Source organism: Diadema antillarum, unplaced genomic scaffold (genome assembly GCF_040938485.1).
Source record: "Diadema antillarum isolate AM-2024a unplaced genomic scaffold, OU_Dant_1.0 seq00001319_RagTag, whole genome shotgun sequence".
Taxonomy (NCBI): domain Eukaryota; kingdom Metazoa; phylum Echinodermata; class Echinoidea; order Diadematoida; family Diadematidae; genus Diadema; species Diadema antillarum.
The window spans coordinates 485569-557657 of record NW_027272091.1 but is presented as its reverse complement, the minus strand read 5'-3'; the positions used below and the strand labels follow the sequence as shown (position 1 = coordinate 557657).

At 37.8% G+C, this 72089-nt stretch overlaps 4 protein-coding genes across 4 annotated transcripts in view; all 4 read right to left on the bottom strand.

Annotated features, from left to right (window-relative positions):
- Positions 1–5313, bottom strand: part of LOC139708213 (ultra-long-chain fatty acid omega-hydroxylase-like) — a 9501-nt gene extending 4188 nt beyond the window's left edge. Inside the window, exons 1-4 of the mRNA XM_071620186.1 lie at positions 4996–5313; positions 3944–4084; positions 1662–1855; positions 474–618 (exon numbers count right to left, since the gene is read on the bottom strand). Of these exons, the coding sequence (XP_071476287.1) occupies positions 474–618; positions 1662–1855; positions 3944–4084; positions 4996–5313 (798 nt within the window). The remainder of the gene's footprint in view (positions 1–473; positions 619–1661; positions 1856–3943; positions 4085–4995) is intronic.
- A 9013-nt stretch (positions 5314–14326) lies between these two features.
- LOC139708212 (ultra-long-chain fatty acid omega-hydroxylase-like) lies at positions 14327–27496 on the bottom strand. Its single transcript, XM_071620185.1, has 7 exons — positions 27179–27496; positions 25729–25869; positions 19215–19408; positions 17793–17937; positions 16396–16488; positions 15522–15673; positions 14327–14765 (listed from the first exon to the last, which is right to left on the bottom strand). The coding sequence occupies exons 1-7, from the start codon at positions 27494–27496 to the stop codon at positions 14327–14329; spliced, it is 1482 nt and encodes a 493-aa protein (XP_071476286.1).
- A 5639-nt stretch (positions 27497–33135) lies between these two features.
- Positions 33136–52629, bottom strand: LOC139708211 (ultra-long-chain fatty acid omega-hydroxylase-like). The gene is made up of 7 exons (XM_071620183.1): positions 52549–52629; positions 43827–44087; positions 36383–36532; positions 35992–36051; positions 34913–35005; positions 34014–34165; positions 33136–33574 (listed from the first exon to the last, which is right to left on the bottom strand). Exons 1-7 carry the CDS (start codon positions 52627–52629, stop codon positions 33136–33138), a joined length of 1236 nt encoding a protein of 411 aa, XP_071476284.1.
- A 3565-nt stretch (positions 52630–56194) lies between these two features.
- LOC139708210 (ultra-long-chain fatty acid omega-hydroxylase-like) lies at positions 56195–71823 on the bottom strand. The gene is made up of 7 exons (XM_071620182.1): positions 71506–71823; positions 69500–69640; positions 59899–60092; positions 59194–59338; positions 58220–58312; positions 57640–57791; positions 56195–56633 (listed from the first exon to the last, which is right to left on the bottom strand). Exons 1-7 carry the CDS (start codon positions 71821–71823, stop codon positions 56195–56197), a joined length of 1482 nt encoding a protein of 493 aa, XP_071476283.1.
- Between the last annotated feature and the right edge of the window lie 266 nt (positions 71824–72089).

Sequence of the window (72089 nt, the reverse complement as noted above, 5' to 3'; positions counted from 1 at the left end):
CGGTGGACAGTATTTGTGGCTCTACAATACATGTATTATCATCATAATAATCTATAAAGCGCAATGAAATTCTTATTAAGATTAAAATGCGCTATGTGAAAGACTAGCTTTTATTATCATCATTGTCGTTATTACTATTATCATCATCATTATCGTTATGATTGTTATTATTATAATCATCGTTATGATTGTTATTATTATAATCATCGTTATTGTTATTATTATTATTATTATTATTATTATTATTATTATTATTATTATTATTATCAGCTCACACCTGCAATGGAAACGGCAAACTGAATGATACATCGTTCACATTTCCGGAGAGTCGTTATATGCGTACTTTTGTGTAAGTTCGCTCGATCAACAACATTTAGTTCATAACGCTTTTGTACCCCTCTATTTCATGATAATTGTTGTCTTCAGAAGGGAAGTTTACCATTAACCGTTGACTTCATCCCTTTTAGGGTTACCTCTTTTTCCGTGGCATATGTTCGTCGCCGCTCTGCGACGATCTTATCGTGTATGCCATGCATGTAAGCACAACCCTCTTTCCAATCTCGGTACTTGGAGGACAGCCGAAAGATACAGTCGTAGAACATCAACGGGTGAAACACTCTGTAGAAGAAAATTCCTTGTGATTAAAAATGGGGTTAACCAATGCATTTTAACCATGCAGGATGATGAATGTGAAATTCCATCCGCATGTTCAATCGCCACGCGATCAAAGGATTCAGTGGTCATAAATGAATAATGGAGGTTCGTTTATTTGTTTGTTGCATTGTGTCGCGAAGTTGTTATCATCATGTTATTTTAAAAAAATATATAATATTTTAATACAGTTGTATAAGGAAGATGTATGAAAATGAAGGAGGAGTTTATGCAGATGAAGATGTTGATATAAGAACATGATATTTTTGAACGTTGACTTTTTGATGATGATATCGTTATGATTATGAAATGTATTCAAATTACCCATTTAAGGTCAGTATTTAACATAGGGAAACAGTGAATGAATGTTTGAATTATCACATTCTTTGATACATATGAATAGTTTAGTTATAACAAAACACCCTACAAAAATAATCAGATATCACAAATTTTCTCAATAAACCGTAACTGTAGACAGTTTATTCTGAGAACGCTTTTTGATAAGCTATTGTGCACATTTTGTATACATATCCAGTTAACATTGATTATACTGATTAACACCTTCATGTTGGTTGATTTGTCGCTAATTCACATTTAAGAACTACTTTAAAGTACTAAATCTGTTTTACAAGTGACGCCTATTATAAATATTATGACGTGTTGTAATGCTGTTATCACTATGTACAGTTTAAAATGTTACAATGTGTAAAGGTAGATGTATATAGAAAAGATATATGAAGATGAAAGGGAGTTTATGCAGAAGATGAAGGAAACGTTGATTAGACAAAGATAGATTTTTAAATATTGATTCTTTGATGAGGAAACTATCATGGAATTACTCAAATTTTCGCTCTTTTTGCTTTCTGGACTGTTATACATTTCACTCAAAGGCGTGTTCAAGCACAATTCTTTTTTTTTTCTTCTTCTTCTTTTTTCTCATCACATGTCAGCATCATCGTACCATAATGCAAACGTCAGCGTGCTGACGACGAGATTAAATGTCGAATCACCTGTATGCGCAGATGGTGGTCAGTTTCTCCAAGACCTCCACTTCACGTGACTCCGTTTCCTGACAATGTGATTGGTGGGAAAATGCGCAGCGGAGTATGACGTCAAGTGAAAGTAGTGACATGGTTTCATGTGTTTTGACCGGTTCCCCTTGGTCCGCAGCCACGTGAAGTTTGTCAATCAGGACATCCAATGCCTAGATTAAAGGAACAATTCAGGCAGAGAGTGTAGTGAATAAGAAGACAAATTTTGGACAAATACCCCTCATTACCAAACAATCTCAGAAATAAACAAATGAATCAACAAAGAAATCAAAAAGAAAATACGTCATAATTATGGTCACGTTTTCAGAATTCTAAAAATACTTCTTTTTTTTTGGTGGGGTGTTTAGGTAAATAGAATGGGACATTGATTAAAGAAGTAAGTGTTTGAATGAGTTAAACACTCATTAATGAGTTCCATGAGAAACCAAATGCAAGCAAGTTTCTCAGTCTTGCTACTATTGACGCTTATGATATTCAGTTACAGTTCATTATTTCAAAGGTTTTGTTATTCAGAAAAAAAAAGCAGGGTCATTGTTGCGAGGGTTAGCGTTCATCTTCTTTTCATTTTCGGATAAACGAACATTTTCCTTTTTGAATTAATGAACCATTTTTCTTATTTTTTTTTTGTTTCACATTATAGCGAGCTTTAGAAATAACGAACCTCGAAATAATGCCACTAACGTGACAAAATATAAAGTTCGGATTAATGAACCCTTTTTCATTTTCGAATTGACGAACACCTAGGTATACGGAATTCGTGTGTCCAGAATAACGAAACTTATTTCATTTTCGGATTAACGAACCTCCGGCGGAAAGAACATCACCACATTATTTTTTTTTTTAAAGGAATCAACAACAAACAAACAGGCAGAAGGTATGAGTAAACACTCGATATTACGAAATTCGACTCAGTCACAAAACATTTCGCACGATGTTTGAACATTAGATTTTCTGCATTCATAAAGTAGAATGTTGTTACCTAGTGTGCTATATTCATGAATTTCTCCAGAAAGCAGTTAATTAGGTGGAGATTACAATAATTTTAAAATGAAATTATTTTATCACTCGGAAACATTCATGGCCTGATGGCACGATGATAAGTTTTCACTGATTTACATAATTCAGTCGCAACCAAAGGGAAAGAATAATCATGTCGTAAAAAAATGAAAATCTTCGGAAATACTGAGTCGGTATACATTCCATATCTTCACCGGTACATTCCTTTTCATGGCCGCCGATTTTTATTTTCTTTTTGAATGTATCAAGGTATAAAGTTTTCCTTTTCTGAATGTAAGAATATTTTTTTACCTTAATCACAGTAGTCAGATTTCTTGGTAGTTACGTTCAGACGGTGATCTTTAACCTCGAGGATAGCTTACCCCAAGGATAAGTTTATGGGTCGCCATGTGTCGCATGATCGATTTTGTCACGAAATCAGTTATTTCGTCGACGGAAATAATGACTGATTTCGTAACGAAATCGACCGTGCGACACTTGGTGCCCCATAAAACTTGTCCTCATGATTAGGATCACCATCTGAATATAACTAATCTCAAATATGTAGAATTATAAGAACATCCATAAATGCATGAATTTAGATGATTAATGCAAATATTATTATAACTCCCAATGCTAACAAAGTCAATGAAAGTTGATATGCCCAGTGAGCATGAAACCAATTATAACATCCTTTAAAATGTTTTGTTGTTTTTATGGAGGTCCAAATATTGTTTTCGAATTCTTTTGACAGGCTAAAAAGGCATTAGCAGTAAAGTGATTATGGCGAAGGTGATCTTAAGAGGCCGCATCATGCCGTACTGACGATATCTTGAGTGGAGAGGTACCTATTGGATTCACACCAAGTGACAGGTGTTCTTAAACATACCAAAAAACAAACAAATGGAATGTTTTGTCGGGACATTTAATTCTGAAATGTAGGCAAAAAGCATTTTTGGAACGATGTTCTTGTTGCATGTCATTATTGCAAGTAATGCTAGATTACAAAACGTAGTCAAATTTAGGGACTTTTTTCACACTCTTCTGGTTTATTTCCTATGATGCACAGGTCATTACAGGCAGGTCGAATTGAATGTGATCTGCACTGGAAATATTTTCAATTATGGCAGATAATAATAGTTATGATAATAAAGATAACAACAATAATAACGATTATAATCTTCTTCAGATTCAAACTTTGCATGAAAAAGAAATAGTTGAATAGCTTGATGGAGACCACCCACCTCATTCATAACCACCAGGTATTGTTTCAAGACCTGAAAGTGAAATGATGGCGTGATGAGAGTGCGATGGCGCTTCCAAATAGCGCCCTCTAAAAGACCCAATCCCTCGGACCAGTCCTTGAAAACCCGATAGTCGTCAGACTTTTTCAGAGAAAGAAAAAGTAGTTTTGATGACAGTAATGTTATCATATAATAACAATAAAAACGATGACAATCATAAATATAGTATCCATATCACTTACAATCATCAGAAAGGTACACTGCATATAAGAGATTATACTCAAGAATGATAAAATGAAACAATGAAATATTAATTTTAAGAAAATAACGAAAAATAATAAAGAAAGACTATACACTATTGCGTAGACAGATCAATCATTAGAACCCTTTGATAAAGCCCTCTTAATAAAGAGAGCCCCTTGTAGCAATCTTTGACCAGATACTGCATTCGTTACCCCGATGCAGAGAAAAAGTGAATAGACCAATGCTAACAGTACAATGATAATTACATAATAAAAATGTTAACGATAATGATAAGAATAACGCTCATGATGATGATAATAATTGAACAAAATATTTAGTGTATATAACCTCAGACATCATGGACCTGATTATTTTTCATGCGTTGCTGTATTTTCCTTTACCGGATTTTTATAACGACTCTCACTCCATTATGACTGTGTGATCCATGACTAATTCCATCAAACAGATTTTTTTCTTAATCTGACTTCTTTGAAAATAAGTTTAAAAGACATGTTATTAAGTCAATATTTAGTGAACTTAATATATAAAGATACATCTAATTTGTGTGTGTGTGTGTGTGTGTGTGTGATTATTATACTTTCAGTATTTATTCCACACCTTGACCTAATATAACGATTTACAAACACAATTTAGGACCCAGCTCATCCTTTTTCCTTTTTTCGTTTTTGCAGGTAGCCACTAATTGTATTCTCTGTGAGATTCTTTCGAATAATGCTATCAAAATCTCGTTCTTGTGGTTAATTTGTACAAATGTTAGATCTATAGTCGCGCGTATCGGTGGGACATACCTTTATTCCAATGTTTGTAGCCAGTAGAGGTTTAATGCTGTCGGGGTGGTTGAGCATTACCACTGGTTTCCATCCCATCCAGAACACCAGAAGTCTCCGGTACTTGCTTGCTGCTTTTTGCTCCCACTCAAATCCAGGCTCGTTGAACCCCGGGTCGCGGAGGTTGCCATAGAGCCAGTGCGGCTTGGGCCCAGGAAGATGTCGTCGGATGTACGCTAGACGGCGAAGAGTAGCGACCAGTGTCAGCAGAAACTGGACAATCTTGAAGCCAAAGAAGGATAAAGCAACAGTTCCCAAAATGGTCGTAATGAGTGACATTATGGCGTCCACAGCCTTTACAAACACGTACCTTGAGCAACAGAATAGACGAGCACTTGTTTCTCTTTGCGTTCTATGCGTGTGTACACCGGTATGTGTAATTCTACTCTATACGCTCTATTTGTGTGTGCGTGTGTGCGTGTTTGTGTGTTTTCCCTCTTTAGCCCGCACCCTCTGACAAAGTTAGTCTGTATGACAAGACCCTGTTCAAGTTCAAAGTGCCTCAAGTTCAAAGTGCCTTTTCTAGGCTGTGTAAACAGGAGCAAGCAGGAACTATCCATGCTGCGGCCTGGTTATCTAAAATTTGGAAGAAAAAAAAAATCACCCGTCAACTATACATAGTACAACCACATAATTGTATTCTTTGTGCATCTTTTTCTTCTGACAAGATTGGACGTCATTTGAATGTTTAAATTCTATTTAACATGGCCAAATAGCAAACATATTCAGGTAACCAACCAAACAAAAAACAAAAAACAAAAACAAACATTGTTATGCTCATTTATGCACAAAATTATGAAAGCACATTTATATCAAGTACAGTCCAAATACAGACGTCTTGAGAATGTAAAACAGCATTGGAGACAGACATTTCAAAACTCTTCTTGCAGAACTATTAGGCCTAATTGGGATGTTATTTTATTCATTAGCTTTAACAGTGCACACACACACATATATACATACACACAAACACACATACGAATCAGTTCTTACTTGGTACAAATCTTATTTCCCTCAAGTAATGTGAAAAATTCCGTCACTAACTCAGCGAATTACCACAACTGATTGGATTTGATGTCTGCCATGTTACCATAAATTTCCCCCAGGCCACTTTTAAAGTGGAAAAAGTTGTACAACATGGGTCTTCTGGATGCTTGACATCAACAGTATGTCCATGCAATAAGAAAGTTGGCAGAATTCCGTACAAGGTTCAAAGGTTACAAAAAATATATTATGCATGTACAATGGTATAAAAGAGGAAAATTGAAGACACACAAAAGTGTCTCTATACTTTGTACGCAGAGCATATCCCTACAATGTGTTACACCAAAGACATGACATCGGATGTCCCCTACAGGAATTTCTTTCAATTTGCAGACGTGGGGGGGGGGGGGGATATCTGGAGGCCCTGAGATTGAAGAGAAGGGGGGATATCTGGTAGTCTTTTAACTCCAGTCTTTTTTATAATGAAGGTTACAGTTCTAAACGCCCTGCCAGCTGATGAGACAATTCGTCCTTGATGAGATGATTGGAATTTGCAAGGTCAAAGTTCAGGTTGAGGGTTCAACACAACTCAGAACTTTTTTTCTTTTTTTTTGCGTGTGGGTCTGTGTCTGTGTGTGTGTGTGTGTGAGTCTCTCTCTCTCTCTCTCTCTCTCTCTCTCTCTCTCTCTCTCTCTGTTGTGCATGCGTTATTAAGGAATGAAAATCTGATGCAATCTTCTCTGACAGATACAAACGGATGCGTGTGTTTTTAAGTTTTTTCTTTCATCCATTGCTTGGGGTCACACGATTATAACCTTCCTATTCCATTAAAAGGAAAGAAAAAAAACCAAACGTTATTATTGAGCAAAACAAAATGGATGCATAATTAAACAGTATATAAGTTCTGGACTGACAACAACATAATTGGACAAAGTGACGACAGAATGACTTGCTAGTCTTGCTTACTTGACACTGCCAGTGCTTCATATATATATATATATATATATATATATATATATATATATATAACTGACACAGTATATATGTATATATATATTGGTCAAATTTGACTTGATTTCATTCTTTAGTTTGAAAAAGTGTGAACTAATCAGGAATTCCTATTCATGTGAGTCAACCTCATTGCCCTCCAAGTTGCAAAACAAACTAGTGGCAGTACACCGCCAAAAGTATACACATATGACAAGAGGAATAATCAAATGTTGAACATATTTTATTTCACGAGCAATCCTCGATATCCATCACAATCACATACATGGGTACATGAAATAATTTAGTAAAAGGCATAGATTTTTCAATCATTTATCATTACCCGAATTGCTTGAAGCGTGTTTAAAAAATAAAGTTCAAATTCATGTGTTGTTATCTATTAGTTTCAAGCTACAATTGATCCTATGCATGAATAAATGTTTTGATACAACCAAGTGAGTATAAGGCCCATGAAAGAGGGATAACACGAGAGAGAGAGAGAGAGAGAGAGAGAGAGATGATTCGATTGTCTATTCGCTGCACGACATCACTAAACAATTCTTCACATTGAGCAATACCGTCAAACAGTGCAGCACATTCATGTCACTATACACACAGTGGCGTATCTAGGGAAAACGGCGCCCGGGGCAAGCGCGAAAATTGCGCCCCTAATTTCTGAAAGAATGTTCAACCCAAACCCCATCCCGGTAGTGACTTTAAAAAAAGTCTACATGATATGCTTTCCAAGCACAGGTGCATGGTCCCGGTGTTTTAGTCAAATGCGTACGCGGGCGCACGGCGCAAGTTTCCTATAGAGACCTACGCTATCGACTCCTCTCTAGCGCTTACGCTTTGGCCCACGTCTCCGAGTCCGAAGAAGTCCGATTCACTGTAGTCAGTGGTCGGATCACAGTTCGGCTCATGATTCGGGTGAGGGGGAAGACAGCTTTAGCAAAGTTCTTTTGTGATGTCATAATAACAAGCACATACGCACGCACCACGGCATTACTACAGACTGCGCGATGCGCAGAGAAGTCAACGCAGGCAACGTTACTTAGACCAGGCGTCCACTAGGGCGCGGACAAGACGCGGACAAGCTCCGGAATGCAAATTTGGTATTCCGCACTCCTTCGGGAACCTGTCCGCACGTTCCTGAACGTGTCCGCTCACTGTCCTAAACATGTCCGGGCGTTTCCGCACCTTCGGGAGAGAGAAAAATTTCCGCGTCCAAATTTTGATCGAGACTAAAATTTGGACGCGGAAATGAACTTCCTGACACCTTCGGCGACTTGTCCTGACGATGTCCTGAGGATGTCCCGCTTGTCCGGAACCCTTCCGCTCCTTCCGCACACGCTCCGGAAAGAATCCCGCGGTGTGGGGAAGCTTCCCGAATGAAAGCGGAAGACACCAGGAATGTTTTAGGACAGCGCGGAGCCGATGCGGATCTATATATGCAAGTGTCCGGAACCGATGCGGAAATTTTGTGATCAAGACTCGAAAATGTCGACACTTTCCGCGAGCGTCATGCCAATGAAACGTAAAATGAGTAAGAAGGGAGGCGAGGCCCCCATGAAAATATCCCCATCACAGGCACACCTTTCGTCTAGTGATGAAGAACAGTTAAATCTAAGGAATTTCCGGTCCCAGAAGGCAAAGAATAAGGTAGTAGAGACTGTGCCAGAAGCAACCAGAAAGAAGTGAAATCAGCCCCCTAACTTCCTAGTAAGTTTGTTTTGATTTGATCTTTTCAGACATTATTTTTCATCTGGGTGACTTTCCTGGTTCCTGTTACATACTATAGTACATTTTCCTTTATGTTGTTTTCGTATCTTATTTGCAAACAAACTAGGTTGTCCCATGTGACAGCCCAGCTGAAAAATCACAAAAGTAGGTGGAAGTACACTCAGAAAAAAAGCATAGAATTTTTGGCCAAATGTTAATGTATTATATACGTCGATGTAGGGCAATTTGTCAATCAATTGCAATGAAAACATCTCGACGGAAGAAAATCATGAATTTGAATGAACGAGTTGTTATTCATACGTAAATGCTTTCTAATGATACAACATATGAGAACAAAAGACAAATTCATCACACTAAAAAGCATGAATTCAGTTGCAAAGATATACCTGTGGTCTCATTACAATGTAATATCTTTGAAGCCCAAAATAACAATGACAGATAAAGATGATTGAGGAAAATGAAGAATTTTCTGTCACTTCAAAATTCAAGTGAAATGAGAGAAAAAGCAATAAATCATGAACTCGAAAAAGTGTTAAATGTCTGTCTTATTTTTTTTTTTTTGCTGAGTGTATATATTTAAGTACACATTAAGCATCACAAATCATTTCAGAAATATTCTTTACCTGAATGATTTTCGTAGTTGTTATTATCTAATATTTTTTCTTCTCTTTTTGTTTTAGTTGCAAATAAACTCGATTGTCCAATTTGACAGCCCAGCTGAACCCCCCCCCCCCAAAAAAAAAAAAAAGTAAATTAAAGTAGGTTAAAAATATTTCCCTATTTTTACACTTCATTGACAATAGGCAAGTAAGCTCTAAGCATGAAAAAAAAATTCTCGGACTTGAAAATGTTCAAAAGTGATCAAAATAAGAGAGGGTTAGAGATGCACAAGGGTAAATCAGAGAAAGAAAAAAATGTAATGATTAGGATCATTTTGGCATGCTCTACAGAAGTATCAGACAAAACATGTGTATACCTCACGATGGATAAAGCACATGTCTTAAAAAAAGGGAATAAAGAATATATATATATATATATATATATATATATATATATATATAATAAGTAACAAAACTGCAACAAAGTTCATGCTGTATTCACCAACATTCACCATTCATATACATTTACATTTTTATGTATATATATATATATATATGGTTCAAAAAGTTTGCGAATATCATCCATGTGACTGTAGGCAGAGAAAAAATTGTTCTCCCAGATGAAAAAAAAAAAAAAAATGAGTCGTCAGCCGACATGCAGACAATCCTATTCTTCGACTTTTGGTGGTCACATTTATCAAATGATATTGACCAATCATATTAATATAATATCAGCCGCTACTGCGGAAGCACAACAAGGAGCATCAACGACGGCTAGCAGTCAAATGAGGAAAAGTCAAAGTCAGCGCCAAATTTATACCTTTCCATTTTCCTGGTATTGTCCGCAGTTTGTCCGCATGCCTAACTTGTGTTGTCCGGAAGGCATCCTGATTGTCCGCGTTCATTCCTGGTGTAATCCTAGATGTTTCCGCGCTGCCCGGCTACGATTAGCATATTCCGAGGTATTTCGCGCTCTTCCGGAGAGATTCCTAGGAATGTCCGCAGTCAGTCCGCGGACAGTCCGCGGACAGTCCGCGGACAGTCCTAGGAATGTCCCAGGACAAGCCGATTCACAAAGTTATTCCGCGTCTGTCGCGGACAGGATGCCGAAATAACAAAATTTGCTTCCGCAACCCTTCCGGGGCTTGTCCGCGCCCAAGTGGACGTCCGCCCTTAGCAACAACTACACACTTTACTCTTGATGACAGCTCAACAGCGCCCTCTACACCACCGGGACTATGCCCCTTTAAAAGGGGTCTTTTGAGGGTGATTTAAATGTAATATATTTTTGTATTTCAGCTTACAAAACATGGAATTCTTGTCATTTTTTGCTTATTAAATCTTACAATACTAATCAAAATATAGTGACGGCCTTATAGATAAGGGTTTATTCCAACAAACTGAGGACTTGAAAAATACTCTAAATTAGTACGCGCGAGTGAGCCGAAATTTGTATATTTCCGCGTCATCATCACGTTTTGTTCTTACTTCTTTTTTTTTGGATAAATTTTGGCGAGCGCAGCGAGCGAGCCGAAAATTTTTGTATTTAAGCTTACAAAACATGGAATTCTTGTCATTTTTTGGTTATCAAATCTTACAATTCTAATCAAGATATAGTGACGGCCTTATAAATAACGATTTGTACCATCAAAATGAGGACTTGAAAAAATACTCTAAATTAATACGAGCGAGTGAGCCGAAATTTGTATATTTACGCGTCATCATCACGTTTTGTTCTTATTTTTTTTTTGGATAAATGTTAGCGAGCGCAGCGAGCGAGCCGAAAAATTTTTAATTCCAGCTTACAAAACATAAATCAAACAAGTTTGATTTGTTTCGTCATATTTTCTATGTGCTTGTCAATATCTGTAAATAAATTGTATTATAATGTAAATAGCACCAGTCTGCAAGAATCTTCAGTCTATTGAAGGAGGCAGGCTTAATCAGAAGAAGAAGAAGAAGAAGAACATGGAATTCTTGTCATTTTTTGCTTATTAAATCTACAATTTCCATCAAGATAAAGTGACGGCCTTATAACGATTTATACCAACAAACTGAGGACTTGTAAAAATACTCTAAATTAGTACAAGCGAGTGAGCCGAAATTTGTATATTTCTGCGTCATCATTAGCTTTTGTTCTTATCTTGTTTGATTTGGGGGTTTTTTGCGCCTCCCCCCCCCCCCCCCGTATGTTCGAAACCGTTGGCGCCCTCTTTTAATCCAATCGGCAATCGCTTCGGAGCGGAAGAAATTGCAGCCGCTTCTCCGTGTAACATTTTGCCTGCTAAATATAAAATAGCATGTGTGAACACAATAGACATTGTCATTTGTCCGCGTCATCATCACGTTTTGTTCTTATCTCTTTTTTCTTTTTTTTTTTGATAAATTTTGGCGAGCGAGCGCAGCGAGCTAGCCGAAATTTTTTGTATTTCCACTTACAAAACATGGAATTCTTGTGTGAACACAATAAACATTGTCATTTTGTCCGCGTCATCATCATGTTTTGTTTTTAATCTTGTTTGATTTGGTTTTCTGCCCCCCCCCCCCATTCTCACACCCCTCCCCCCCCCCCCCCCCCCGGTCCGGGCGAGGATTTTTTTCTTCTTCTTCTTCTTCTTCTTCTTCTTTTTTCTTCTTCGTTTTTTTTTCCCCCGTTTTTGGCGCCCCCAAGGAGTGGCGCCCGGGGCACGTGCCCCCCTTGCCCCCCCCCCCGATACGCCACTGACTACACACCATGACTATTTCCTAAAATTTTCAAAGTTCATTACAGATTGAGTGAAAGATGGAGGGAAGGATAGAGGGAGAGAGTAATAGTAAGAAATACAAGAAAGCTATCAAAAAACCTCCAAGCCTTTTTTTTTCAGAGGACAATGGGCATTTTTTCTACTAGCGGCAAAAGTAAATGGATGGAAAGAAAAAGTACAGGAAAAGAAAACTGAAACAATCTGAACGCTGGATATAATAACATTGATATCTACACAAATTATTAGATAAGATTAATATATACATTATCATTAGGCCTACTTTTATTATAATGTTGTTATAACTATTTCCATTGTTTCGATGTAGATATTGATTCATCTAGGTGGTATGATGATATCGCGGAGAGAAGAGTGTCGTGACTCGTCCGAGTCACTTCTTCAACTCTGGCTGGCTGGCGAGCATGCACCCATGATGGGGGATGGGCGATGTTTTCACCCGAGGGTGAATCATTTTGTTGTTGTTTTTTCGTTTTACTCACGGAACTTACTAATTGTAAAAGCCCTGCTTTTTGTGCAAGTTCCTTCCATAATTCCCCACCACCATATTCCTTACTAGAGAGGGCCATTTAAACTCACAGTGAATTCATGATGATCAGCTACGTAAATCACGTGTATTTACATGACTGTGTTTGCAGGTGCTGCTCATGTACTATACTTTTGTATTATTGTTTGCATATTTTGTATCAGTACTTCATGACATTTCACCTTCTTGTATAAATCAATTATTCTGCTGTGCAATTATTTTGTATTATTTAGTTATGGAAAATATAATGAAATTGAATAAAATGAATGGAAATATCCGTGATAGTCACAAGTAGATCTAGTCGACAACAGATTTTATTGCGCATCAGTATTTACATTGCAATATAACACTGCATATTTGTCTGCATATCTCATTATCGCCTTTGAGGGTAAAATTTGGTTATCTTCATGTTACTTAAACTTAACATCAAAACTTGTAGAAATAGGCGAACAAATTTAATTGCGCATCATTATTTCCATTGCTACTAACAAATAATTCTGTCTGCAAATCTATTGCCTTTGAGGGTTAAACTTGGTTATCTTCATGTTATTAAAACTTTACATCAAAATTTTTCTTGATCATCTACCTTGTTGAAATTCAGATTGTCATATACCACACCTACAGACCGGAAATACTTTACAAAACTGCAAAACTATGAAACACATAAGCATTTTTTTGTCAGCAAAAATACATATTAATCACACAAATTTAAGTCGAACACATCGTTTATAAATGAGTACAAATACCGCCAATCAAGAGTACATGATGTAAATAAGGTATTTGCGATAAATGTGTTGCTATAGAGGAAGTTGAGGTACAAATTGGACCATAAATCCCAATTAAGTCACGCAGGCACATCATACAAACGTGTATAAGTTGGTGCTATATGTTGGTATGAAATGGTATGAAATAAACACAAGAAATCGTCGAATATACAAGGCAACATCAGAGCGTTTTTCATATCGACCTTAATTACATGTACACCAGTGACGGCTCCAAACATATTATTTTCAATGTTACTCTTTCACATGACGAATATGTAACTTGTTTATCTTGATGGGATTGTAGTCGGAAATGGCTACTGTTTACAATAATTTATTTTTAGATAAACACTGACACTAAGTCTCCCCGGTTCTCCCTGGATCTCCCCAGATCACCATGTAGATCCTTAAGGATCCGTGTTTCGACTGGGGCCTTATAGCTGCCAGTCAAGTTGGGGCCCAGTCACATATAAACACGATTTCTCAAGGAGATATATGAAGTGTCGACGAGCATTGACATGACTGTACACACGGTATCAACACGGCAGCTACACGGATAAGGCCGGAAGAGCGCGGAGTTTACACGGACAAACACAGCATCTACCCGGATCAACACGGCAGCTACACGGTAGCCACACGGACCATTATTCTGACATTGTCATGTCAAGTATTCCAAGGCGGACAAGGCATGTTAAATGAAAACAATAATCCATTACTTTCAAATGTGATATTCCTACGCATCAGAAGAAGGGGAGAGTTTTAAGACTAACACAATCACCTTTTTCTAGAACGGACTGGTGATTTAAATTTTAATCGGAATTACTGATTTAACCGTAAATCGTTTGTCTATATTGAAATTAAAATCATCTTGACGTTAAGTTTTGCTTTTATTCTTAAATTCTCTGCTCTGACGCAATGTGATACGAGCACGGTCTAGCGGTGACTAAACTTGAGAAGGATTTCGTTGTCTGGCTTGGTTACAATCTGAAAGACGGGGCGGGCTCCCTTCACTACGCTGACGCTAAACCTGCGAAAAATCCGTGCCGCCGCGCTCCGCATTTCGTCCATGGCGAATTGCTGCCCGATGCAGTTGCGAGCTCCGGCCGAGAAGGGGAGGAAGGCGAAAGGGTCTCGCTTGTCGACGTTTGCCCTCTCGAAGCGTTCAGGTTTGAAATCCCTGTGGTCGTCCCCCCAGACATCCGGGTTGTGATGGAGCTGGTAGTTGTTCACCTGCACGTCGGTTCCCGCGGGAATAGTGAGTCCATTGATTTTTAGCGGTTCCTTCAGCACACGACCTGGTGGGACGTTTAAGAATAGGCGCATCGATTCCCTGAGACATTGCGTGGTGTAGGTCAGTTTTTTTAGATCTTCGCTGAAAATAAAAACAAAACACGATCCCCATCAATGACGGTATCTTACCAGTTATCTAATCATATCTATACAATGTCATGGCGATCTGCAAAGATCATTCATAATTATTACTTGAATTCCGAAAGCGTCAATTCATTGCTATTATTGTATTTTGGGGAGCAGTTGGACAGGTCGTGTGGGACAAAACCCCGTCCGTTTCACGTATAACATTATTTCATAATTAATCATGTATGTGTTGATGATATGGAATCTTTGTGATGATGAACCTCATCATTATGTTTAATAGCATCTACATGCAATTTCAGTTCAAATTTACTCACTGATATCAACATGTATACATTATCATGCGCATACACATGCACACACACACACACACACACACACACACACATTACAATTATATACATGTGTGTGTGCCTATGTGTGTGTGTGTGAGAGAGAGAGAGAGAGAGAGTATGCGTGCTTATTCACATTTTTATAGTTGGTAATTCTGCTGTACTATTTTTATTTCATTGAATTTTGTTTAAAATGAAATTCGTGTCAGTTATTGCCATGTTATAATCCTTTATTTTCAAGTGTGGAAATGCTATATACTAAAGGGACTATCTTTGTCACAATGTACAGCAATACCAAACTAAAGTGTTGTTTTTTATTGATTTGTTGTGGTTTTTTTTTCAACAAATCTTGATGGACGGGTTTTTTGCCAACTCTGTCACAATCGCGCAACACAATCTGTATGTGAATCCGTCGAACTTACTATCGAACGCTGTCGTCATCTCGTCCTGCGAACAGTGTGTCGACCTCCTCCTGAACTCGGGCCTGTTCTTCGGAATGCTGGGCCATGATGTACAGAAACCACGTGAGGGAGCTTCCAGTGGTGTCCGTGCCGGCGAAAATGAACGTATTTACCTGTAATGTCATCAAAACGAAAGGCAAACCCATGGCTACTTATTTCAAGACGAACCTTTTTCAATATTTTAGAATATAGGCCCTACATTGTATAATCAAGAACCAACTCATAATCGTGATTTTTTTAATATCTATCGTCTATCATCATTATTCCCGACTTTCCCAGTTTCCCACACTCTTTGTAGTTGTAAGCTTTCACCCCCTCCCCCCTTATTTTCCCCCTTTCTCTCAGAGGTATTATACAAGCATAGTCTTTTGAGTGGGTACCTCCACTGTTTTTCGCAGAGAGTAAAAAATATAGAGTGTATGTTCTTTTTTTTTAATGTACTGATCATGTAGACATGAACATGTTGTTATCCCTGTCTGACTATGTATATTCTAAACGACTCGCATGTCAAATCTATCATATTGTTTCTTGTACATTCTGTAGAAAAAAAAAGTGAAAAATAAAATAACGATTGAATTTGGATTGATTCGTAGCGCTGGAATGGTAACTAGTATAAAGAATCATATTTCTTCATCTGTATATTGTTGCCGTAAATATTTCCACCAAAAAAGCATTTATCCTATTCCTAACAAAAACTGATCCGATATCAGACCCTCCTTCAGGCTTTTTGGGTTTGCAAGCTTGACTTTCACCTTTGAATAAAGATTTAATCTAAACATCTGGTGATTTGAAGCCAACGAAGAAACAAATAACATAAAAAGGAGCTGAAAAGTACCTCATCACGTATTTCCTTCTCACTCAGTCCATTGCCATTCGAATCTCTTGCTAGCAGCAATGTATCCAGAAAATCCATCGCTCTCTTCTCAGGCTTCAGAAAAAGACAGAAATAAAAAAAAACAATGTAATAACTAACTTGTATGGCTAACATTGTATTCGCTTCTACGGCAAACTGAAATGGTTATACATTTTATACATTCAAGAAGAGAAGCCATCGGTAGAGCCTATGCGTTTTTATGTTTGGATCCATGGGATCAGCACCAAACGCGCCAAAGTGCGCCTGTAAGACGACTGTAAGGATTTTCTTCTATGTATTTTTGGTAAAATTCTTAAAATTATAAAAAAGAAAGGTTCATGACTTATACAGCCCACATATCCTAAAGCTCACGAGCTCCACGCTTACGGCAACAACAACAACAACAACAACAACAACATCATCAACAACAACATCGTCATTAAAATGACCCACGAACTCGTCAATTATAGGCAAAGAAGCACGAGCTCGAGACTTGGCAAGAAAAGCCCACGACACCGACACTGCGTATATTAAGATCTATTTATATACCTCATATAGATTCCTCTCATCAGATTGGTTAAAAGTGGAGTCATGAAAATAGCTGTGCCCCATTCTTGATCAAAATGACGTCATGATTTACTGTGCCCGGGGCATTGAATCAACTGTGCCCTGTAAATAGGTTTGGAGACACATAGATCGCTCATTCATTATGTACGCACCAACGATACGACCGCCGCGCCGCGCTGTCGATCAGCGTTGATTACGAGTGCTGCTTTTAGTCATTGTTTAATTCAGGTAACCTTTTAACCAATCAGATAAGAAGAATCTATATTTTCGTTATATAAAACAAATAATGACAGCTTGATATTCGGGGCACAGTTAAAATTATGTAGGCCCTCGGTGATGTGAAAACCATAACTATGCCCTCAGCTTCGCTTCGGGCATAGTTATGGTTTTGACATCACCTTGGGCCCATAATTTTAACTGTGCCCCTCATAGTAGTCATTATTTGTATAATAATGTCCGTCTCGCGGGCATTTTTCGCCTAGTGTCGTGCTCGTGGGTCTGCCTGTACTAGTGTCGAGCTGGGCCTGATTTGCGTAGAGTCTAGCTCGTGGCCCTGTAAAGCTCGTGGGCCTATTTCATTCGATGTCAAGCTTACTGGCGTCGTTCACTTTAGTTCTAGGACTGTATGATGTGTGGCCTGTATGACTCATAGGCGGTTTAACTCGTGGGATATGCGCCCGAGGAGGGAGGGGCGGGTGTTAATATTGACCCTGATATAGTCCCCCACCTGCATTGGCTGTGCAAAAGTTTACCAACAAGACTAGTGATGAGTGGCATTGATCGAATTAATACATCATAATCTCTCAGGTTACCTCTTTCTCCAAGGCATATCTTTGTCGCCGCTCTGCGACAATCTTATCGTGTATGCCATGCATGTAAGAACAACCCTCTTTCCACTCTCTGTTCTTGGAGGACAGCCAGAAGAAAAAGCCGTAGAACATCAAAGGATGGTACACTCTGCGAGAAAACATTTTTATGGTGATGATATATAGGAAAAATGGGGGAATCCTGAGCATTAATTGCACGATTGATCCTTTTTTTTTTTGGTCTTTTTTAAAGTGAAGTTTCCTTGCATCTCTCCGCGGATTACTGGGCTATCATGATAATTATGATCTACAGCTTGTGGCAGTAGGAGAAGCAATGTAGGCCTACACGAGTCCATCGCATCGGTACGGTTCGGTTGATCTGCATTACTAGTAGCATGAGTAATACAAAAATGTTTTTATGTTTATGTAACTTTAAAAATCAAGGTGGCTTGACATACGACTACAAAAATGTCAGAAATGTTATGTTATTAGCAGAAATAGATATCACTGATGTGCGCCATATTTTGCAGTTTGTAGGAAGTACTAACTTAAAGCATATGCGTGCTTTCGTTCAGTATGTCCAGAGGACAAGAAGATTCACTCTAACACAAAATTTTGTTAGATATTAAGTACTAGTATATGTTTGATTTAATCATTCTGCACATTGCACACAACCCAGATGTTTGCTTTATATCTTAGCGTTGTTTTGTTTTTTGATTAATGTAAATTTGTGATAGAATTCGAGTTGAATACTCCCGACTAGGAATAATCACGAGCATCGGTCGAGCCCCTCTCGTGTATTGGAGTGGCCTAGGCAGGCGGACAGCCAATCACGGCCCCTCCTTGCTGAGAAGTCTGCTCAAGGTACCGAGCCGGGCTGGCCAGAAAATACGATCGTCGATTGGGCAGCTCGAACCGAGGCCAGTGAGGGAGATTTCATTTTGATACAACGTATTATCTTGAATTATTTATCAATAAAATGAAAATAATATAGGGTAAAATTTGAAAAATTTAAAGTGATTTTATGAATATTGATTTGGTGTAAATATTCCTTGAGGAATGATAAACGCCAAATAAATTCAAATAACAACAACAACAACATGCCCTTGTGAACGTCTTAACATGAATTTTCCAAGATTCCGATATCAATTTGACAGAAAATAAATGATTACTGCTTGGAGCAGGAGAACATTTATGTAAGGAGCAATTCGTCCGGATGTATTCATGCTTTGTGCAATATTGAAAGGAAGTCATACTGTAAAACTTGAACACAGTCTACAAAAGAATCTTCAGCGAATGAAGGACCCAGACTTCATCAGAAGAAAAAGGGGTAGTAGTAGTAGTAGTAGTACAGGTGGTGGTGATGGTAGTAGTTGGTAGAAGTGCAGAAGAAGAAGAAAAAGAGGAATAAGAAGAAAGAAAAATCACCTGTAGGCGCAGATATTCGTCAGCTTCTCCAAGACCTCCACTTCACGTGACTCCTTTTCCTGGCAATTTGATTGGTGGGAAAATGCGCAGCGGAGTATGACGTCAAGTGAAAGTAGTGACATGGTTTCATGTGTTTTGACCGGTTCCCCTCGGTCAGCAGCAACGTGAAGCTTGTCAATCAGGACATCCAAAGCCTCAATTAAAGAAACAATTCAGGCAAAGATAGTTGTGAACGAGGACCCTCTTAGATTTTCTTTAAGAAATTGACAAACAAAAAAATAACTTACAAAAATGCGTAAAGACAAACAAGTAAACCAATAAAAAAAAATACCAGAGAGATACATTGTCAGAATTCTAAGGAGCATGCTAACGTAAAAGTGTGTTAATTCTAAAGTGTTTGAAAGAATGAAAAAGGTAAAGTTCCACAGAGGAACCAGATGTAGAGCAATTTGCTTAGTCTTACTGGTATACACCTCACAAGGGGTTGATGAATGCTTGTTTCTGATGGTTTAAAGATAATAAAAAGTTTTGGTACCTCAAAAGTTCCCCTGAATTTCCGTGTTTCATGTTAAAGTACCTCTCATATTATAACTAACACTGTGAGACTTACTCGCCCCAAAGTGCTCTTATTTCTTAGTAATCATGCAACTAACTGCGACCAGCAGCCCCATACGCATAGCGTAATGGGGCTTCACATTGTAGCATTCAGGATTATGACAGATTTAGTATGGCGGGTAAATATCAACTTAAAATCCTAAAAATTCTTCAATTTGAAGACTTACCAATTAAGTTGAAATATTGAAAACAGGCTTCGGGCAACGTTTGGTTCTGCCAATAGTCCCTTTCTGTTCGAATTGATGACTGAATGTGACTCGGTCGAGAGGACCTTGGGAGAGCTACATACACTGATTACTACGGCCAGCGCATGCGCACACATCACATGCGAACAAATTTCAAATCCATGAACGAATAAGATATTTGTGTGCGCATGCCCTGGCCGTCAATTTAGTGTAGCTCTCCCAAGGTCCTCTCGATCGAGTCACATTCAGTCATCAATTCGAACAGAAAGGGACTAGCGACTATTGGCAAAACCAAACGTTGCCCAAAGCCTGTTATCAATACTTCAACTTAACTGGTAAGTCTTCAAATTGAAGAAATTTTTGGATTTTAAGTTGATATTTACCCGCAATACTAAATCTGTCATGATTCTAAATGCTACAATGCGAAGCCCCATTTAGCTATGCGTATAGGGCTGCTGGTGTTAGCTATGCGTATGGGGCCGCTGCACGCTGCTGGTCGCAGTTATCATGCAATAATGGTTTCGTACAATACGTGTACTACCTCGCTGCCGTACGGCGGCGGCTCTGGTACGAAACCATTATTGCATGATTACTAAGACATGAGAGCACTTTGGGGCGAGTAAGTCCCACAGTGTTAGTTATATGAAAGGTACTTTAACCTGAAACACAAACTAAGACAAGGAAATTCAGGGAAACTTTTGAGGTACCAAAACTTTGTATTATCTTTAAGTTGCCGGCCTAAATTTAACAATGGGGAGTTTTCGCTACAACACGGGAAGACCGAGAATACGCGGAAGCAATCACCTGTGACAGTCCCCGCACTATAAAGGACTCCAGTCCCCATATCTAAAGCGGGGTTCCCACTATCACGATTGGCGCCACGATTGAAATCGTGGTCTTAATCGTGCAGCAAGCGTGATGGTCTTATCAGATTGTATCAGATCTTAAGGTCAATCGTGGCAATCGCGTTAATCGTAGGAAAATTTTGGACGGTTCAAAAATTTTCTACGATTAACACGATTAGTTTTTGATCGTGATCATCACATCAGATCGTCTAGGATCGTATCAAAACGCAGCAAATCTCTTCTAATCGTGCTTCTTAGTCGTGTTGATCGGGATCGACTTTTTCTCTTCACTTCCGCTTATTATTATTATTATTTTTTGCCCATTTGCCCTTATTTTACTCATAAATTGATTTATTTTGTATTCTGATAGGTGGTAGCCTGCATCTTTAGATCACTATTTCCAAACAGTAAGTTGTATGACGGTGTGGGGTTTAATTGTCGTAATTTCTAAGGTACATTATCAAAATCACTTTTTTTTATGATTTCATAAAATGAAAGTTGTATTACAGATATTTAGATGTTTTCATACATAACATGTTAATAATGTTTTCATTAATGAGTTGCTATTGCCATTATACAGACACACAAACCAGGATATGGGATAACTTTTGTAACGAAAACAAAAAATGAGCAAAAATAAAATGGCAATTGTATGTCTGCACGTATTGACTAACGTCAGTACAAAGATGAGAATAATTTAATGAATCGTGCTTGAATGGGTACATATCAAAGGCACATGGTTAATTCTTAAAAGTATATTACAGGTTGTTGTTGTTGTTTGTTTGGTTTTTTTTTTTGGGGGGGTGCAGTATCCTGCTGTTTGTGTATTGTACATAGTAATTAAGAGTTATTGTTTCATCAGCCATCGTTTGACCCCTTTACATCTATTTTGACACTTTTCAATGTCTTTTTTTTTGTATGTTTGGTAGAGCATAATTTTAGAGGAAAATGGTTATTTTCAACTCTCATTATTACTGCAAATATAAAAGTGACCATTGTCGTGGATGTGAGATCCCTCGTATGATTATGACAATGAAGATCACTCTTCTGATTTTTCACAGTTAGTTATTCAATAAGTGTAGCAATATACCCCTGCGAAATGATTTTGCGTAAAACCTCCTTTTTCGTTAAAAAGTGACATCATTTTGATTAGGGAGTCACTTTTCTGTTATGTGTGTGTATCAGTTATGTTAAACATTGTTAAGTAAAACACTAAATCAAGCCGAATAAACCAAATTTTTAATAACCCATGAGATAACGACATTTTGAAATAAAAAGGCATATGATACATACACTTTGCGAATATGAAATCGAACACATAAGCAATACTATCCAGTCGGCCAACTTTCTTATATCGAGCGTATATAACACATAATACGTAATAATAATATGTTACATAACATTCAAAATGATCCCATCCTCTTTCTTAGCTTCCATTTCATCATATAATTATTTTCTTCATGTATCGGAGAGAAAGGTCATTTTGTCTTGCTGTGTTTTTTTTTTTTTTTTTTTGCCTGGGGAAGACGGGCAATCATCTGATCTTATGTATTTGGGTTCGTTATTTCATTTTTTTTTTGTGAGGGTGGAGGGTGAGCATGTCGATTTAATAATTTATTAATTTCTTTACGTTTAACATTAGACGAGAGAATATCTGAGGTTTTGGCTGGCCTGGGTGCTGCTTTCTCTCTGATAACATCAGGGCCGGCGCAGCCGTGGGGGCCGTGGGGGCTCGGGCCCCCACACTTTTTGCGCACCATACAAAGGAATACAAAATAATGTGTCGTCACTTTGGGCCCCCACACTTTTTTCAACCCGGAAGTATGTAAGTGGCACTAACAAAGAAATAGAGATCTTGAAGTATGGCGGCGGTAAGGTTATGTGTTTTGTCTGAAGACCTTTTTTTTTATAACACCCGGAAATGGGAGGGGAGAGAATGAGGGGGAGAGATGAGCTGAGGACTTTTTTTTTGCTTGTCAGCTGAAGAAACCCGGAAGTGGACGGGGAGAGATGAGCTGAGGACCTTTTTTTTTTTTTTTTTTTTTTGCTTGTTAGCTCATGAAACCCGGAAGTGGGCCCCCACACTTTTGAAAACATTGCGCCGGCCCTGAACATAATCGTCATTAGCAATACTGCAAAGGTAACGTTGTCATCATGGTCAACCTGTCAAGCCTTGCCATCATCAATGGTTGTGGATAAAATCAATAGGCCTAATCACTCTGCATAATTTAAGGGAAACAATGAAATCCATCGTCAGCCGGACTATAATATTCCCATTCGGATCCAATCGCGCCTTAAATGGGGGTCGCTTCTGATCCCGATCGTAAAAGATATCGTATCTTATCTCAGCAGCCCGTATTGGTTCGCGGTATTCGTATTGGAACGTATCAGTACGTTGCTGCACGTACCAGATCGGTGATCCTGATCGTAATGGTCATGTTACAATGTAGATCGGTACCAATCGTGAACTCAATCAGGACAATCCTGTCGGATCGTATCTGAACGGCAGACCAGATCGTGACAGATCGTATCGCTTGAAATAGACCAATCGTGACCATATCGCATCCAAGCGTACCAACACGTATTGACTCGCATAACCTCGTATCCAAACGTGAAATTTCAGACGAGTTCAACAAATTTTCCACGATCAGTTACGAATGTCCAATCGTGGCGTTCGCAATGGATCGCACTATAGTGGGAACCCCGCTTTAGCAGTTTCACTTTCCTGTGAGGACGGAGCTGTGGGGACAAGAATCTGATCACTGATTGGCTGACTGGCTGGCTGGCTCACTCCAGCCCAGCATCGGGACCGAACACTATATTTTCGAATACCGTACTCGTTTTCCACGGGACGGGGCGTTTCTCGGATTTGATCATGCGCAGAGGCAAATTCTGCACACGGCACGCTCAAATACCGGCTAGGTCGTGCTTGCAAAAACTCCCTATATTGGCCCCCGCGCGCGCAGCACAGCTTCATAACATGCAAGCATCCAAGCGGTCCGCTTCATAGCATCCTAAAGTACCCGGATGCGGACCCGGACGTAACACTAACTCTTAACGCGCTGCGCTTGGCCGTATCTAGCGCGCGCGTCCACCTAATCAGCGCAGCGGAAGGTACGTGCACAATCGCTGTACCCTACCCTACTAGGTGTCAGTACTAGCACATAATTAAGATCGTCGCCGTAACAACGCTTATAGCGTGCACATGTGTGATATCATGGAATCTATAGTGGCAATGCAAACGAAAAAAACAAACAAACATAGGCGTACGTGACCTTTTAAAACTATAACTTCGGTGAATCTAATCTGCAAACGTCAGTACATGTACTGTGGAAGGGGGCGGGTGCACAGAGATGTTGAACTTAACAACTCAATATTTTCTTGGCTCAAAGTCACATAATATATGTTCGCCATTCCATGTTTACGGAAGAGGAAATTTGATTTTGAACTTAGAACATTATGCAACTCCTACGCATGTATGTTTTCACGTAAAATAAGGAATAACTACACTGCAAAAAGTCCGGTGTTAAATAGTGAACACCGAGCTGGTGTTAAATTTTCGGTGCTCATTTATGGTGTTAAATTAACACCTCCGGGTGTCATTTCCAAATTTTAAACTGTTTTTTGAAGAGTTTCTTAGTAACTGCACTTTTTGTTGATTTTTAATTCAAACAAGACGATCAAGAATTTTACATTAAAATACTAGATTTTTGAAAAAATATGAAAATAAATTTACACCAAAGTAACACCAGCTGGTGTGGTCTCTTATTGAAGCTGGACGGGTGTTAAACCATTGATATTAACACCAACAAATATCAAATCAACACCATGTGGTGTCATTTTTTAATTAACACCAGTACAGTGTCAAAATAACACCAGGTACAGTGTCAAATTAACACCACAAAGTGTCAGGTGAACACTTTTCAACACCATCACAGTGCATTTTTAACACCTGTGGGTGTGGTCCTTTATTGAAGTTTGATCGGTGTTAGATTTAACACCCGTGGTGTTAAATCTAACACCGATGTTTTTACAGTGTAACAACTGTAACAAGATAACTTTCAAGTCATTATTCAATTCAATTCAATTCAATTCAATCATCATCTTCAATGAAGCATTTGGAATAGAGTATATCTATGCTCTGGAATATTACCTAGAGCCTTTAGAATTTCAAGAGAAGAAATGGCAGTCTTTACAATGCTAAGTATTTTTTTTTTGCGAATTGTACTTCAATTAATAGTCTTTTTCGGCATGAAGTGACATGTTAATTATGGCAATAATAAGAAAAATTGTTGAGCAAACTGCTGAAAGGACAAGTTCACCTTCATAGACATGTGGATTGAGTGAATGCGGCATTAGTAGAACACATCAGCGAAGGCTGGGGGCGAATCGGAAAATCCCTTCACTTACGAATTTTTGAAGTGTCTGCTCAGTCACTGCTGGGTGAAAAGACTACTACAGCTTGTGATGTCACATGATATATACAAAGATATAACGACAGTAAAAAGAAAATTTCACATGTTTTCACTTTTCTCGCATAATAATAGAGCACTTGACTTGCCTATTTTAGAAGGCAGGGGGGAATTATACTCCCCTAATTGTATCGTTAGAGAGTCGAGGGAATGTGTACTTTTTACCGAAAATTAAATTCTCTAAATATTTTTCTCTTGACGTTGTACACAATGACATCATACACTGTAGTAGTCTTCTCATCGAGCAGTGATTGTGCAGAAGTTTCAAAAAATCATAACTTTTGACAGGATTGTCTGATTTCATTTTCTCAAACTTTCACTGATATGTTCTACTGATACTGCTGCATTCTCTCAATCCTTATGTGTATGAAGGTGCACAGTTCCTTTAAATACCCACCTCATTCATAACCACCAGGTATTGTTTCAAGACCTGAAAGTGAAATGATGGCGTGATGAGCGTCCGATGACGCTTCCAAATAGCGCCCTCTATTATAGCCAGTCCCTCGGTCCAGTCCTTGAAAACCTGATATAATTGAGACTAATTCAGAGAAAGAAAAAAAAAACAAAGAGAGAAATATCAATGAAAGTATAATACTATAAACATTATAACAAAAACAACGGTGTTAATGAAAAAAATTATCACAGTAACAATAAAAACTCTACTAGTATCTGTTAGAATCATTCACATAACGGCTTCCTTATTAGAGCCTGTAAATCTCAAGAATAAGTTGATGAACTATGAAACGTAGAAAAACGACTAAAAAATGCAAACAGGGGTTTGTCAGAATAAATTCATAGTCTGGTCTAGTACGTGTGTGTGTGTGCATATACATATAAATAGGGAGAGAAGAGAGGGTGTGTGTTCGGGGGACTTACCAAAATCTTGTGATTGCATCATATCAAATCGTTTAGCATACCAACCGACTGTTACAATTTCGGTTGTCATTTAAATTTAAAAAAAAGACAAAAACCCTCACAACGTGCAGAAAAGTTAAAAAGCCCCTATACGTCTCCTTGGGAGCACAATGTAATGACATTCTGTTACGTTAACGTTATGGAGTCCATGAAAGCTAATCTGTAGTAATTGGGGCTTCAAACGAAGTTGTGAGATCAACTAAAAGATAAATTGTAACTACATTCACTTCATCATTCGTTAAAGTTAATGACCTAATTGCCTCAAACAGACAAAAAAAAAAACAACTTACATTTTCTTAAGCGTAAGTTTGAAGACATGTTATTTAAAGTCAACATCTAATGAATTGTTATACATTTGATTCGTGCGTGTGTGTGTGTGTGTGTGTGTATTGAACACTGTTGAATACTGTAATTACTATATTTTTTCACGCTTAAACCTGACATTAAGATGTCACAACACAAACACATCGACGCAAACGCACACGCATACACACACACACACACACACACACACACACATCCAAACCTCTACTTTAATGACTTACCCTCCCCTTCCCGCACATGCCAAACTTTTTTTGTTTTAAGTAATTAAAGATCCCATATTTCTTCCAGAGTGGTAAAGTTTTCTAGCTCTGACTATTGTAAAAACCCCATGCAAACCCATACAACATAGCAAAAACATCAGAAAAATCTATACCACTCATTGATTTTGATAAGTTTGTTTTATGCTGAGTCACGATGTTAAAACCTACTTTTGTTATTTTCTCAATATGTATATTCTTTGTTGGAATTACCTCATGAGGACAAGAGACAATAGAAGAAAACGAATGCTTCTCTGAGCCCCCATTATCATTTTCGTACTTCAAACAAGATATTGTCATCAGGTAACTATCTTCTTCTTCTGCTCTTGTTATGAGTACTATTGGACAAACCTTTCTTCCGATATTTGTAGAAAGAAGAGGTTTAATGCTGTCGGGATGGTTGAGCATTACTAGCGGTTTCCATCCCATCCAGAACACCAGAAGTCTCCGGTACTTGGTCACTGCTTCTTGCTCCCACTTAAAACCCGGCTCCATAAACCCTGGATCGAAGATGTTGCCATAGAGCCAGTGAGGCTTGGGCCCGGGAAGATGTCGTCGGATATACGCTAGACGACGAAAAGTAGCGACCAGTGACAAGAGAAACTGGACAATCTTGAAACCAAAGAAGGATAAAACAACAGTTCCCAAAATGGTTGTAGTGAGCGACATTATGGCGTCTACAGCGCTTACACGAGTGCTCGTTTTGCTTATTCACTTGCAGCTGTGCGTGCAATATGTGTGTGTACACCGGTATGTGTAATTCTACTCTGTATGCTATTAAACGTTAATGTGCATGTTTATGTGTTTTCCCTTTCTAGCCCGCACCCTCTGAAGATGTTAACCTCTATGTCAAGGCATTGTTCAAGTTCAAAGTGCCTTTTCGTGTTTGGTTTAGCCCAAGCAGGAAGTATCCTTGTTGGCCTGGGAGTGTGGTATTCCGCTTAGAGGTCGTGCCCTGCATTTCGAAAAAAAAAAAATCGCACATCAGCTACAAATATCAGCATGATTATGTTCGCTGTATATTTTTTTGACATGATCGAGTGTCATTCGAATGTTTAATCCCTGTTAAACATAACCAAAACAGCAAACATATCCACCTGTTCAACAAGAATATCTTGTTATATTTGTTATTATGTTTATGCACAAAGAAAAGCAAATTATATTACGATGTACAAATACAGACGTCTTTAGAATGCAGAACAGCATTGCAGACGGACATTTCATTTTTTTTTCATAACTATCAATTGGGATGTCATTGTATTAATTAGCTTTGACAGTTTTTATTAGCTTTAATTTGTCCGTAATTGACTGAAGAAAAAAAAAATCTTATTTCATCCCTCAAGTAATGTGCAAAATTCTGTCACAACAGCAACAGCGAAATATTAACAGATTCGATTCGATGTCTCTTATGTTGTCATGAATTTCCACCAGGCCCCGTTAGAAGTGGAAAATGTCGGTAACATGAGTCTAGTTGATGCTTGACATCAACAGTATGCCCATGCAATTAACCATTATTGGCAGAATTCAGTACGAGGTTCAGAGGTTACAAGAATACAATGAAATATAAGAGGAAAATGAAGTCAAAGTGTCTTTATACTTTCTATATATGCAGAGTGTATAATCGCTACAATCTGCTGCGACAGAGAGGTTACATCGGAGGTCGCCTGCAGGAATTTTTCTCAATTTGCAGCCGGTGGGGGGAATCTTTCGAGACAAATTGAAGAGAGGGTGGGGGAGGAGTGTCAGGTATAGTCTTTAAATCCGAGTCTTCTTTTTCATAACAAAGTTTTAAAGGGTTGGTATAGTATTGGTAGAAATGAGAATTGGGCTTTTAACTTTTTTGTGTGATACCAAGAAACCACTTATGAAATAGTATACATACCATACCGTTCTTAGAGGAATTCAAGGTTTATTTGATGAAAATCTGTTTTGGAATGGCTGAGACATCAAAAAACAAAGTAAAACAAATCGATCGTACCTTTTATTAGGATCTCTCTTTTTCGGATATCTCAGTAATTTCAAAACCAATTTTCATCAAATAAACATTGAATTCCTCTTGGAATTATATGTTCTTTTATATTTCATAAACTAGATATATCGCTACGGCGACTGATATGCCTCCGCCATAATGCGTGGTTCTCCTAATAGGTCTATAGTACAATGTCTTGACAATGTGTGATGACAGTTTCACACAATTGGCAAAATATCAAAATGACAGGTTTGACACAAATGTGCTGAATGTTCACTTTCCTAGAACTATAGGTTCAATTGGATGAATGATTAAAATGTCAGAGTGCAGGTATTTGGGGAACTGATGATTTTTACTTGACTTTTGACCCTTTTATAAGTTTACGCATTGAGTAATTTTCAAGGTATTGAGAAAAAGTATAATTTCAGTATCAAATGGGAAAATAGCATTATCTAAACCTGGCCTTTGACCTTTGACCTCACAGTTCCAAAGAGAATCACTGTTAGGTTGAACATGCATAAATATGTAAGTTTCATGATGATACCTTGAGTTACTTTTGAGATATGGAGGAAGAAGTGCAATTCAGCACTTTCACTTGACCTTTGACCTTTTGACCTTTGACCTTTTGGCAAGAAACTTTTCACGGAATATATATTGGGCAATACATGTATACATCAAGTTTAAAAAAAAACTTCAGGCATTGCATAAATATAAGGAAAGTAGTGATATTTTGAGGGCTTGACCTTGACCTTTGACCCCCTGACCTTTGAACCATGACCCCAACTTCCCTAGATAATCACTGCCCATTGGAACAAGCATATATACTAAGTTCCATGAAGATACCTTGAACCATTTGCGAGATATGGAGAAAAACATGAATTTTCAACCTTTTTTTCACAAAATAACCTGTGACCTTTGACCTTTCACCCCGTGACCCTAAAATCCAAACAAAGTATTATCCCCCCAGGATATACCCTCATACCAAGTTTGATGTAAAACCACCACACGGTTCTTGAGATATCGACAAAAACAAAACGGGACGGACGTACGTACGGACGGACGGACGGCCCTAAAACATAATGTCTCCGGCCATTTCGTTGGCGGAGGCATAAAGATTTCTCATTATCTCACCAAAAATGGTAGAAACCTCAAGTTAGGTCTCAACCAAAACTACAAACTATCCCTTTAAGTCCTAAACGCCCTGCCAGCTGAAGAGACGATTCATTCTATGAGATGATTGGAATTTGCGAGGTCAAAGTTCAGGTTGAGGGTTAACAGACTAACAATTTCTATGTGTGTGTGTGTGTGTGTGTGTGTGTGTGTGTGTGTGTGTGTGTGTGTGTGTGTGTGTGTGTTGGTTGTTATGGGATCAAAACATGATACCATCGTCACAGGCAGATATGGGCAGATAACTGGTTTATAACTGACTGGCGTTTTTTTTTTTTCCCATCGCAACCATTGCTTACACCATCATAAACCTTCCCCATCCCCTAAAGAAGGAAGAAAAAAAGTTATTCAGAAACGCTATTGTGGAAATAAATGGACGTATACTTGTACTACGGTAAAATGTTCTGGACTGACAATAAAAAAAGTAGGACAAAGTGACGACAAAATAACTTGGTAGTCTTGCTTGCTTGACACTGTCATCAAAATGTATACATGTATATACATAACCATGTGTGTGTTTGTATTACATACATAATCATATACATACGCAATCACGGAATATATATATACATATATATATATATATATATATATATATATATATAACTTAATCATTCTCACGTTTGAAAAGTGTGGACTATTTGATCAAGAATTCCTATTCACGTGAGTCAACCTTACTGCCCTCCATGTTGACGTTAATCTGATTTGGTCAACAAATGGGTGGCAATACACCGTCAAAAGATAGCCGGATGATGATAAGAGGAATAATCAAATCTTAAACTTGTTTTATTTCAAGAACAATTCTTGTTATCCGTCACAATTACATGCATGGGTACATTAAGTATAATGTTGTAAAAAGCATAATTCCGTCAATCATTCATCATCTATCAGAACTGTACGAAGCCTGTTAAAAAAAATGAAGTTCAAATTCGTTTAGTCAAATTTAATTCCTCATTATCATCTCCATACTAACATATCTGTGCGTATATATCATTATTGCCTTGTTTATTTTGTGGGTACAATTTGGTCATCTTCATGTTCAATTTATCAAAACTTTTCTTGAATATCTCCTTTCTTGAAATTTATAGATTGAGATGTACCACATCTACCTATACCTGAAGCCTGGAAAAATTTTAAACTGCAAAATTGTCAAACACTAAACCTCTTTGTCAACAGAAATACATATCTATCAAAAAATATATATATTGAGACGAACACATCGCTTTAATCAATGAGTTTAATAGTAATATATAAACGCGTACATTTACACATCGCGCGTTTATAACCGGAAGTTCATATCCCAAGAATAAAGGGTTTTAAAAAAAGTTAGAGCGAAACACGCGTTCAGATTTGGAGAGCTATATGCGATAGGGAGAATTGAGTCACACATTGCTACTATGCCGGCACATACAAACGTGTAAAAGTCGGTTCTGCAAGTTGGTATGAAATATATACAAGAAATCACAGAATATAAGTTATCTATAGAGCAACGTCAGGGGCCTGTCTTATAAAGACTTGTGATAGAAATCAATCACAAGTTTTGTGTGTGCTGCAATGCAAGTTGCGATTGATTTGGGGACTTGTGATCGATTTGAAGGCTTTATAAGACGGGGCCCAGGATGTCTACCACATTGACCTCAATATTTCACTAGTGGTGGCTCTTTACATATCTTTCAGATTTTAGCGTTCAACATTATCAATGTATTATGCATCTTTTTTTGGGTGAGGGTGGGTTGCATTTGAAAATAGCTGCTGTTTATAATGATTTATATATATATATATATATATATATATATATATATATATATATATATAAATATATATATATATATATATATAAATATATATATATATATAAATATATATATATATATATATATATATATATATATATATATGTATGTATGTATATGAAGAAGAAGGAATCTCCAGTACGCCATTTGTAATTCCAATAAAAGCCTTGTTGGATCTACAAATGGCGTATTCCAGACTCCTTCTTCTTCTTACAATAACATTCGAAGTCCAACACGTGGGAAATTCAAAGATGAACATTATATATATATATGATATATACATATATATAATATATATATATATATATATATATATATATATATATATATATAGTAAATATTACGTTTCAAATGAGTCTGACACATGTCTTACAAGCTTTGCTTTTTCAGTACATTACTTCTTTTTTCCATTTCAATATTCACTTTTCTATCAATCTTCCAAGTATACACTGATATCTTTTTTGTCATTTAATGAAAGTGTATGTTGTATAGTTCAGTATACTTCATAATACTTATATCATGTGTTTTCTATTAAATAATGAAATAATTCTTGTGTAATTTATACTGTTACGGGTTTTTCTTGACAAGTGGAAATAAATGTCAATCTCAATTGAATTGTGTAGGCCTACCCACATGATCTGTGAGAAATCTTTATATTTTTGAGTGAAAAGAAATTGACAACACATTTCTATTTATTGAAGGAAATCAATTCCAAGAAAGGGATTGGCTTCAATACGAACTAAATTACTCTGCATCAAGCATGTCAAGAGGATTAAGAAACAGTGTGGTTTTTTTTTCTATATGTACCCGTTATAATATGATAACATTGACAACAAATTTTAGATCATAAAGGATGAGTTTTCTTTGTCTGCCCTCTTTACAAATGAAATCTGTAAGACCGCAATTAATAAACATGTCGGAAAAAAGGAACCTGTGGAAATCACAACTGTCATCTACTGCTTTCCGGGCGGCGACCTTACCATCACCATGCTGTCCCTGGTTTTCCGGCAGTGACACGATCTAACTTGGAACAAATACTCAAGCTCCAAATTTCTGGCATTGTTATGTTAAGTAGTCCAAGGTCGACAAGGCATCTTATATAAAAGCATTGATTCCTTAGAATTGCGTTCAAATTGTCATTCCTACACATCCGAAGAAAGGGGAGAGTTTGTAGACTATTAAACACAGTGACCTTATTGTAGAACAGATTGGTGATTTAAATTTTGATCGGTATTACTGATATAATCGTTAATTGCCTGTCTGTACGTCCTGTATCTTTGATTGTCCAATTTTTATTCAAAATCGTCTTGACGTCAAGCTTGCTGTTATTCTGTTAAAATCTGTATAATGCGGACTCTGACGCGTGACGTGAGCACGGGCTAACGGTGACTAAACTTGAGAAGGATTTCGTTGTCTGGCTTGGTTACAGCCTGGAAGACGGGGCGGGCTCCCTTCACTAGGCTGACGCTGAACCTGCGGAAGATTCGTGCCGCAGCGCTCCGCAATTCGTCCATGGCGAATTGCTGCCCGATGCAGTTGCGAGCTCCGGCCGAGAAGGGGACGAAAGCGAAGGGGTCTCTCTTCTCGACGTTGGCCCTCTCAAATCGTTCAGGTTTGAAGTCCATGTGGTCGTCTCCCCACACGTCCGGGTTGTGGTGGACCTGGTAGAGGTTCACCATCACGTTGGTTCCCGCGGGAATGGTGAATCCATTCACCTTCAGCGGTTCCCTCAGCACGCGAGATGGCGGGATGTTTAGGTACAAGCGCACCGATTCCCTGAGACACTGCGTGGTGTAAGTTAGTTTTTTGAGATCTTCGCTGGGAACGAAAACAAAACATGATTCCCATAAATGACGGTATATGATTATCTCATTCACTCTAGTACAAAGTAATACCGATCTGTAATGATAATTCATATCACTGGAATTCCGGATGGGTCTTCCTTTCCTACTATTGCATTACGGGAAGCAGTAGGCCAGCACGACTGGTATAAAATCCGGACCGTTTTACGTATAACATCTATATACCATGCATTGCCATGTATACGTTGATAAGTGTACTGCTAAGAACTGTAAAGAGTCTTTGTGATAATGACCCTCATCATAATGTGTTTGGGTAGCATCCATTGTTTGCCATTGAGAAGACTGGATGTAGATAGAGCTAGAGAGGATCAGCGAAGATAAGTTTTTCATAAAGAACTCACAGTATCCTCTTTGTTCATCAAAATAGTATGTGAACTAGTCGAACATAATCTTACTATCGAACGCTGTCGTCATCTCGTCCTGCGAACAGTGTGTCCACCTCATCTTGAACTCGAGCCTGTTCCTCGGGATGCTGGGCCATGATGTACAGAAACCAAGTGAGGGCACTTCCGGTGGTGTCCGTGCCGGCGAAAATGAACGTGTTTACCTGTCATGATATCAGAACGGAAAGCAGACCATGGCTAATAAATGATAAATCTATCACTTGTATGCTTATCAATCGTGTCAATATACACTGTAAAATCTGCAACTGTATAACGCAGAATCACGATTAGCACCTAAGACTCATAGCGCAGGCATAGTAACTGTGAAGGCACATATTTTTCATCTCTATCACGAACTAAACATTACCGAGCTATCTTTTACAAATTAGCATGTCTGCTATTCCTAAGAGTAATGCTCCGTTACCGGAGTCTTAATTAGGTGTTGGGTTTGCAAGCTTGAATTTTCGGGTGATTTTCTTTGTTCCGAAAGTTACGTTTATTCCGAAGGTTCGGTATTCCGAAACACACAAATTCCATGTACATACATGTTGTAGATGCTCGTTATTCAAAGAAAAAAGAAATGAAATGGGGATCATTAATCCACACATTAGTGGCGTTGTTCCGGAGGTTACAATCTGTTATTTCGAAAATACGTTAATCAAAAAATTAAATAAGGTCCGTTATTCCGAAGGTTTGTTAATCTGAAAATGAAAAAAAAAAGGTTCGTGCAAGAATCTTCGCTATTACAAACTTTATTTCGAGTTTGCATCAACAAACTTTCGGAATAACATACCTTCCGAATAACAAAATGTAACCCTATTTTTATCATCAAATACGAATTCAATTTGAATATCTAGTGAATTAAAAGCCAACAAAGAAACAAATAGCACAACAAAAGTGCTAGAAAGTACCTCATCACGTATTTCCTTCTCACTTAGTCCGTTGCCATCCGAATCTTTTGCTAGCAGCAATGTGTCCAGAAAATCCATCGCTTTCTTCTCCGGCTTCATAAACAGAGAGCGATAAACATCATACAATGGTCAATATTTGTGGCTATCATTTTATCAGCTTACAACTAGAAACGGCAAACTTAAATGGTGCATTGTATACATTCAATGAAAGTGACCATCAGTATGCGTTTGTATTTTCTGTTTGGATTCCTAGGATCAGCGTAAAACTCGTAAAACTCGTCTCTGTTGATCGGTTCTTTTCCCTAGGTCGTCAATCTAACGTGGGCCTTTGATAAGATCTTGAGCAAATGTAAGATTATGAAATAAGGGAGCGCAAAACGGGGTGAACAGCCCCAAGGACCGCCCCCTCCCCCCCCCCCCCCCCCCCCCCCACACACACAGACACAGACACATTTGGCATTTAGAAAAAAAAATCAAAATAATAACAAAAATCACAATAAAACCAGTGACTTCCCGAGGGTTCTGTCTGGGGGCCCCTATTCGTTAAAGGGGGGGGGGGGGGGAGGGGGTGTCACCCCACGATCTCTACACCCACGAGTCGTACAGTCCACGAGCTTGACATTGCAAAAAGTGTGTCGCATACAGCCCATAAATCATACAGCCTACAACCTCGACACTCTTCAAAAAGAAAAAAAAGGGCCACAATCTCGACACTTTATAGGCAAATAAGGCCCATGAATGAGCTCGACACTAGGCAAAAAAGGCCCTCGAACATGACACTATAAGGAAAATAATACATTCATGATCCCTCGGGTTACCTCTTTTTCGGTGGCGTATCTACGTCGGCGCCCAGCGACGATCTTATCATGTATGCCATGCATAAAAGAACAACTTTCTTCCCACTCTCTGTACTTGGAGGACAGCCGGAAGATAAAGTCGTAGACCATCAAAGGATGGAGCATTCTGTTGAGGAAAATTTCGGGTGATTTAAAAAAAAAAAGAGTGGACGTAATCCTTCCTGAAAATTTTTACTTTAGATACTGTATTGATTTTTCTTTTTTTCTCTCTTTTTTTTTTACAGAAGTTTCCTTCACATCCTTGTGGATTATTGAGCTGGTGTGATAATTGGGATCGACAGCCTGTGAGAATGGGAGAAACAATGTAAAATTACGAGTCCAGTGTTGCTATGTAACTCGGTTAATTTCTTCACTTCCTCCGCCAAGTTTACTTCCTTCCATCTGACGATCGCGTTCGGGGCGGTTGGTCTCGTTACACAACCTTTCGTAGATTATATTTGCCCTAATATTCGAACATTAACTTGTGATCAATAACAATCTTGTTTTTTTTTTCTTCCTCAGCACAACATCATCCCATAATATAGCAAATGCCGAGACTATACGGGTTTTAGAATAATGTCGAATCACCTGTATGTGCATATATTCGTCAGTTTCTCCAAGACCTTCACTTCACGTGACTCCGAGTTTCCTGGCAATGTGATTGGTGGGAAAATGCGCAGCGGAGTATGACGTCAAGTGAAAGTTGTGACATGGTTTCATGTGTTTTGACCGGTTCCCCTTGGTCCGCAGCGACGTGAAGTTTGTCAATCAGGACATCCAATGCCTAGATTAAAGGAACAATTCAGACAGAGAGTGTAGTGAACAAGGAACACATATTTTCTTTATGTGTAGTAGGGAATGGGGTTAAAAAATTGATAAACAAACACATAGCCACCGAAAAACCATACACACAAACAAGCAAGTCAATCAATGAACCGAATATTATAACAAGAGATACCAATTAGTCACAGAGGCACATTGTCAGAATTCTAAAAAGGGTGCGAAATTTTGAAAATTGATCCAAAGGATGAAATGAATAAGTTCCAGAGAGACCGCATGCAGGGAAATTTAGTCTTATGCTATCGGCAGCTTTGTTTTGATTATTCAAGAATAGCAAATGAAAACAAAAAGCAACAACACACCACATACATTCGGCAATATGTGAAATAATAAGTAGGCATAAGTCAAATTAGGCTCATCTAATGACAAAACATGTCGATGTAGGTACACTGAATTTTCTGCATTTATAAAGTAGGAGTCTTAAATGATATTTCTTTTAAAGTTTGCTATACTATAAGTTTCATCACGAATCCAGTCATATTTAAGTAGGAATTATCATTTTAAGAAAGGATTTTGAAGTTAAATGAAACTGCGTTAACACTGGCAACTTTTTTGACATCAGCATTTGCGATGATCATAATTGTGTTTCACTGATTTATCGAAAGAAGTTCATGTAATAGAGCTTTGAATTCTTCAGAAATACTGAGTGGGTGAATTCCATTTTTCTTGGCCAATAGATTTCTTTAGTGTATTTAAGTATACAGATGTCCTTTCTGAATGTGATAATCTTTATGATCTAAATCACAATCCAAATCTGTAGAATTAAAGAAAATTCATATACATAAAAGGCATGGAATTGAAGATCTTTCAACACTTTATGGTAATATTGTCTTATTATCACTATTATTATTATTATTATTATTATTATCATCATTATCATTACATGTAGTTCTTCGAGAATGAAATAGAAACAAACACGCACAAAAAAAAACACATCAGAGGTATGAATATCATATGAACACAGAATCCATGAGATATCAGGCTTATAAAATGTATTCTTCAAATCAGATAAAGTTTCAAAACTTAGTTACTCATACTAGTGGGGTGGCTTAGTGACAAATATACTGATAATCGTGACACGCCGGACAAAAGTGTCATTTTTTCCTCAGACATTTGTATATATATGAGGATCAAAATTAGGGGGTGCTCCAAGAAATCCGCTAACAGAAAAAATGAGAAAATGCCCTTAATTTGTACATAACAATAATGTCTGAATTCAAAGACTATACACAGGGCATTCGCCAGGTTTCTGTACAATGCAATGCAATGTACATGGTTGCTAGTCTTAAAATTCAGACCCATAATACGACATATTATGTGCATGTTTACAGTAATACACCATTTTTACTGGTTTTCCTATGGTAACAGGTGGTTAGTCTGTGCTGCAGACCTGAGGGAGGTGTGTTGGAATAGTCCAGTTTTCTTAAGCACCTTTTCATTAAATAATTTGATATAATTTCTGGTAAAGGATTTTTTTAGTACTGTCCTACCTCCTGTAGAGAAATAGCAAAGAGTGACATGTGACTCTGGCTCAGATACTTTAAATCTTGGGCAATGACTGAGCCAGGTGTAGGACTATGTGACAGCTCATTTTTTTTCTCCCAGAACTACTAGTTTACCAGTAGAAGAGCTGCATATTCCATTGAGAACTTAAGGTTTTGGGTATTGCCCTACATATTTCCTAACAAATTTAACCCGTTTCCTCCAAGATTGTGTGAATTCCATAGGTTTAGCGCAGGGATTACCTGGTTCCCGTAAGCAATTTTTATAGTCCGCACTTCCCCTCTCTATATGTTTCTTATTTCTTATGGGGGTTATTCAAATGTTTAAAAAGGTTAAAAGTTTGTTTTCATAGCTGAAGTTGAATTTAGACGATTTGAATATTTCTAAAAATATATTGATATTTGTAATTTCACTCATAAAGACTTAAAGTGGTTTGAATATTTTTGGTCTGATAGCTATGTATAGACATGTTATTAAAAAGTAAAAGCAATGTTTGATTGGTTCACATTATCCAAAGAGGGTGGGATGTAGTTGGCTGGTGAACAAAGTCTATGGGGAAGTTTAAAAAGTTGATAGAAATAAAACAAAATCAGCATAGAGCAGAATCTAAATCACTATATAATATGACAAAATTCCCGACCCCAAAGACGGTTGATTCTATGATGCTTTATGTCAAAATACAGTCCACCCAAAATACATGTGATTGATAGGAGGAAAAAGTATAGTACATTAAAAACAATATAGTTCAACTAACCCCATTAGTCCAGCAGCATAATGAAATGATTGTTAAGTTTTATCGTCTTGTCAATTGAAGATGATGTTACATAATGACAATTATCAAAGTCAGCTAGATCTACTAGTATATCAAGAAACCAAAAAGAAGGGGTGGGGTGGGGTGGGGAGAGAAGAATGAAGTAAGTTATTAGTATCTGTAGTTTTGGTTTTCAGTATATTCATTTTAATTTCCTTAATTTCCGTTAGGTCATCATGGATTGGAGCATTTGTGTACTAGTAATCTGCCAGGAACAAACACAAGAAAAACTTAAAGGTCCTATATATACACTTTTGGGAGAGTGACTTGAAAAAAATGTTCAGGATATCACATTTTATGCATAATATGTGTAGGTCTGGGGGCATTTCATGAAGCATTTTGTCCGACAAGCTGTCGGACCAATTTGCTCTCTGCCAATCAGATGCAAGGATTTCTGTAGTTTGTAACAGTTTGTCAGAAAAATATCTGACCAAACTGCTTCATGAAATGCCCTCCTGTTGTATCACAAGACATCCTACCATATACAGTTTTTGCAATCAAAGCAAACATATAAAGAGATATCAGTATTTTTCTCATTAAAGCATAAATGCGGACGGTTTAGTCTGGAAACATGTTATCATAGAAATATTGTTCACATTTTGTGTTATTAACAATACTTAACATTGATTATACAGATTCATTTTTTTTTTACAGAGGTTCTTTCTATCCGTAACTCACACTTAAGAATAATTTTCAAGCACTAATTTTGGGTTTTTGCCTTTAATTATCCACACAAAGGAGGACTCAATGCATAAAAGGTGTATGCTTTATTTTTGGAAAATGTTGAGGAGATCAGGAAAATTATATATATTGATGTAGATTTTGGACCTGAAGGAGCAGTTGAAGCATTGTTAAGAAACAATGCCTTGTGGCATCGTTCTTATCATCAAAAATTAATAATGACAAACTCAAATGAAAATTGGAGGGGGGAAGAAAAGATGAACATAATGACATGAGACAGCTTGGTAAAGATTAAACGCTAAAATAGACAAAGCAGCCTCTTTTCTCAGTTTATACTTATCCATTTCCAGTACCGGTATTGTTATTTAGATAGGTTACGGGAATCTCTTTGAATTGTGTGATACATCATTTTAAAGCTTACAGTCTGCTCTTTCAGAATCTGTCCTTAAAGGACAAGTCCACCTTCATGCACACGTGGATTCAGTGAATACAACAATATTAGTAGGACACATCACAGAAAGCTTGGAAAAAATCGTACAATCCGTTCAAAAGTTATGATTTTTTAAGGTATCTGCACAGTCGCGGCTGGATGAAAAGACTACCACAGTGTATGATGTCACATGCGCACATTCTAAGGAAAATAAAATGAGAATTTCACAAAACCATACTTTTTGAATAAAGTTCACATAGTTTCTTTGACTTGCTACTGACGTTTGTCAAGGGTAATATTATTCCCCCTGCCTTCTGAAAGAGAAGTCGAGTATCCTTTTGTAAGCGAAAATAATTTATGTTGAATTTTCTTTATTCATTCTTTATATCGTTGAACACATGTGACATTACAAGGTATAGTAGTCTTCTCATCCAGCCTCGACTGCATGAGGAGAAACTTAAAAAATTCATAACTTTAGAACGGATTGTCCAATTTTCCTCAAACTCTCACTGATGTGTTCTACTATTGTTGCTGCATTCACTCAACCCACATGCTATAAAGGTGACAAATCTTTGTCTGGCGACTTTTTTGTTGATCAATTATACCAACCCTGATGGAAATCTCCTCAAATTCATAAGTTCTGAAGTCTCCTTTAAGTTTAACCAAAATCTATATATGTAGTTGCCATGGCAACATACTACTTAACACTAATGAAAAGTATTTCAAACCTCTATACATCCCATCGATCAGTTGTACCTATTCAAATGGAATCTCTTCCAAACTGGAAAATAGCCTCCTGTAACTAACTAACAATTAAAAACCCTAGTTTTGGGTTGCCATGGCAACGCACAAATCAGCAATTATATTTGACCCCTGGTTTATACTCTTGGTACCTTCTATACAACGTTCATATCAAACTTTGTGAAAATTGAATCTTCCTACCTGGAGAAATAAACAAAAACATGATTTTTAGAAAAAAGTTCATTGACCTTTGACCTTTGACCTTTCGAAAATTCACTCCAAATTCAATCAAAATATTTTACTTGTTCTCAATATTCTTCCTGCCAAGTTTTATCCAGATTGGATATTCCTGACCTGAGAAATAGCCAAAAAACCTATTTCACAAATAAAGGTCATTGACCTTTGACCTCTGACCTCCTTCCCAGCATCAATTTTCTTGGAGCACCCTATTTTTTGAGAAGGTACATCATGAAGTACCTTTGGTGAAAAAATCATGCTTTTGTCCGCCGTGTCACGATAATTTCACTAAGCCACCCCACTATACTATGTAAACAGTCATAAAACAATAGTTGCAGTAACCAGGTCATCAAATAAAATACGAAACTAACTTATTATTGAGTCTTTCGTTTACCTTTGAATCACAGAAGGCCGATTGAAAATAGAATACGTAGTTTTCAATTTAAGTTCTTTCACTCACACACACACACACACACACACACACACAAAATCGCCGCCATGAATTATCTTTGTAAAATTGAAATAACTTCAGTGAATCGTATCGGCAAAATTAATTGGGGGGAGAGAAATCGCGACAGGAACTCAATATTTCTTTGCTCAAAGACAAAGATATAATATTCACGGTTCTACATAATTGTTTTAGATGAGGAAGTTGTCATATTTTGGAACTTACATTTCACAACTGCATACATCTTTTTTTCATTTCATATTTTCACGTAATGTCAAGGATATCATGCGTACTTTAAAGTCATTCTTATCTTCGACGAAGCATGTGGAACAAAGAAAACATGTCACAGCTTTGAATTTCACGAGAACAAATGACAATCTCTGCAATTCTATGCTTAATGGTAAATAATTTTTTTACATATTGTACTTACATCAACTGGGTGATGAAGCATGCAACGTGTTTATTGTGGAAATAAACTTTGAATGAAAAAAAAGATAGTTGAGCAGCTTGCTGGATTCCACTCACCTCGTTCATAACCACCAGGTATTGTTTCAAGACTTGAAAGTGAAATGATGGCGTAATAAGAGAGCGATGGCGCTTCCAAATATCGCCATCTATTATTGCCAGTCCCTCGGTCCAATCCTTGAAAACCTGATATCCGTCAGTCTGATTCAGAGAAAGAGAGAGAGAGAGAGAGAGAGAGAGAGAGAAAAGTATTAGATTAATGTTGATATAATTTAGATGAGTACAATGATACAAATTTAAGTATTCCAACAACAACGGCCCTCTAGTATGGCCAGTCCCTCGAGCCAATCCTTGAAAACCCGATCTATATAGAGTAATATCGATAAGTAAAGTACATGTGAAATTGAGTAACAAATGAAAAAGAAACATAATTGTATTAAAGTATATACATAGTATTATGCATAAAGTACAATTAAGGATGGGAATTCAAATGGGGGGGGGTCCCACTAAAAAGCAAAGCTTGTACGATAAGGGACCCTCAGATGATACATAAGACAGCGAATAATGAATTAACGAAGCTACAAACGGATATGAAACAAAATCAAACGAACCGATGTTAACTGACATGAAATCAAATTGGGAAGGTAGAAAAGAAAAAGAAAAGAAAAAGAAACTACAGCATGTGCCATCGTGGACACAAGCAAACAGAATTTCATGATAACTTGGATTGAGTATATTGCAAAGAATTTTGTACATAATTGTACGGGTAAGAATGCAGAAGAACGGACATAGAAGAAAGTGAGAATAGACATAATGGTATATACGGTACAATAATATGAATATTACCTGACGAGGACTTGCGTTTAACAGATTATTTTCTTTAATAGAAAAATGATTAATACATAGCTATTTGATGCTTAAAGAAATGATGACTTGACTGAGATGATGAAACGAAACTAATTCGGTTGTATGTTATAAGATCTCAATACAAACATATTTAATTTGTTCTTAAAAGAGTTCAAAGTTTGAGCTCTTGTTATATTGTTATGAACTGAGTTCCAATACTATGGCCCATCGTAGATGAATGTGTTCTGAGCCAGCATTGTTCTAAAAAATGGTAAATAGAAATTATTCGATCGCCTTGTGCGATAATTGTGAATAAATTGATTTCTTCGAAACTTTGTTTCAAATATATTTGGAAGATTGTTTTTATTATAATCATACCTAAATTGTCCTAGATTAAACAAATACAAATCTTTAATTTTCAATATTTTGTGTTAAAAAAATAACGGGTCAGTATGAGGCAAAAATGCAGTATATAGCATATGATACGGAGTGATTTCTTTTGTATTAGAAGTAATTTATCTAAGAGTGTTTGATGTGTATTTCCCCCACTCGAGAATACCATAATTTAGAAATGGCAATATTTAATAGGGATGAATATATTAGTAATGTAAGCAGGGACGATCAAGGAAAGCAAAATTTAAGCTTATCAATTATGTCAATGTTTCGTGAAATAATTTTGCATGTATTATCAATATGACATTTCCATGGATATTATTTGGATATAGAAACAAATAAATGAATGAAAATGAAAAAAATGGCCCACACCTCCAGAAGCTTTTCTTCTACACGGACCTTTTTTTCATAACACAATGATTTTGTTCAAACAGCTTGACAAAGGTTATTAACTCTCTTTTTTTTTCTTTTTCAATTGCAAACATGAAAATCTCTAATATGGATTTGAAATTGCCAATTTAATAGAACTTATATGATAGTGGAAATAAAGCTGAATTGAATTCAATATGGAGTAAACCTCGACAAGTTTGCAGGTATCTTTTGTGAAATCTAATTCGAATGTTATCAAATAAGACTTAGTGTCTTGTTCTTCTGGTTCAGTTATGAGTATTATTGAGACTCACCTTTCTTCCGATGTTTGTAGCAAGTACAGGCTTAATGCTATCTGGGTGGTTGAGCATTACAATCGGTTTCCATCCAATCCAGACCACCAGAAGTCTCCGGTACTTGGTCACTGCTTCTTGCTCCCACTTAAAACCTGGCTCCATAAACCCCGGGTCGCGGAAGTTGCCGTAGAGCCAGTGTGGCTTGGGCCCGGGAAGATGTCGTCGGATGTACACGAGACGACGAAGAGTAGCGACCAGTGACAAGAGAAATTGGACAATCTTGAAACCAAAGATGGATAAAGCAACAGACCCAAAAATGGTCGTAATAAGCGACATTATGATGCCCACAGCCTATTTACATACACGCACCTCGAGCAAATGTATCCACGATTACTAGTACTTAATTCGCAGTGCACAAAACTGTGATTGTGTATAATTAGAAGTGCTATTATTTTACATACAAGAATGTACATGTACGTGTGTATTAATGAGTGTGTATGTGTGCGTGTGCATATTATGTGCGTGCGTGTGTGACTGTGTTTTATCCCTGTTTAAACGGCACCCTTTGACAACGTTAACTTGCGTGACATCAAGACTTCAAAAATGATCAAGTTCAAAGTGCCTTTCATTGTTTATTTAAACCCAGACAGGTAATGTCCAGGGTTCCGCCATTTTCTGACCCATTTTTATTATCTTGCACACTCTTTATAACACAAAGACACCAAGACTTTGACAAAGGTCAAAGTGCCTTTCCTTGTTTATTGAAACCTAGACAGGAAATGTCCAGGGTTCCGCGGTTTGCTGATCCATTTTTATTATCTAGCACACTCTTTGTGACACGCTCTTTTGCCATTCACTTTGTACACGGGGTATTTTTCATGAGACTGTTTCATAGTGTCATTGGCTGTTGTGTTAGTGAATATTGCATAGCTATATTATTGATTCTTCATGAGATGTGTGTGGTATTCTTTTTGTCGCACGAAAACAAGATAAACTTTTCAAAAAAGGTTAATGATAATTACTCCTGTGTGTAGAGAAATATGTACAATGATTTAGCAGTGTGACCTCTAATGGCTTAACAGGTTTAAAATGTATCAAAACCATTTATACCACTGAAAAAAAGGGTATAATGTATGATGTTGGTGTGCTGAGAGACCATGGCCTATAGATACAGTCTGTAGAGTAGATTCATTAATGGCCGAAGCAGAAACACAGCAACTGCGGCAAGAACGGTCTAGAATTAAGCCACCTTGACTGTATTAAATGAGCATTAAGTCCACAAACATACACTAAAAGTCCCAATGGATAAGAAATATTGAGACGTTATAAGGTAGGGGCCTACATGTATAGTACATTGTATTGATAACGTCTAAGTACATACAATACGGCATTCGGTTTACATGATAGCCCACTGGTAAAACTATGTGTACATGTATAACGTTTATGAAAATGCGCTATATAAATTTGTTGTTGTTATTATTGTTATTATTATTATTATCATTATTATTATCATTATTATTACAGCTATTGTATGGGGGAAAATATAAATAATCTGCATGTCAGCTGCCATAGAATCCACAGTGTTTAGTAATATTACGCGACTTCTTGTCTCTTTTTCCTTATCCCTATTCCACGAACATCATGTTGGATCCCGTTCTTTTATCACCCGCTCTAAATGGTGATCCACAACGCATGTAATTACGTCAATGAAAACTGTTGAAATTGTAGAGAATAGCCATAGTGTTGTGTACACTGTAAAAACATCGGTGTTAGATTTAACACCACGGGTGTTAAATCTAACACCGATCAAACTTCAATAAAGGACCACACCCACAGGTGTTAAAAATGCACTGTGATGGTGTTGAAAAGTGTTCACCTGACACTTCGTGGTGTTAATTTGACACTGTACCTGGTGTTATTTTGACACTGTACTGGTGTTAATTCAAAAATGACACCACATGGTGTTGATTTGATATTTGTTGGTGTTAATATCAATGGTTTAACACCCGTCCAGCTTCAATAAGAGACTACACCAGCTGGTGTTACTTTGGTGTAAATTCATTTTCACATTTGTTCAAAAATCTAGTATTTTAATGTAAAATTCTTCATCGTCTTGTTTAAATTAAAAATCAACAAGAAGTGCAGTTACTAAGAAACTCTTCAAAAAACAGTTTAAAATTTGGAAATGACACCCAGAGGTGTTAATTTAACACCATAAATGAGCACCGAAAATTTAACACCAGCTCGGTGTTCACTTTTTAACACCGGACTTTTTGCAGTGTACCATATATGTACATAATTATGTTTTATGATGTTGCTGAACAAAAAGAAAGAATAATATTGTAAATGATGTGCTATACAGAGAACAAATAAATCAAAACAAATCAAATCAAATCAAATCAACTCAGCTGAGAGTACATAGTAACATGGGCGTAAATCCCGGGGGGGATGGGGGGGGATATATCCCCCCCCCCCCCTGAAATGGAGGAGGGGGGGATGGCCTGTACAATCATCCCCCCTCCCCCCCCCCCCCTGAAATTTGAGGGAAAAAATGGAGGAAGCAGAAATGTGATTGTATCAATTTTGGCATATTGCATGACGTTCGTACGCCCGCCTCCAGACAGGTAACAGAGCTGAACAGTCTTGTAGGATAATGTATACATAATTTTCTCAAGCGCTGGCTCGCTTCGCTCGCTCGCAAAGACAGTAATATCGACTTAAGGTATATGGCCCAGACGTTGACAACGTCAAATAGTATAGGCCTACATGTAAACATGTAAATCCAAAATGTCACCAAAAGTGTGCACCAGATCGCTTAATTTCAGGTCTGAAAATGCAAAATCTTCCTCGTCTGAGAGGGAGGTATCCCCCCTCCCACACCCTCCCCCCCCCCCCCGCCCACTCGGTCGCTCCGCTCCCGAGCACAGATATTCCAACTCCAAGTCTCTCCCCCACCCACCATCATTAAAACAGAACGATGCCCCTGGGATGATTGCTTTATTGACTTAAATCAAGAAAATAGAAAAATACAATACCTACAGGAAGATATAATACCGGTACGTTATTACATACAAAGAAATGGAGATCCATTTTACCATTTTATTGAATATATTTGGGCATTATTCAGGGCTATGCTACGTTTTTAAAGGGGGGGGGTCAAAATCACCTGTCAGTCAAGAAGAAAGAAAATCAAAAGATAAGAGAAACAACAACAAAAATTCTTCGTTCTTTCAAGGGATTTTCCGCCAAAAGTCGGCTGACAAGCAAAAGAAAAAACAGACAAACAAAAAACAAACAAACAAAAACAAAGTCTTCTTTTGCTGCCACTTCCTTCAAACTTTATATTTCATGCAAAAGAGTGGTACATTCGATCCCTGTTAAGTGTGTGTGTGTGTGGGGGGGGGGGGGCGCCAAGCTCCCCCCCCCCCCCCCCATCCGCTGGTAAAGAAAGAATAAAAAACTTACCAAAATGGAAATTCAAGGGTTTGAACTGCTTTTGAAATCTTTTGAGATCTTTTAACCATGATTAAAGAGGTATACAGCGTGAAACATTGTTCAAAAAGTCCGAAGCCGACAAAATATTGCGATTCAGCGTGATTCCTGGTTGGCATTCTGAATATAAGCAGGATGTGAGCAGTGTACTCAGAACATCCGAACGGCAAAAATAGTCGCTGCAATGTTGCGCAATGTGATGTAGAATGTACACCTTTGTACCTTACGCTTCGTTATATCAAAGCTAGATCATTAATGATTTTGCAGTGTTTCTTTTCATACTAGTCTATATCAAAATGCCTTGCATTGCCAATAATAAGACTTGACCTGGGCTATTTCCTAACTTTTTCATGTATATAAAACACACACACACACAAACACAAACAATAATATTAGAGGATGTTCTAAAGTGTAGATTTTGGATATCCTTCCCCCATTTGGTCACTTCGACGCCCCCTCGCTGGTCATACCTCCCCAAATCATGAACATAAACCGACACCCTTGACTACCAGTTGCGGATCCCCCCCCCCCTTAATTTCCAAAGCGAAAAAATATAGCTACAAAAGGATGTTTTTGGACTGCAAAATGTCAAAATTTTCAAGCTCGCTCGCTCCGCTCGATCGCATTTAATCGCTATGCCATTCTCCCGATGTTGCTGCCAGTAATTGCCAGCAGTTGCTCCCGGTGCGCCCCCTTTATATTCCAAAGTATAGCTACAAACGGCAGTTTTGAGACTGGAAAATGTCAAAATTTTCATGCTCGCTCTCTCCGCTCGCTCGCATTTAATCGTTATGCTATTCTACTGATGTCACTCACTTGCCAGTAATTGCCAGCAGTTGCGCCCGTTGCACCCCCCCCCCTTAATTTCCAAAGCCAAAAAAGTATAGCTACAAACGGCAGTTTTGGGACTGAAATTTTCAAGCTCACTCGCATTTAATCGCTATGCCATTCTTCTGATGTTGGACCAGTAATTGCCAGCAGTTGCGTCCGGTGCGCCCCCCCCCCCTTAATTTCCAAAGTGAAAATATATAGCTACACAAACGGCAGTTTTTGGACTGTAAAATGTCAAAATTTTCAAGCTCACTCGCTGCGCTCGCTCGCATATAATCGTCATGTCATTCTCCTAATGTTGCTGCCAGTAACTGCCAGCAGTTGCACCCGGTGCGCCCCCCTTAATTTTCAAAGCGAAAAAATATAGCTATATACAACCGGATGTTTTTGGACATGCAGTAAAATGTCAAAATTTTCATGCTCGCTCGCTTCGCTCGCTCGCATTAACCGTGATGCCATTCTCCTGATGTTGCTGCCAGTAATTGCCAGCAGTTGCGCCCGGTGCGCCCCCCTTAATTTCCAAAGCGAAAAAATATATCTACAAAAGGCAGTTTTTGGACTGTAAAATGCCAAAATTTTGAAGCTCGCTCGCATTTACTCGTTATGCCATTCTCCTGATGTTGCTACCAGTAATTGTCAGCAGCAGTTGCGCCCGGTGCGTCCCCCCCCCCCCTTCATTTCCAAAGCGAAAAAATATAGCTACAAACGGCAGTTTTAGAATTTTAAAATGTCAAAATTTTCAAGCTCGCTCGCTTCGCTCGCTCGCATTTCATCGTTATGCCATTCTACTAGGATGTTGCTGCCAGTAATTGCCAGCAGTTGCGCCCGGTGCGCCCCCTTAATTTCCAAAGCGAAAAAAAAAATAGCTACAACCGGCAGTGTTGGGACTGTAAAATGTCAAAGTTTTGAAGCTCGCTCGCATTTAATCGTTATGCCATTCTCCTGATGCTGCCAGTAATTGTCAGCAGCAGTTGCGCCCGGTGCGTCCCCCCCCCCCCCCGAACTTCATTTCCAAAGCGAAAAAATATAGCTACAAACGGCAGTTTTGGAATTGTAAAATGTCAAAATTTTCAAGCTCGCTCGCTTCGCTCGCTCGCATTTCATCTTTATGCCATTCTACTAGGATGTTTCTGCCAGTAATTGCCAGCAGCTGCGCCCGGTGCGCCCCCTTAATTTCCAAAGCGAAAAAGTATAGCTATACAACCGGCAGTTTGGGGACTGTAAAATGTCAAAATTTTCAAGCTCGCTCGCTTCACTCGCTTGCATATAATCGTTATGTCATTCTCCTGATGTCGCTGCCAGTAATTGCCAGCAGTTGCGTCCGGTGCGCGCCCTTAATTTCCAAAGGGAAAAAATATAGCTACAAACGGCAGTTTTGGGACTGTAAAATGTCAAAATTTTCAAGCTCGCTCGCTCGCATATAATCGTTATGTCATTCTCCTGATGTTGCTGCCAGTAATTGCCTGCAGTTGTGTCCGGTGCGCCCCCTTAATTTCCATAGCGAAAAAATAATTATAGCTACACAAACGGCAGTTTTGGGACTGTAAAATGTCAAAGTTTTGAAGCTCGCTCGCATTTAATCGTTATGCCATTCTCCTGATGTTGCTGCCAGTAATTGTCAGCAGCAGTTGCGCCCGGTGCGTCCCCCCCCCCCCCCAACTTCATTTCCAAAGCGAAAAAATATAGCTACAAACGGCAGTTTTGGAATTGTAAAATGTCAAAATTTTCAAGCTCGCTCGCTTCGCTCGCTCGCATTTCATCTTTATGCCATTCTACTAGGATGTTGCTGCCAGTAATTGCCAGCAGCTGCGCCCGGTGCGCCCCCTTAATTTCCAAAGCGAAAAAATATAGCTATACAACAGGCAGTTTTGGGACTGTAAAATATCAAAATTTTCAAGCTCGCTCGCTTCACTCGCTTGCATATAATCGTTATGTCATTCTCCTGATGTCGCTGCCAGTAATTGCCAGCAGTTGCGTCCGGTGCGCGCCCTTAATTTCCAAAGCGAAAAAATATAGCTACAAACGGCAGTTTTGGGACTGTAAAATGTCAAAATTTTCAAACTCGCTCGCTCCGCTCGCTCGCATTTAATTGTTATGCAATTCTCCTGATGTTGCTGCCAGTAATTTGTTTCACACCGTCATTCCATAATCCATAAGGAAAAAATGAATGCGCAGTGGAATGTATCACATTCCGTTATGTATTGCAGTCCTCATTACAGTTTCCAGACTGACAGCACACGCACATACGCGCACACACACATACACACGCACGCACGCACAAGCATGCATACACACCCTCAAAATTACTTTTCCACGACGTGCCAACCCCCCCCCCCCCAACCCGCCACGGTACGCCACTGGCTGCACCCGTCCGGTTATGGGCTTATAATCGTGGTGACGGTGACTATCGCCGATCATCCCCCCCCCCCCCCCCCCCCCCACTCCTCAGCACGGATTTACGCCGTTGCATAGTAATATACAATATGTCAAGCATGCCATATAGGCTTGTTTTGGTTTTTTTCTTTACCCGGCACTGAGATAGAACAGAATGGTGGAGTATTAGATTCTTGAATACGCACCTTAAATATATACTACCAAATTCAAACAAACAAGCAAACAAACAAACAAAAACAAGATGCATTACTGAACACGAAGCAAAGTATATTTGTTGGTTCATAGATGATAAACATACACTGACATGATGGAAACTTAATGATTTGATTGTAGGACAATGCTATACATGAATGAAACTTACAAACTGAGAAATGAAGAAGGATAAATCATCTATTTCAGGACATGATCAGTGGGATAAGATGGAGTACGGCGGCTTCGTTGGGCATATCACCTGTTGGTTGAGGGGAAAGTCGCGGGTTGATGGAAGTCACTGCTATGGGGTAGCAGCCGAGGATGAAGGTTCATTGTGTGGGGTGGAAAGCTCATGTGGGATATCAGGAGTTTCGAGAGTCTGGGTTCAGTGGCCCAACCACATGACATCAGGGGGATTCCAAGGGGTATTTTGTCATCAGACATTGCCGATATATTAGGATGATCTGGCGGAGGAATGGTATGGTTCTTCGATGTGGTGGAGGGCAGATCTGTTCTCATCATCGCACTCTATAGAGGCTGATATTGCTGCGAAGATAATGGGGAAAGTCTGAAGGAACTTTCAAGCAATCGAAACGTTACCCATGGTTAGAAGTGGAACGAAGTTGGTTACAGACACGCTTGCGGATGTTGCACCACTCCTTCTCAACGTTACAAACAAGGTAGCGGGATCGATCTGTGCGGAAATGGATCCGATTCCGAAGGGAATGTCAGGGTCTGGGAAGGTAATGCGCGTATGGGTGCCTTAGACTTGACACTAGATAAGGCCATGCAAGGCGCCTATTGTGCCGAGTCATGGTGATATCCTTGTCACTCATGGGAATTTTCTCACAAGGGAATTGATCACGTTGAGTCCACAGTTCCCGAGCAATGAAAGATTTCATGCCTTTCGCTGCTGTGTGAGGGGAGCAGGTTGACAGTGTTGTCACCTTGCCTGGGTGGACTTGCACTGATGGTTACTTCAGACCGTATCCAACCTATAGGATAGTGGTATAATTGGGACATACTGTAGTCTTGGCGGGGACACGTGGAGACCATCGGCAGCTACGGCCTGCAGTTCTCAAGAATTCTGCAACAGGGCTTACGGTGTGTCAGTACCACAGTACAAGTCATCAGTCAACTTGACAACGATACATTCGATCAAAAAGTCTCCAAGCACTCGACACATAAATTCCTCCAAGGCAGTCTCAGAACCTGGCATTCCCATTGCACGAGTATTTAAACATGAATACCTCGGAAGGGTTATGGCCACATCACAGTATTTCATCGACTCATGGGAAAGAGGTATTTGGTAGAATGACTTGCACGGTCTGACGCGATATGGTAGGCCTACTTCAACTGACCAACCTTACGTAATGTGGAATCAACATCTGGTAGGACTGAAGGCCGGGGCTTGGAATAGTGACCCACATCAGGAAAGACTGCGATCAGCCGGTGACCACCACTGGGTGTTTTTTTTTTTTTTTTTACCAGAAAAGATGGGTTGGTATATTCGACAGTGACGCCAATATTCTCAGGCCATGCGAAAATGCTAAGTTCCTCAAGGTTATCAATCTCTTCCTGCAACTCTACAGGTTTGTCGAGGGAACACAATGGGAGTCGGCCCCTGCGCTGAGATGGTTGTACTGGGCCCATGTTTACAACGGCTTGAAATGGTCAAGAAGCACTATTATAACCCTTGACTGACGAAGAGAGCATACCGTTTTGTTCAGCGTGGAGTTCGTGGAAAGCACGCCTAGTCTGAGGGGGGGGGGGGACCTTGTCTGAATCAACAGTCCCTGGCCAGTGACTCAAAAGATCGCCCTGGGGATACCTCTCCATGGGGCTGGGCTGACGGAGCCGCATGCCAATCGGGAATCGGTAGACCCGACTGACCTGTATCCTCCATGCACATGGGGTTGACTTGGCACAAATATAAATGGGAATGCGGTTCGTGCATGCTATGCTGGGGACCACTTGGGGGACCCGGGGGCAATTCTTTCATAGGGGAGATGGATGGGGGAGTGTGTATGAGGCTAGATGGCAAGGATCTAATCATCCTCAAACTGGGAAGGCAAGGCAAGCTCAAGGAACTAGAGAGTCGTGGTTTTCGAAGGAGCACGGAGAACGTGTGCCCGCCGCACAGCATGACCAACTTTGGACTTTCCAGTGTAAGTAGTACACAGTGCCATCATCAAATGTAATCGGGAGCTTCGCAAGTCTAATGTCTACATGATTGCTCTCCATCAATGTAGTCCCAGCGAGAACCTTTACCATCTAGATTCTCCTCAACCAAGTCCTCGAAAAAGAAGACATCAGTTGCTGATCCAGAGGGGGGCGCACCGGGGGCGCGCCCCTCCTTATTTTTGGTTAAAACAAAAGAAAAAAATTGGGGGGGGGGGATCGCGTGCACCCCGTTTAAATTAAAGGACAAGTTCACCTTAATAGACATGTGGGTTTTGTGAATGCAGTAAGCTGCTAAAAATTAAAGATTTGTATTTATTTAATTTGGGGCAATTTATGTATACGTACAGCAACAACTCACTCCCCTCCATTTTCGATTCTATGTTTCAAAGAAATCAATCATTCCATGACTATCCCACTCGACGTTCCAATGAATTTCACTTACCTCTCTTAAGAACGATTCTTGCTAAGAACACACTTATTTATACTGGCCCAACATATTGGAATTTTCTGAATAATGACATAAGAAATTCACCTTCTATATTTTCATTTAAAAGGAGATTAAAGTTGTTTTTATTGCAATGTTATGTTCCTACAGAAGTGAATCAGCCTGTTGGCTCATTTTAATTTTTTCCGAAGAATTTTGATTACCAATAATATACTCTCACATATTTTCTCGTCCCTATTGTCCTGAGACTCTTACTGAGTAGATTCAATTCTACTTGTATTACCTCCGCATCTATTTCTCTCTATTTTTCCATATTTATGTATCCCTTCCTCGCATCCCATTATTTTTTCGATATAGTTCTGTCGAGGATCGCTGGATCTGTTTTTCCTTTCTGTCCGCTGTATTGTCTTCTATTATGTCAACCTTGTCTCGTTCAGTCTTGTATTTAAGTCCCCTTTCATAAGTTTTGTCGTCTCAGTCTCGTTTAATGTTCATTCGCCTGTGTATGTGTGTCTGTCCGTTACTCTGTCTTCTTATTGGGCTCCCAGACCTTTTTTTTATCTGACTTTATTCCCAATCTTTTTCCCCTTTTTGCATCAGTTCATTTTCTATTGACATTCTGTACCTGAGGGGCCCACATTCTACAAGCATTGCCGTTTCAGCGGGTCCCTCCATTTTTCGATATTTTGTGTAATGTTATATCGTCTATATCACTTCAGTCAATTTTCATTACAACATTATTTGTTACCCCAAGGTTCCACAATTATGTTCTCTTTTCAATTTTACTTTGTTTTGATTATATGTAACCTTATTCTCTGTTACCAATGAAAGTGAAATGTTTATGCTCTTTTCGAAAAATGAAATAAAGTTTGAATTTAATTGAAAAAACTGGGTACCTGGGTCAACCTGAGAGTCCTTGGGGTCAGGTAGTATCTGCGAGTATTTTCATCACTGTCAAAAATCATAGTAACTTGGCGGGCTTTTATAGCCATGTACTGCCTATCAGATTCTGGGACATTAGGGACATATACTGAGAAAGCGACTGCCAGGGAGACCAGCGTGAAGGCAGAGGGAGCATGACTTAACTAATCGTAATGTTTGTTGTTTTTTTTTAAATCATTTCATGATGCATGATTCCATTCACTTCAATTTACTTTCCAATAACACGATCACTTTTCTCAAATAGTTTGCTGTACGTTATGCTCTTGCTTATTTCACCATTTATGTTATGTTCATAAACTGTGTATTACACTGATTTTTTTTTTTTGCAATTGCATTTTTGAAGAATTTTTGATATTGAAAATAAGATTTGAATTGAATTGAGTTAAAGAAAATAAATAACAAATCCATTGACATTAACACAACATATAAACCAACCACCAAAATATATACAACCACATATTTTGATCGCTTCAAATAAAGAACATACTGAACACAAATATTAATGGTCATGTCATAGTATAAAGATGTCTCAAAGGGGTAACAGAAATATGATGGGGCGTACATAAAAGGTAATTTGTAAAACTGTGGGTCAAGGACAACGCTTAAAAGTGAATAGTAATATCGACAATGAAGAATACATAGTGCAAATATGGAATTTGTAATCAACGTGGTGATTACATTAAGCCGAGGTAGAAATGAAATAATAAATCCTAATCAAGTCACGCGTTGCCACCACTAATACACATACATACAAACAACTAGAAGTTGCTTTTTATCTTAGTGAGAAATACAAGAAGCTCGTATAGCATAATACTGAATTATTTACAACGCGACATCAAAATGTCTTCCACATTGAACCCAAAACTATATCAGTGATGACTGTCTACATAACCATTATTTCTTAATTTTACCGTTCAACAATATTCATCATGCTTGCTCTGTTTACAAACTTTCCAATTTGCTTGGAATGAATTCTACAGTAGGTTTCGCTACTTGAAGGAAATTTCTTCTAAGGGAAGGATTGGCTCAGTCAAACTAAATTGTTCTGGCATCATAAGGAGTGCTGTAGTTTGTTGCATGCAGTTACGGTTGTCATGGACAGCAAATTTGATATTCTTACGCACAAACCGGGAAAAGTATAGGGACGCATTGGTCATTTGATCGATACATTTTGGACTGATTTGATTGGTTGATTTCATTTCTACATTTCTCTTTCACACACATTATGTAATAAAAAGTCATTTGAACAAAGTTGTTGAGTGTAGTATTGTTTGAATCTAAGAGATGAAACAGGTAAATGATTAACGAAAATGTACATTATTTCATGATAATGCAAAATAAAGACCAGCAGGTGTTATCTTAAGTACGAAAGGAATTACACGTACCCGCCGTTCAATTAATGACAGATAAAGCAACTTCAAATATAACAGAAAAAAGAGGCAATCATCATAAGCAAAGGCTTCACGAGAATAATAGCCTCAGAAATAGTTGTCTATACAGTTCGACAAATTAAAAAGACACTTGAGCCCACACCATTGCACTCACTGAGTGGAGAAAAGAATGAAATGAAAAGTTGGTGCATCGTGCAAAAATGTGAAAAGTTTGTTTCGAGATTAGATGTGTGTATGTGATAGTAAATGTGTAATTTATGTTCATAAATATTTTTGGCGTACGTTCAGATCGGGGCCCTCTCTTGACTGAAAGGAGCGAATTAAACGGGAGAAAGGGGTTACTAGTTAACACGTTAACCACTGTTAACGACATGTTCTAACATGTCTAAAGATCGTAAGTCCCATCACCGAACTCTGCCTTGTTTCTTTGTCTAATTTTCATCAAAATCATATTGACGTTATTCTCTCAAATTCTGTATACTGCGGGCTCTGACGCAATGTGATACGAGCACGGTCTAACGATGACTAAACTTGAGAAGGATTTCGTTGTCTGGCTTGGTTACAATTTGGAAGACGGGGCGGGCTCCCTTCACTAGGCTGACGCTGAACTTGCGAAAGATTCGTGCCGCCGCGCTTCGCAATTCGTCCATGGCGAATTGCTGCCCGAGGCAGTTGCGAGCTCCAGCCGAGAAGGGGACAAAAGCGAAGGGGTCTCTCTTCTCGACGTTGGCCCTCTCAAATCGTTCAGGTTTGAAGTCCATGTGGTCGTCTCCCCACACATCCGGGTTGTGGTGGACCTGGTAGTTGTTCACCATCACGTTGGTTCCCGCGGGAACGGTGAATCCATTCACCTTCAGCGATTCCCTCATCACGCGAAATGATGGAACATTTACGTATAGGCGCATCGATTCCCTGAGACACTGCGTGGTGTAAGTTAGTTTCTTCAGATCTTCGCTGAAAACAAAACACGATCCCCATCAGTTACGGTATCTTACCAAATATTATTTAATTCATAATCATATAACATAAGACCAGTTTGTAAAGATCGTTTATATTACAGTATGTAAATGTTACATTTATCATACGACTTCTTTTGTTCACTGTGTTGTAGGAACCAATTACTACAGGGTGAGTCAACAAAAGTTGACACTCAGAATATTGTCATTTTACTTCAAAACCCAGCAATGAACGAAAGAGTGCTCTGCCTTTGAAGAAGTGTTTTTTCCCCGAATCATGTGATATCACCTTTGTGTTGTATGTACTGTTCACGCTTGGATGAGTCTGCAGAAGGCATTGTTGCGATAGTGCAAAAATCGACTTCCGCAAAAGTATAAACTGAGAGAATTACTTTATTGAGATGCATTGCATATGCATCTCATTGTTATATGTGCGTTAGTGTGTTTGACCAGTGTATGTGTGTGTGTGTGTGTGTCACAACTGCTGTGCATACATGCGACTTTGCTTCTGGGGAAAAATCATATACAATGCATCTTATGTGATACATTAAATACAGTCTCTCACTTTATACTTTTGCGCAAGTTGATTTTGGCACTCTCGCAAATAATGCCACCTGCTCATCCAAGCGTGAACATATACAATACAAAAATGATACCAAATGGTTCGGGAGAAAACGCTCCTTCAAAACGTGAATGATATCCTTCGTTCATAGATGATCTTTAAAATGAATAGCAATTTTCTTAGTTTAACTTTATTTTACTCACCCTGAATATTGGTATCATCTCGACAGGTTTACCCATAATATTTAATCGACACTTGTATCACATAGACGTATACAATTAATGGTATACGAATACGTTTGTATGTGTTGGTGTGTATCTATCACAATCACGCATGCAGAGAGGTCAGTAATACTATTAGTTATCCCCTGCTTGTTCACGAAATACGAGATTACAGAATTCACGATCACTAAAAGATAATGTGAACTCTTATATGAACATACTATCGAACGCTGTCGTCATCTCGTCCTGCGAACAGTGTGTCCACCTCCTCCTGAACTCGGGCCTGTTCCTCGGGATGCTGAGCCAAGGTGTACAGTAACCATGTGAGGGCGCTTGCGGTGGTGTCAGTACCGGCGAATATGAACATGTTTACCTTTAATGTCATCAGAAGAAAATTGAACATGAAAGTTAAATGACGAACTGACTTTCATGTTCCATGTATACATCATTATGTCTTCACTCTAAAATCGGGAACTGACGCATAATCACGATTAACACCTATGATTCATATCACTTTTGACTATCATAAAACATCATTTTTTCCATCTTTATCATGAAATAAGCATTTCCAAGGATATCTTTCACAAATAACTTCTAATTGCAAAATAGAAATTTTCAGGGATGTCTCGCAAAAATAAATCTACTATTTCTAAGAATGATGATCTTTTACCAGAGCCTGGTCTTGGCTCAATGGGTTCGAAAGCTTTTAATGCCATCATTGAATAAAGATTTAATCTGAATATCGGGTGATTTAAAAGCAAACAAAGAAATAAAACAACATGACAAAAAACTGAAAAATACCTCGTCGCGTATTTCCTTCTCACTCAGTCCGTTGCCATTCGAATCTCTTGCTAGTAGCAACGTGTCCAGAAAATCCATCGTTTTCTTCTCCGGCTTCAAAAACAAAAAACAGCAATGTAAGTACAATGCACAATTATTGTGAGTTGCTATTTCATTGGCCTACAGCTGGAAACAGCAGACCTAAGTTTAGTTACGGACAGTGGCGTGACCGAGTCTTCACCAAGTTTTCTCAAAATTTTCCTGTGTGATACTTCAATTTTTCTGCATTGCTCACCCGTAATGTTTTTTTCGGATATCATTGCGAAAGTATCTGTTATCAATATAATAATGATCCCTTATGAAAACATGTAAATAATTATGTACATATAACAATTCTTCTGTGAATATTGTAAATACGTTATATTATGATCTATATCATTGAAAGGACTGGCCTCGACTATAGCCTGCACGCTATTGCCAGTTCTTTTTTGCCAAACTATATCTTAACTATTAATTGTTGTGTGACTTTGTTGACGATGTTTTTTTTTTGTTTAGTAAATAAATCTCATTTCAATTCCATGTTTTGGGGAATTCCCCATTGAACCCTCTCTACGCCAGTCCTTCAAAATGCCAGTGAAATCGTTTACTCTCTAAAAAAATCGAGTGAAAATATTCACTCTTAAAGGAGTGAATACAAAAAAGAGTGAATTTAGAGTGAAATTGGAGTGAATTTTGAGTGAAAATGTTCATTTTCACTCATTTTGGAGTGACCTCAGGGATCGCTCGAAGATTTTGGAGCGATCCCTGAGGTCACTCTAAAACGAGTGAAAATGAACATTTTCACTCAAAATTCACTCGAAATTCACTCTAAATTCACTCTTTTTTGTATTCACTCCTTTAAGAGTGAATATTTTCACTCGATTTTTTTTAGAGAGTAACTCACAGGTGGTTTATGGAAATGATCGAGTTGATACGTTCTTGATCTCTGAGATTACCTCTTTTTCCGTGGCGTATACACGTCGCCGCTCGGCGACGATCCTATCGTGTACGTTATGCACGTACGAATAACTCTCTTTCCACTCTCTGTACTTGGATGATAACCGGAAGATAAAGTCGTAGAACATCAAAGGGTTGAACATTCTGTTGAAGAAAATTTAGTGATAAACATGCAGAGGGTTAATTCTTTACATTTATACATCTCATATATTCTGTTTGATTTTTGTTTCCTTTCACCATTATTTACTAAAGTTTCCTCCACATGTCTGTGGATTATTGCGTTATCATAATAATTATGATAATAATGATATACAGTCTGATGACGTTGGCAGAAACCATGTAAAAATCGATTCCATTGCTGTATATTCATTTATTTTCTTCCTTTCTTTAACCTACAGGTACTGACATGAATAATATCAAAGTGTTCTTTCCACAAAACATGACTTAAGAGAATTACATTTAATGTTCTTGAGTATACATTCGTTTACTGCAAATTGACAATCACAAATGCTTATAGAGCGTTCATGGAGCGTTGTACATTTTCCTCAAAGCTGCGTTCAATCGCAATCCTAATTTGCGGGATTTTTCTATTTGTTTGTTTGTTTGTTTTTTTAACACGATATCATCGCATGATAAAGCTAATGCCAGCGTGCTGGCGAGGAGATTACACACTGTATGCAGAGTTTTAGATGATGTCGAACTACCTGTAGGCGCAGATATTCGTCAGTTTCTCAAAGACCTCCACTTCACGTGACTCCTTCTGCTGGCAATTTGATTGGTGGGAAAATGCGCAGCGGAGTATGACGTCATGTGATAGCAGTGACATGGTTTCATGTGTTTTGACCGGTTCCCCTTGGTCCGCAGCGACGTGAAGTTTGTCAATCAGGACATCCAATGCCTAGATAAAAGGAACAATTCAGACAGAGACAGCTGTGAGAAGGAAGCGCACATTTTTTTTTTTGTAATGGAAACAATACTTTATCCAAAAAGACCTTTCAAAGACAAACAAAATGACAACACGCAAAAGTTACCTTTAAGAAAATAATAAGTCATATTACAGTCGCATTGAAATTCTAGGGACATAATATGGGGGTTAAGTGTCAATATAAGAAGTGTGCTAAATCTAGTTTGAAGAGATTAAATGTATGATAGGAAACAAATGAGTTACAGAGGATCCAGATGCTCAACATTTTTTTCTATGTCAATCTTATACAATTAGCACCTATATATCGTCGGCGTTTTCACGAACCGACGCTATTTCGATTTTGGTCAAAATTTTCAAAATCGAGATATTGGTATCAAATGAAAGTGCTTTCAAAACTCTACCAAATCCCAAAATTTTAGATCACAAAATTAATTATTCTTAATTTATCAAAGAAAGAAAAAAACGACGGTACTCGAAATATCGAGAAATTGAGAAAAAGGGGTTTCACGAACCGACGCAGTAAAGATACGCCGGTTCGTGAAACCCGAATTGCTAGGGTGAAGAGCAATGCGGGTTTTACGAACCGTCGCAGTTGCATTATTTTGAGCTTTGTTCAACTTACTGGCCTAGAATTAGGTTTTGGCCCTAATCCAGATCTCAGAGTGAGAACCAAACCATCTGAAAGATGAATGACGACCTAAGCCAGCCCACTGTCCACGAGTGAAGTGAATGGTAAGCTATAATCCTATTAAAATCATGCTCAAAATAACAGTTTCAGTTGGACTACCATAACCATTAATTGCAGTAGAGTGTAGTCCCATGTATTCAATCGCGTGATGCTTATGAAGCCTAGTCTGTAAACGCCATCCAATTTCAAATTAGATCCCAAATCATATTATTTATAGTTTCTTTTCAACTTATGTCGTTACTTCTGAGACTACTGAGTACTGTAGACGTAGTCGTAACGTCTGTGTGCAAGACATGCAAGATGTCAAAGTCTCGAAGACACTAATGGCTATGCCTTGACTTGAGTTGAAAATGAAATCATGAGATTGACAAAGTAGGCGTACTAAACTAAAAAAACAAGTAAAAAGTCTAAAAGTAAAACTCAAAGGAAGAGTAAAGAATAAAGTTAGACATGTTAGACTTTAACTTTCAAGTTTAACTATTAAGTCTAAGTTAAGACTTTACTTGTAATGCCAGTTACTAATAAAACTAAGATCAGCTGAAGTCTAAGACCAAGTCAAATTAACACAGAGTCTATAGTCTAGCTCTAGATCTACATCTAGACTAGTGGTAATAGTAGGTAGAGTCCACCCATTTTTCCCCCAATTTTTACTGGTCCATTCCTGAAAAAGTTACTGGTCAGTGTCCAACAGTAATTTTTCCTGGTCAGGGACCGTCGGACCAGTGCCAGTGTGCAGCGTTGGTGTAGATGTCATCTATGACAGTATGTGGTCTAGTGATACTACATAAACACTACGAGTAGTACTCTACAGGTTAGGTGGCTTTCCTGTACAGTGCAGTGTTATAGTATACTTGTGAATTCAGCCCTAGTACCGTACTGTGTGTAGATATGTGACATTATGTCTAACGTTAGTTCGAGTGGAGTACCTTTGAAGCACAGCGGTGGGGCTTTTTTTCCCTAAAACTTGTGAATGCGGCCCAACCAAATGGCGTTTACATATTCACGCGTGATTGATAGTGATACAGTAGCGCTGTCGATTTCCACAGCATCCATACATAATCTTTTGTCCTTTCTTCTTTCCTTTTTTCCCTTTGTTCTTTCACCCTTTTTATTCTTGGAATCGAAGGACTTCTAAGAAATGTCCCTCGACTGATTTAACCAGGACTCTTGAGTCCTGGTAAACCTAACCTAACCGAGTAACCGTTAACATTTGTTAGGCCTAACATAACAGTAACACTGACTTAGCCCTGTATTGACTTTGTCTTTGGCCGACTTACTGAGATGGCGAGTCTAACTCTTTAACGTTAGTCTAAACGTAGTCGTTAGATCTGTCAGTGTCAGTGTCACCGGTTATTGTATATGGTGCCATCTCTAACGTACGTTAACAAGTTGATGTTAGTTATCTATGTCAACTTACTGAGTCAGTAATAGTGGTACTGTCATCCTGTTGGATATCGCCGCAATATCATCAGTGACGTGTTAATTTCGTGTCACAAAGACAAAAGTTGCCAAGATCTAATAGTATTAGACAGGGCCGGCGCAGCCGTGGGGGCCGTGGGGGCTCGGGCCCCCACACTTTTTGTGCACCATACAAAGGAATACATAAGGTGTCATCACTTTGTTAGCTCATGAAACCCGGAAGTGGGCCCCCACACTTTTGAAAACACTGGGCCGTTCCTGTTAGATGTCTAGATCTAGATGTAGTCTAGATCTATAATATAAATTTTGTGAACCACTGGTAACTTAAAAGTGAAAGGTCTAGACTTCACTTAGTCTATAATTAGACCAGACATTCATGAGGCAAAGACCTATTTAGTAGATCTATTCTTATTCTATTTTAACGTCAATTCCTACTAACTCGCCACGTGTTATTCCTAAGGCCAAGGACTTCCGGGTTAGTGATTTTTTTTTTCATAAATACCAAACAGCAGACGTGTTTCATTTGCATTCTTGTGCAGACTTCATGAAAATATGTGCAGTATCAAAGAAATATGATGCACATGACAATGCCAGTGTTTTATAGGTGAATGGTTAATACCTTTAAAAGCTGAATGATAATGTAGAGTCTAGGTCTAATTAAGATGTTACAGTCTCTGATAAGAAACACGTTTGATTGTCATAGACTGTTTCCCAAATGCAGGTACATGTAGTAATATTCAGCTATTTCAATGCAATGCCTTGTTTACAAATACATGTAGATTTATATTCATGTGAATGATAATTCAATTTCTACATGAGACATACCAAGTGCTAAACATATCTTGCATCAGTAAAATGTGTAAATGAAGAGACAATTTGAATATGCATCAAATACGAACAGCAGCATTTTTTGACATTCTTTGATCCTGCATAGGCCTACCGTTTTGTTTTATGTTTAATATAAATAGAGCAAAATAATTTCAACTTCAGTTTTGTTGGCTGATTTTTTTTTTCTTCTCAAAATTAAAGTTGTATCTTGTGCCATGATGTTTGATTTTAATCAAAAGTTCTTAATTTCATTCTTTTCTTTCAGATGACTGGTGCCATGTAGTAGCGAAGAACTGGACTGTCTCAGAAAAGAAAAGGAAAAGTACAGGGTCGTGTACATCACCAACGGATGTGAATACAATGGTAATGTAGAGTCTAGGTCTAATTAAGATGTTAAAGTCTCTGATAATAAACAAGTTTTATTGTCGTAGACTCTTTCCCAAATGCAATTAGTAATATTCAGCTTTTTCAAAGCAATGCCTTGTTTACAAGGACATGCAGATTTATTCATGTGAATAATAATTTAAATTCTACATGAGACTTACTATTAAAGTGCTAGACATAAGATCTTGCATCATTGAAATATGTAAAAGGCGAGACAATTTGAATATGCATCAAAAACAGCAGTATTTTTTTGACATTCTTTGATCCTGTATACCGTTTTGTTTTATGTTTAATATAAATAGAGCAAAATAATTTCAACTACAGTTTAGTTGGCTGATTTCTTTTTCTCAAAATGAAAGTTGTATCTTGTATCATGATGTTTGATTTTAATCGAAAGTTCTTAATTTCTGTCTTTTCTTTCAGATGACTGATGCCATGCAGTAGCGAAGAGCTGGACTGTTTCAGAGAAGAAGAAAAAAGTACAGCATCGTGCTGATCATCAAGGAATGTGAATACAATGGCTTAGGAAAGAAGACAATCTACAGATAGGATAGAAGGGAGAAATTGGGATGAAGGGCGACAACATAAGGACGGTATATCTACAGTGAAATGTGATTGTAAAGTGGAAACATGAAAGGAGATCCTAAGATTGAAGGTGAAAACAATGCATTCCATTCTGTGATGTCGTAATTACAATTTTGCTACACTTTAATAACACTACAGAGAGACATTTATATCAAGGAAAGCTTCATGTGGATATGGAATGTTAGATTTTTTAAGTGTTCATTGGTATGTATTTCATGATAATAAATCTTGAAGGTTTTGTGTGGTAATCATAACCTTGTGATAAATCTTGATAGATTTCTAAGTGCACATTGGCAATATTTAGATGATGCTGTAATCAGATTAAGTTCTATTCTCCTTTATTCTTTTATTTATTATTTTGTTGTCTTCAACCCACTTTGAATGTGTCACGTATAATTCTTATAAACATGGGAACATGCACTCCATGTAAATGATAGGACTTATAACAAATTGACATAATTATTCAACCATCACTAGACAGTTCTGTTATAAGATCTAACTAAAATTGTAAATTATGATACGTGTATGTTCCCATGCAAACTCACAACAAAATACAGAAATTTGATTTCTTTTAATAATAATTCATTATGTCTCTAAATTTACAATTAAAGAAAGTGATTGCAATAAGGATGTCAAACATCGTATATTAAAATAATAGATTATTCATTTGTCTCCATCCGTAGTAACGCACGCAACTGCAGTGTGCAGTTTGTAGGCTGCTGTGAAAAAAAAAAAATAAAAAATCACAGGCAGCCCAAGCAGGATTCGAACCCACGACCTCTGGATTACTAGACCAGCGTCATAACCACTAGACCACCGGAGTGCCCTGGCGCTACCTTTACACATGAATAATTAAGTATAGAAGGGCTTGGGGGCGCTTCGAAGTTTACTGCTCTTATTAAATATGTACATGTCATTTGCAACTCAATTAAAGATGATTAAACACACTGAAATTCTTACTTTAAATGATATTCATAATCTGTTTTTTTTTTTCTTTAATAGCTTGGGATGTACACTTTATACACTGTATCGGTCTACATTTCGCCTACAATATGGAATTCTTTACTTCGAGACGTTTGTTTTTAACAAACAAAAAATTGAGAGTCCTTTAAAGGTACTGTAAAACAGTGGTGTTTGTTTGTTTGTTTGTTTTTTGGTGGGGGGGGGGAGGGGAGTCAAATTAGCCTTGGCCCCTCTCCACCGTCTTTTTTTTTTTCCTTTAGCTGCATTTTTTTTAGTCATCACATGAAAATTCGTCTGCATCCACCCCGTAGTTTTGCTGATGACCTTTCTTTTTAATTATTTTAGCCACACACAATTTTGGCTGAATTTTCCCGCCCCTCTTGTGAATTTGCTAGTACATGTACTAAAACACATTCTCAGAATGTGTTTATAGTACTGGTGGATTAAGGATTCACAGGGACGGGGGGGGGGGGTCGGCCAAAATTTCTCTTTTCTCATATGTAACAAGCCTTCGGGGCGAAAGGCTGATATTATGGGCTTTCTACACACATTTTTAGATGCTAATTAAGGTTAACATGAGCATGATCATTTATGTTGTGATTAATTTATTTCCTTATATATGTATGACTTCTATTAGAGACTTAATTGGCTTGGCACTCCTTACATCGACCTATTTTAGACACCCATTTCCCTCTCTCGTGCTTTTTCTCTACTGTCCTGTGAATAGTGTAACTACATGTACATGCAGTACCTCTTTTTTGTATGATACACATCAAGTTTTTATCTGAGCATATGGGTGTTGCAGCACTCTCAAGCTTCATGCATATGCAGCAACATCTTTGTGTGGTCATATACATACATGTAGTTATGCTTGATATATTAATTTGAGAATGTTATTCTTTCTCTTGTATATGTTCCGTCCGCACTCTATAGATGTAAATGTATGATGTAAGATTTGGTGTGCATGTTCGAACTGTGTTCCTCTTTTTGTGAACACACAAGAACTGATATAATAATGAACTTGAATTACACATATTCTTGAATCTTGATTCCATCTCCATTTGCCATTAGATATGTATTGATTTATGGAGCTCTTCCACAATTGTTATCCTTCCCATTGTCATTACTCATCTCTGAATATTCAATAATTCAAATTTGATATCTTATTGAGGACCTATGTTTTTTCGATTACATAATGTACCTCTTCAATATATTGCTGCAAAAGGCATAATAAAACATGACCATTATTATATATTTAAAATGAAGCTTGAAATTCTGATAGTGTTGATATTCATGTATTTTTAGGAGTTTATCAGTTTCGAAGAGTGCATGCAGGATGAGTTTATGTTTTTATATGATCAGGTGCAGCTATCATAGAATCTGTTGAGCAGGAAAGAGAAAGATGGAAAATGAGGAATTATGAGTGAATTCGCATGCGAGCCAAATGACAATAATGACACTGATAAAAATTGTGACAAAGTAAATGTCACAAATATGTGGAATAATAAGAAATAAAGAAATTAATATATTATTTCAGAGAAAGAAATAACAGAGTGCATGCATGAGTATGAAAGATGAGTAAATACAAGTAATTATTACTGACTGGCACGTCTTTTTCCCAAGATTTAGCGGTATCCTTCATCTTAGAACAAACATTCATAATTATTATGAAAGAAGTGAACTGAATTTGAATTAAAAATAATGTGAAAAAATGAAAAAGTAAGTTAATTAAGTAAAAAAAAAACAGTAAAAAGTAAAAAAATATGAAACACAGTATACCGAATACATGTATTACCAAATGATAGATGTCCAAATGCAAAAGTGTTAAATAATAATATATCCACAAAAAAAAGGGGGGGCAAAGAAATCTTTGGAACGATCAACCACAGCTATAATAACAATACATGCGTGTACTAAATGAAGATGAAAACAATGACAACAGGCTCTTTTCAGAACAATTAAGAGAAACTGGCTTGTATTATCATCTTGATTATCACTAAATGTATTGTAATCATCACAACAATCATTACATGACAATTAATTTCAATTAATAAGGTTATTGTTGATAAGCAGGTATAGCCCTAATAGTATTTGTATGTAAACACATACGAAAATGAAATAGCGACGGTTCGTAAATACACGCGTATTGCACGTTACCTATTGTACAGGCCCTACAGCGCGGGTCTCACGAACCGGCGTAATACAACTTACGTCGGTTCGTGAGACCCGCGCTTAAGTACATAACCTATGGTGCGCGCAAGAAACGATGGATTTACGAACCGACGCAGTGAGTTTGAAGACAGAAATATCGTAAATTTTTTGAATTCACACTAAAATTACACATACGAAAATGAAATAGCGACGGTTCGTAAAAATCACACTAAAATTACACATACGAAAATGAAATAGCGACGGTTCGTAAAAATCACACTAAAATTACACATACGAAAATGAAATAGCGACGGTTCTTTTTTTTTTTTTTTTTGAATTCACACTAAAATTACACTATGGATAGGAAGAACAACTTCCACTCTCATCACCCTGTCAAAATTTTCACACACAAGACAGGAAAAGTCATTGAAAACGTTGTCTAAAACTTGTGAGATCTTTAAACGCGATTTTCTCAGAACTGCATTTTCGCTCAAAAACGAAATAGCGTCGGTTCGTGAAAACGCCGACGATATTATGATTATTCAAAAATAAGAAAGAAATCAAGCACACGAAAATTAAGGAATTACATTAAACAAGTCACGAGATATTTTGATGTATGCACATTAAATTTCGGTTCCAGTTTCTTATTCCGAAGGTCCGTTAAGGTCCAAGGTCCGTTAATCCAAAAATGAAAAAAGAGGGCTCATCATTCCGCACGATCTGCAGTCTTTCAATCATGCCATAAAAATAGCTTGGGTGGAGAAATACTTGGATAAAGATATTACTGAAGATTTATTCATTCGTTCATTCACTTCAATACGGGAAGACCCATTCCGAATAGAGCTGTTTTTCAACGGGTCCTCGCATAAAATTCATAACAATTTACAATTTAAAAGTACAGACGAATAAAATGAATCATATGCAGTACGTTGAAATAGAGGATATTATGTAGCTATACAACATTAACAGTAGAAATGTAAGATGGAAAATCTTGATCCTAAAAACTCATCTGAAAAACAACGACGGTGATTTTTTTTTTTCACGTGGAATCTTTTGTCAGGACATTAAAATTTTAAAAGAAAGCCCAAATTCGTTTTGATACAACGTCCTTATTGAGTAGTGTCATCAAAAGTAGTAGCATTCAGAAGCACGTGACTGTTTCACACAAAGGTCATATTGAAGTGTGTATTGTCATTTAATTTCTATGTTTTGATTAAAAACCAGTCCGTTCTTGCTAGGTACGGTGGTTCGAATCAAATTTAAGCTGTAATGGAGATGTCATTAACCCTAATGGTTCTTCTGTAAATTTTTGACATCAATTTTCAGAATATAATATGATAACCCATACCAATTTTAGCAAATCAAATGTTTGAAATCAAAAAGAAAAAGACTCCAAGTTGTGTTACCCATATGAAAAAAGATACATACTACCACACACACACACACACACACACACACACAAACAAACAAACAAACACACACAAACAGACTCGCAGGGAGAGAGGGGGACCATTATTAAGTAAAGTAGGAAATTGACTTATAGGCCTATTGAATCTGCAAGATTTTGTGGTAGTCCTATTGAAATTTCGTTTTACTTTGATTTATAAATCATTAATACAGAAAAGAATTCAGAATTTTCAAATTAACATCGTTCATCAAAAAGCCGCTACTTGGCACTATGTGCAAGTGTAAAATAGGCGTAAGTGACTCCTCAACTTGTACCTTTAATGAAACTCATCTACAAACGTTAATAAATTCATTGTATTTTACTTCCGCCACGGGCATTGAAGGGGGGAGGTTGTGTTTTCATTACAGTTGGTTTGTTGGTTTGTTTGTCCGTGTGCAAAATAACTCTAAAGGTTGTGCACAGATTTAGATGAAACTTGCAGGAAAGATTTAGAATGACACAAGGAACAGATGATTACATTTTGTTAGTGATTGGGAAAGTTTTATGGATGGAAGAGTGCTTCTCTTATCTTATTTTGTTTTTGTTTTCAGCGTATACACGTTGACTATCAGAAAGGACATTGCATAGATTTTTTTTTTTCATTACGCATTTTTTTTCATGTAAATCAAGGATAACATTCATACTAAAAAGATGATTTTCTCTTCAATGAATCATTTAAAAACAATAGAACGTGTCATAGCTTTGAAAAAGAATCGCCAAAGGAATTTCACGAGAACATAACACAAGCTCTTAATTGAAGGTTTTAATACTAATATAAAGATTATTCATTTTCATGTATTAGCTTTTCATTATTTTCATTCATGTAATATGAAGCAATATGTTTATTATGGAAATGAACTCTGAAAAAAAAGAAGGAAGAAGGAAGGGTTGAACAATTTGCATGAGACCACCCACCTCGTTCATAACCATCAGGTATTGTTTCAAGACCTGAAAGTGAAATGATGGCGTAATGAGAGAGCGATGGCGCTTCCAAATAGCGCCCTCTAAGGTTCCCAGTCCCTCGGTCCAGTCCTTGAAAACCCGATATTCGTCACCCTGATTCAGAGAAAGAAAACGGGAGTTATGTATTTAGTTCTGTAATCAGTGGCGGATCCAGAGGGGGCGCACCGGACGCGCGTCCCCTCTTGATTTTTTGTTTAAACAAATGAAATAAAAAGCCAAATAATGAGGGTGGGGGGGGGGGGTGCGTGCACTCCTCTTAAATTTTGCAAAGGCGCTTCCCCTTTACGGAATTCCTGGCTGTGCCCCTGATAATCATGATGGAAACAATAACATTGACAATGATAATGATGATGATGATAATAAAGATAATGATGGTAATGATGATGATGATAATAATTACAACAATAGTAAAAATATTCATAATACTACTACTATCAATAATCGTTTTGATAATGATAATAAAAACAATAATAATAATAATGATGATAATAAAAATAATGATGGTAATGATGATGATAATAATACCAATAGTAATGATATTCATAATACTACTACTATTAATAATCGTTTTGATAATAATAGTAATAATAATAATGATAGTAATAATAATGTTAACAATCATGTTAATGTCACAACGATACTAATAATGATTATCAGTTTGATGAGCTCCTGCGCGCATACAAAAAATAAATTTTATGACGAATAGAAAACAATGAAAATGATTAAAGACTAGACTTTTTCTTAATGAGGTCAAATCATTGTAAGTGAAGAAAACATAAAACAAAAGGCACACCTGTCTGCCCGCCTATCAAAATGTCGGATGTCACGAAAAAAAAATGAAGAAAGGAAAAGCACGCCCGCTATCATCATAAGTATGCGGCAAGGTAAATAGACCAACGGTCTCCTGGGGTATCTGATGAGATGCGTGCAACATTTTGTTTCTTATATAATCTTCTGTTACATTGACCTTGTGGAATGCGAGAAAACAAAGTCAGCGAACAACGTTGTGCAAGTTGTTAAGTCGAGGAGTTGTCCATCACCGTCAGCACCGTGTTCTGCAAGTCATGTCTCATTAATGCCACTTTATATATACATATATATATATATATATATATATATATATATATATATATATATATATATTTATATATATAAATACACACACACACACACACATATATATATATATATATACAAAAAAAAAGCAAATAAAAAATTATACGGAAGATGTCAGACTATCTGCGGTCATGCCGGTACATAAGGTCACTACTTTTATAGGGATCCTGCAGATAATCACCAAAGTGAACAATGAAATATAATGACCTGACTTTGAACAGTTTTCGCTGTTAAGTTACATGAAAGGATTACAAATAAATCATATCCCTCTACCATAGCATTGCTGTGTTCGTTGAATAACCTTGCTGTGATGTCATTAAGGGAATATAAGTTGCGTGATTAATAAATTATCGAACAACAAAATATGCGATTTTGTTGTCGTTGTTGTTGTTGTTAGTGTGTATGTGTGTGTGTGTGTGTGTGTGTGAGTGTGTGTGTGTGTGTGTGTGATTTGTGTGGTTTTTTTTTTACTTCCAATCAGTTGAGTAGCCAACATCTTTACGTGCTCGTCTTTCACGTAGACATCTCTTTTTCAGTAACACAGTGGGCTTGTTCAAACAGCCTGGTAAAGGTTTTGTTCTCGTTTATTTTTTTTTCCCCTTTCAAATTTATGCAGTGTATTTTCATGTATTTCATATAACATTTACTTGTAATTATTGTTTGAAATAGTTTATGTGATATTGGAAACAAAAAGTGTAATTGAGCTGAATTAAACTTCGGCACGTTTGTAGTACCCACTTGTATAATCTTTGTGAAGTTTACTTGGATGACAAGAATAGGCCTAGCTATCAAGTTCTTGTGAATTGAAAGTAGGTCAAGTTATGAGTATCATTGGGACACACCTTTCTTCCGATGTTTGTAGCCAGTAGAGGTTTAATGCTATCGGGGTGGTTGAGCATTACCACCGGTTTCCATCCCATCCAAAAGACCAGAAGTCTCCGGTACTTGCTCACTGCTTCTTGTTCCCACTTAAATCCCGGCTCGTTGAATCCCGGGTCGCGGGCGTTGCCATAGAGCCAGTGTGGCTTGGGCCCGGGGAGATGTCGTGTGATGTACATGAGACGACGAAGATTAGCGACCAGTGACAAGAGAAACTGGACAATCTTGAAACCAAAGAAGGATAAAACAACAGTTCCCAAAATGGTCGTAATGAACGACATAGTGAAATCCACAAGCTTTGCAAAAATACTACAAAACACAATCCAACAGTGAAATATTAACAAACAACAAAACGAATTCACTTCGATCCTTGGATAACTGCATGAAGCAGCGCTTGTTTAGCTATTTCGAAAAAGAAAAGAGAAAAGAAACTGCAAGCATTGCACGTACATCTGCCACACGTAGACACATACACACACACTCTCTCACACACACACATGAAAACACAAACACAAACAACCAAAAGAATGATGTGCCAAACCACAGT

Excerpts from the sequence above, each read along its gene's own strand:
- LOC139708212 (XM_071620185.1), bottom strand. The coding sequence starts at position 27,496 with ATGTCGCTCACTACAACCATTTTGGGAACTGTTGTTTTATCCTTCTTT. Across the intron at positions 19,409-25,728 it reads ACCTGGTGGTTATGAATGAG|GCTTTGGATGTCCTGATTGA; the intron begins GTGGGTATTTAA and ends TCTTTAATTGAG. Across the intron at positions 16,489-17,792 it reads GATATGCCTTGGAGAAAGAG|CCTGAGAAGAGAGCGATGGA; the intron begins GTAACCTGAGAG and ends CTTTTTCTGAAG.
- LOC139708211 (XM_071620183.1), bottom strand. The coding sequence starts at position 52,629 with ATGTGCATGGAGGATACAGGTCAGTCGGGTCTACCGATTCCCGATTGG. Across the intron at positions 34,166-34,912 it reads AGAAGGAAATACGTGATGAG|GTAAACACGTTCATTTTCGC; the intron begins GTACTTTCTAGC and ends ATATCATGACAG. Across the intron at positions 33,575-34,013 it reads GATGACGACAGCGTTCGATA|CGAAGATCTCAAAAAACTAA; the intron begins GTAAGATTATGT and ends TTTCGTTCCCAG.
- LOC139708210 (XM_071620182.1), bottom strand. The coding sequence starts at position 71,823 with ATGTCGTTCATTACGACCATTTTGGGAACTGTTGTTTTATCCTTCTTT. Across the intron at positions 60,093-69,499 it reads ACCTGATGGTTATGAACGAG|GCATTGGATGTCCTGATTGA; the intron begins GTGGGTGGTCTC and ends CCTTTTATCTAG. Across the intron at positions 57,792-58,219 it reads AGAAGGAAATACGCGACGAG|GTAAACATGTTCATATTCGC; the intron begins GTATTTTTCAGT and ends ATGACATTAAAG.